Genomic DNA, 72,089 nt, shown 5'->3' on the forward strand with positions numbered 1-72,089 from the left:
GTCATGACTAAATCAATCGGTGCATTCCAGCAAGCTAGAACTATGCTCAGGATGGACCCTTGAGAGTACAGTTTTAGTTCCATCCTGCTAAAGCCTACTCGCAGTCTAAATCTTGATTTAGACTTGAGTCAAACTGGATACAATGACAGCCTAGTAGGCAGTTACTAGGTAATTTATCTGAGTCTCATTGAAATTTTCTTTCTGCTCTACCATTAGACTTCCTGGATATGCATATAGCAGTTGATGGATAATAGCATATTAGTTTTGTATTGGGTCTAATGTTGTTGGCTAAGGCAATGGCCCTCTCAAGATGTCATTTGGCTTAATTCTTTTGCAATTTTTTAGCTACATGTTTGTTAATGGAGATTTAATACTGTTAAATCATCAAATTCCATATCAACTGCAAGCAACTTACAGTTTCTTTCTTTATCACCTTACAGATGCAGTTTTTTGACTATAGTTTCTATTAATTTCTGAGTGGTTCTTGGCTAATTGAGCAGTTCTTTATGCTTGAATATACTCTAGGGGTGGCATATTCCAAGCTAAATGCCCAAACCTCCAAGGGAAAAATATAGCTCATTTGTTGCTCAAATTAACCAAATAGCATAGCAGCTGCACTTTGTCATCATTGTTTAAATTTATGGCAACTGTCTCCTTTTTCTATAAGGGAAGAATGTTTGGTAAAGTTGGAAATTGAGGAGATATCACAGTAAGACATTTTAGGACAAATATGCTTAATACTCTGCTGAATATTTTGGATGTCCTAGATCATATGCTTCTTTCCACTTTCATCATTTATTTTAATTTTTCTATTCAAGAAAGGGATGGACCCAACTGTATTGTAATTATCTAGGTCCATATACCTGCGAATGCACCATCCAAGACTCAAACCTGGAATCTCTCGTTGCTAAGTAGACTGGTATGACCATTAGGAAAAGCCCTAGTTCATTGTCTTCACTTTAATCTTATTTTTGCTTAATTACATCATACAATTATATCCTTGTATACATAGATGCACACTTGTCTATTTACATGGCTGCTGCTATCTTACCCTCTGCACTCCTATCTTTGCTTCCCATGAAACCAACATAGAGGTCAGAGTGCCTGGAGTCAGTCTTAGGAAGTGAAACCTTCCTTCCACCTTCTGCCATGCTCTTCGCAAACACCACAAAATGTCGCCAATCCTCTCTTTCAAACAACTTTGCTCATCCTCAAATATGTGAATGTGCTGAAACCAATACCTGAATCTGCTTTAGTTGTTGCCAACATGATATCTCTCCAATGCATTCTCCCTGCAGGCTTTGCTCCAGTCTGGGTTGCTTTCTTTACTTGTTGGACTGGCAATTCTGATGAAAAATTTGCATGACCTAGTTGTTGTTTTTCTTTCATCTTCATACATGTAAAGTTTTTTAATACCACATCCTCTTTGCTAGCATCTGAGTACCCATCCCTGTATCCTGTGTTATATAGTACCTGGTTGTCAGTTCTGCTGCATGAGAACGGGTCCAGTAATAATAATGGATTCCTGCAAACTTTCCAGGTAGGTTGGCAGCAGTGCCATGGAATATCCCCTGTAGCTGCTTGGATGCTGTCTCCATTCTCCATTAGCTTTCCTGAGCACCATTCAATGAAGAATTTCCCCTAATGGAGTTCCCTGTTCCTTCTCTTCTGAAGGAACCAGTGTCCTCTGGGAACTGGCTGGGGTGCCCAGCATCATGAGGTCCACCCTTGCTCCATCCTTCATGCCCATTTCAACAGCAGCAGCAGCTTGCAGAGAAGCTTTCATGTACTTTAAGAACATATATTCATGAAAGACTTGATTTATGTGAGCATAAATTTGTCTGAAATCTTACTGGTCTTCATCGTACAACTTGTTGCATTGCACATGATCAGAGGACATTTCTTTTAATCATATGTTTCTGGAGATCCACCTTATGATCTAAATACTGATGGTCATACCAAACAATTTTCAATCTACAGGGTTCACTAAAAAAAAAAAAAAGGAATTTTGCTGCATGCTACTGTGTGTGTTTTCCCTCCCCTTCTACTAGGAAAAAAATAAGCAGCAGAAGATTTGACGGTCTATATTAACTTGTCATAGCATGGGAATTCTCTGATCCCTGAAAACCTCCAAGTTCCATTGCTCTTGGTGTAAGATCGATATCGTTATTCCCCACAAAGGCCCATCCCCACTTGAATTTACGGAAGGTTAGCATCAGTTTTGATTGTATACTGTTTTGTCCAATTGTCATCATGAAAGATGAACAGAGAAATGATGAAGCTTAATAATTTGATGGAATAATTGGTGCAATATTACAAAATGTTGGAAGATTGCTTGAAGGCTTTAATGGGGTCATATCAAGATTGGTTCTTGAAATGGGAGATATGGATGTTCAGCATCAATAAAAGGGGTGCATGATGTTCTGCCGATGCTTCTGGGACTTAATGGAGTTAATGATCCAGGACCTAAATTAATTTGGTAAATTATGTTGGATTTTCGATATAGCCGACCTATTATTCTCAAGAATAGACCATGGATTGAATGATAAGAAGAATCAAATCTGGCAACTAAGATGTCACCATCCAGTTGCAAGACTTGTGGTTAAGAACTCTAGTAAGTTATTGGCTGTGAATTTTGATATTGAGGATTGGTGCTCGTCACAATCGCATCAAGTCACTGAATCTCTCACAAACTTTATCAAAAATAAAATAAAATCTCTCGCGAAAACTTATCAAGAAAATTTTCTTTTCACCTTCCTTCCCATTTTTTTTAAAAAATAAGCTGTCATCATTAGGTGCAAAAAAATTGTGTTTGTAGCTGTTATGGTAAACGAATAGTTTCTTTTCTTCAGAGAAAGAGAAGGGATATATATTTTTTTTCTTTCCCTTTTCTTTTGTTTCTTTTTCTTTTTTCTTCTGAAGGGAGTCATAGTAAAATTGCTTTCTTGGGAACATTAAAAGCCTCTAAAGTAGATGTAAGAAAGGACAGGATTTCTAATTGGTAAAATTAAAGGGAAAAAGATCTTCTATAATGTAACAGATGAGAATGATGGTTGGATGGTGAAGGCTGCCTAATGGAAGAGATGCTAAACAACAAGAAGGCACCATTGACTGGGCACTGTTTCCCGTTCTGCATGACGAATGCAGACAGTGAAATGGGATGAAAGGTTCAGATTGTCATCAGCCAAGAGGGGTTATGAAGCCAGAAAAGATACAAGAAGCCAGGGAATGAGAACATGATGTGTGCCTTCTCAAAGGAAGCTACTCAAAATTTTAAGAGAAACATCATTATCTGAATCACCAATTCATTATCCATGGATTGCTTAGAATGAAGGGTTACCATGATGGCTCAAATTAACCAATCGCTTCCTTGGAATAACTATTACAAGTTTTTGAATGCAAAAGTAAATAATTTTCTCTTTTGATGGGGCAGTTAGTTCCAATGGGGCAAGATTTTGTGGCGGTCAAATTGGAAACCATAATTCTCTGCCTTTCTTCAATTCTTTATGGCTTGCCATCTCCATCACCATCTGATTAACTCGCTACCTGGGCCCTAAACAGTGCTGGTGATGGGCCAGAGGGCCATCACCGAAATAGCCCAACAGCAAGTTCAGCATGGCTCCATCAAGAGTCCAATCTTTAAGTTGGATGAAAGGTATCAAATATCTAAGAGGCGTTTTGACGGCCAAGACAACCTCCTAACGCATCACAGGAATTAACTGGCGCATGGAGATATTAATAGATATCAGTATACTTTAGACAAACGTGGATGAATTGATTATTTTCACAGTAAAACACGTAGCTACTATATATATATATATATATTGGTATAAAGGCTGATCACATGGCTCTAGTGTGATACACCCTATAAGATCAGAAAGTAAAAGATCATGCAAGGTCCATGGACATGCCTCATCTTGTCACTAGGTCAAATCTCTAGTATGGTCAGTACCATAAGAGATGACCTAGTCTGCCACACTATTCGTCTTCTCAAAGACATATCAAAAAAATACTATGATACACTTTCGAAGAAAAGTCTAAATGTCATAGAAAAGTAAATTGATCTCTAACTGTCTTGTGTCATGTCGAATCCGGTCGAAAATAGTTGCCAAATCATCTTCTGTGCAAATTCTCTCCGTCTGCAACTCTTGTCTGGTATAGATAATGTCCATCTAAACGGCTCGTAGCTCTGCTCAGGACAGAAGGATCAAAAAGATACAATCCCTCTGCCGCTAGTAACCTGTCGTCCGAATTTTGGATGATAAAATCAGTATCATATCTATCATTTTTGATACTGTCATTAAAATTGATCTTGACAAATCTCAAAAATAGGAGCCTTCAGGAAATGAAAATACGATCCCGATGGTGATAGCTGCTGTATTTTTGAGGAGGGGAAGGTAACCACCTGTGCTGTTCTCTCAGGCAACGCCCTCGTGCACCGGTCTCAGCTCCCACCATCATTTATTTGCTTCATCATTTAGTCTACCAATAGCACAGTTGATGCAGCCCAAAGATTCAACACAATTTGATCTTCCACCATCTGAAATTAAGATGGCACGTCATTTGATTGTTTCCGTCCAATGATTCATGTGAGAGAGCATCGAGTGCGAAGACTTCAGAATTAAGTATACTCAAAAGACTTGGTCAGGTCAATAGTGGGAAACAAGTGGGTCCCGTGTTAAGTTAATAAGTTTCCTGCAGTTTTGGTCAGGGAGAAGACCAGAAATTCCACGGGGAGGACTATTATTGCCCTCCACTGCGTTCTTATTATTTTGGTGCTTTTATGTCTCCATCCATGGTTGGAGACCGTATTTCCACAGATCATGTGAACATGTGCCATTACTCGCTTTTACAGATGATTTAAAAAACTTTGGGGATCTCGGATTTTGGATTCTTGATAGATGTTTTGGGTTGTTTATATCTGTTGAAGGATGCTCATGTTATTTGGATTACAGTAGACAGTGCTGTAATAAATTTTGTTCATGATTTTAATTTTAACTTAGCTTCTTTTATTTATTAAAATAAAAAAAAAAAAAACAAAAAGAGGGTTTTATGATACATATATGTTCAACCTAGTCCAAATTTTTTCTAGATTTTTGAAAAATAAAAACGGGCAACAAAGTGATACCAAAAAAGGTAGATCTACCTTTCATCAACAGATTGAACACAGAGATCTATAAACACCTATATTTATGTTTTTTTTTTTTTTTCTTGACTATCAATAAATACCTATATATTTTTTTTTGAGTATATACCTATTTTCATTTAATGGAAGTGATGCGAGCTTTAAGGGAAAAGGATTTAATTCATCATCCCCACCCCCTTCTGCTGCTATGGTTGGTGGTACAACACATGTTATTGTTAATCCTTGCCGGAGCCATGGTGTGGCTTCTTGCAAAAATTATGCGGCCAAATCAGCCCGTGTCTCTGTTGCACCACCATCATCAAAGTTATAGGAGCTGGTGAGAGAGTGGTTTGTGGCAAATAACATCCTCATTGATGATGTTCCTCTCTGCAGCTAGCTCTCAAATAAACATGGGACACTTCACATAGAGCAAGCAAGTCTTAGGGATAAGAAGCTTGTGCAAGGACAGACCTCAATTCTCGTTAGCAGGTCGAATGATGATGGGGAAGAGATAGATATTCTAGAGGTACGATGAGGACAAGTTGATGTAAAATTGTCTTTCATGATAATGAGAGAGATTTTTAAGTTGAGAGGGAACTAGATATGCCCCAAATGGAAGAGAGGAGGCATGGGAAAGATATATAAGAGCACAGTCTGATGGATTTTCATATCAAAGGGATCATTACAACATACATCCTGCCATATTAGCTTACTTGGATGAGATCCACCATGAACCACTACTAATAAATTCAGTTGCTCCTGCACCTACGAAGGAGAAACAAAAAGAAAAAAGAGATTAAATTCATCCTAACCTGTGTTTCTATTGCGCATAAAAAGAAAAGAAAAAAAAAAAAAAAGGAAAAGTGATTACTATTACATGCGCTGTGCCGCTTCCAGATTAGACTGGTCCATGATGGATCTGGTCCACATAATAATTTCTCCATTAGCTGTCCCCCATTTTGTGCCCAATAATGGATGCAACCATCCTGTTCCAACTTCAAAAAAAAAGAACCGGCCTCTACATGGTGCAAAACACTCGTTAATTCGGATCCCAAAGCCGGAACAAACCACCTCCAGCTCCCAAATCCTCTCCACAAAATGTCGGAATCCAGATCTCTCTAGATCTGGAATTAATTAATCCCCGGTCACTTTTAGTGAAGTCGGGCATAATTAAACCACACGGTTGCCATCATATTTCTCTTATAAATTGTCATTTTTCCACAAAATCCACATCGAATTCGAAAGCTCGATCATTTCAGCGGCTGATACCAAAAAAAAGAAAGAAAAAGGAAAAACCCAGGCGCCCGCTACCAATGAACTCCAGAAACGAAAACAGCATGCTACAAGCCGCCTCATAATTTCCTTCTTCAGTCCCAAGATATTAAACGTGACAAACATCCAGAACTCCAAAAAAAAAGGAAAACAGCGTGCTAAAACCTCATAATTTCCTTCTGAAGTCCCAAGATATTAAACTTCACAAACACCCAGAACACAAACCTCTCCCCTCCAATACCCAAATTTACATCAAAAAAGGGAAAAAAAAAAACACATCACGCCATATCAATAGGATGAAAGACTTATGCTCTTCTGGGTTCTTTGCATATTTTTCTTTTCTTTTCTCAATCCTTGTATTCACGTTGTGTTGAAACTTGAAAGTGTTAACTAGCGACGACGGTTCCAGCGTGGACGTGGAACTTCTGGGCCTTGGGAGGGCTGGCGGCGTTGGACTTCTGGTTCTGCGCCTGCTTCTCTTTTCTGGAAGAAGCCTCGAAGGACACCTTCCACTTCTTCTCCATGGCCTCGTCCATCTCGATCTGCTCTTGCCTGCACTCCTCGCTGCAGAACGGCGTGTCCCCTCTGCATCCCCAAAACATCCCCGTTAATCAAACAAATTACCCAATAATATCCAGCACAATACGAGTCGTTCCAAGAAATCCCTAAGGGCATTTTTGTCATTCCGGAGACACCGGTCACCGTCCAATACCCAGCACGTCTCCCAAATCGCCGGAAAAAGGTAAGTTGACAAAAGTGCCCTCGCTCCTTTCCAGAAATGACTGGATGATTAGAGAGACTCGGTGTGGGAGTTGAGGGACAAACCTGTACATAAAGATGTCGCAGTTGCCGAAGAGGGGCTTCTTGCAGAGAAAGCAGGAGTCGAGGAAGTGGTGGGGCTCATCGTCGGAGAGACGGTCGCAGTATAACCTCGACCTTGGGGATCCCATCATGGCTCTGTAGCTCTCTCTTCTTCTATTATTGTTACCAAAATAGGAGGGATAGATAACGCAAGGAGCAGTACTCCCGGAAAACCCCGCTTCAAGATCAGATGAGGAAGAAGATGACGAAGAGAAAGAACCGCGGTCCATGAAAAGATCTTAGGGTTTTTGACGGACGTTTCTTATTTTCTCTTTCGAGTTTGGAGAGAAAAAGAAGGATGGTTCTGGGAAGAGAAGAAGATGGAGATGTTATAGAGGAGAGCGGAGAGGGCTCGGCGTTTTAATAATTGTGGTACGGTGGGTTAATTAAAGGGAGAAAGGGTGTGTGCTCGGTTGGTTCTACCAAGTGGCTTTCAAACCGCGGCCGATTCCTGGAATTCGTGCGAACCCATTGGCCGGGGCAAAACTTTGTCCTGGGTTCCTCCATTTGTCTGGCCAAATTATGAGACTACCACTGCTATTCTTTTTTCTTTGGTCGAAACTACCACTGCTTTAGTCGAACATGCTTCATGAGTCCCCTGCCCTTCAATCAACCATAGGCTAATCAAAATGTTAATAATATCATGATTACCGACAAATGGTCACTAGACGCACAAGTATATTTTTATAATTCAATAAATCTTGTTGCTGGCTGTAATATCTTGATGTGAAACTATGTCGACTAGAAAATTGCCTGGTGATGCATGATATTTGGAAGTATTAATACCCGACTGTTCTTACTTATAGGATAATATTTGGTTACTATGGGTTGCATTTTTTATTGAGTGCAAGTTATTGATATTTTTAAATATATTATTGATTTACTGACAATCAAATATATGATATATTATGTGATCTTGTTTTTTATTGAATGCAAACATATATTTATTCTGGAGTTCGAACGCATTGTAAGTAAATAATATGAATATCTAGCTTTGACCATCTAATTCTATAAAAAAAATTATATGACAATGTTGTTGAATTTTATTTTATAATTAAAAATATAAATTTCCTCATCATTTTCTTTGTCTACCAATATTTTTAGTTGCAATCCAATAAGAAGACACCGGTTATGAATATTATCTATTAATTTCAAATTTTGAAATGTCTTCATCTTTCTTTTTTATAGTTTATTTAATATTTGACTTGAATTTTGTCATGCCTAAGTGATTACATATATTCAATAGAGATGTGTAGCTCGGTGGTGTTAAGAGTTTTCTTAAAAAGATCAAATCTATTTTATTGAAAAATGCATATGATAAGTTATCGTTAAATTGATATAAAATTATCTATTGACCAAAAATTTTCTAGAAGTTCCTTATGTGTGACCTTTTTAATTCTATTTCTCTTGGTAGCTAAAACTTTTCACCAAATGCCAAATTGTTTTGCCGTGCAACATCATCTCTGAAACAATTTCAACTCAAATTTTCTTTGTGGGAGGTTTAAATTTTTTTTTTTTACTTATTTAAGCTATGATCCTCTCCATCTTAGCATCTTCCATAATTACAGCGAGGAAAGACAAAAGAGGATGGTTGTAGAACAAGTAGGTATTGATTGTCTGCCACGTATTTAATCTAGAAGCATCACCAGACTTCTCAAGAAATATACAATTAATATTCCTTGCGGAATATTAACCAATCACGGTTCAGTGCCTCACTCCAGTCCCCTAAAGGCAGGTCGGGTAAGAGGGACACTCCCGTAATTAACACAAAAGTCCAGCCCCTATTCCTAATCCCAAAACCGCCTTTAGATCTCGGATTCCACCTCTCACAACCCACCAGCACATGCCCGTCACCTCACTCCCTCACCCACCGGCTTTCACCGGTGGACACCCGACGGTACGGTCCCAATCTCCCGGTCGCCCATTACGTCACCCCTCCAGCTCTTTTTGCCGGGCTTTTGTCGTCTTGCGCCCCGGTTTCCCTCCCCCAACTTTATTTTCCCACATCCGTGGGCCCATCCGCCCATACCACCTGGGCCCCAGTGGGTCCCACTCATAATAGCGTGTGAGCTCGCTTTGTCCGCTCTTCCTCCGATCTTTCCGTTACGTGGATTTACCTTTTTCGGGCATCTCACCAGGTAGCCCGCCACACGTGTCGTCCGCTCCGTTCTTTGCTTTTATTCCAACGGTTATTAAATTGGAGTTGGATCGGACGGCTATTATCGGAGGAGGATACTTGGGCTACGTGATGGGCGATTGGGGAAAAGCGAAGGGGAGCTTTAACTTGATGGTGGTGTTTGAATGATTGAGGTGGGATTAAAGTGCAGCGGACACCGGAAAGGGCGTGGAACAGGGGAAGTGGGCGTCCCTCTCCATCGCTATCAGGATTAAAAAAGAGCGGTTTGTTCTGCTCCGTCCCTTTCGTACGAGCAACTTGGTGTTTTTTTTTTTTTTTTTTGATATGAATACGAGCAGATTGGTTGATGGCCACGGAAAGCAGGGAGCCAGTACCGCATAAATTTCACTATACGGAGTATCATGTACCTGTATAAATTACTCTTTGTAATTTATTAAAAAATGTGAAGCTATGCCTCTATCTGGAATAATTCTGCGGATCGACAAAAGCGACGGCGGTGATGAAGGACCGACGGTGGACCCGCTAGGCCAGAGCGCGAAACAAGGGTGCGAGGAGAAATATCTATACTCTGTAGTCCCGTACGGGCTTTAGGAGGGACCACCGAGAGAAAACGGCGGAGAGCCCATGGATTGGGGACCTGGACGGTCGTGATGGCATCATTTGTCGTCTTCATGAAACTAGGTGCTCTAATATTTCCCTTTCCCTTAGGGTAGGAGTCACCATCGGTGCCAACAGTAGGGGTGTTAGCACGACGGTAACACATTTGATTCGAGGTGGGAAGCGCCCTTCGTCGGGCCCACCAATACCGTGGTCCAGACTCACAGAAACGAGACGGGCCCATCTCACATCGACCGTCCGCTTGGAGAAGTGGCCGGCTAGCCTGGGATTTAATCAGACGGCCTACGATGGGCTATCACGGGAGATTCGTGAAGTAGACGTCGCTGCGGGGCCCATGGTGGGGCTTCTTCTCTTCTGTTCTTACTTTCCTATTGCAGCATTTTTATTGAAGGTGCGGGTAAGTCCTCTGGAAACGCCAAAAGAGGGTGACGCCCGTAGACTTGACCACTCGGAACAGATACTGTTCGAGGAAATGCCTCCGAGAATCGCTAGGAATGGTTGGGCAAGGAAATAGCAAATTGCTTCAAGACCAAGCTAGTAAGAAAGTTGCCCCAATATTTTAACTCTCTCCGCTACCCCCGTTGGTGAGAATTGCGGAAGTTTCCTTCAGAATTTGTATCTTTTCAGGTCTTCTTGCAAACTGCTCAATCAAGAACTGCACTCGTTTACTAACCAAAAATGTCATCTCCGGTTTTTTTAGCCTCAAAGGGAAGAGTGGGAAAGAATATTGAGGAAAATTAACTATGGAAACGAGCTTTAGGGTTTTCTAATATAAAATAGAAGTATTGTGTGTTTCCGTATCAAATCATCATGTTTGGTGGAAAATGAGAGAGATGGTGACATAAACAATGGATGTCATGCATATTTTATGGAGGAAGAAAATAAAATAAATACCAACAAAAGGTGATTCTTTTTTTTTTACTTGGTTGCATTTGAGGTTGTTGCGCCTTGCTAACCCACTTAATGGAATTGAGATACAAGAAAACACAGGCAAAGACATGGGCTTTCAGTTCTATCAAAAAAAAAAAAAAAAGACATAGGCTTTCATTAAATACTCATTAAGAAGCGTTATTTACTTCTATAAAATATATTGTCCATAGTTGTATATACATGGAGTAGCACTGGAAATATCAATGATGGAATTGTGCATTTATATACATGTGGTCATGATTTATATGTGCTCGAGGGGCTTTTTTTTTTTTTTGGTGTGTGTTTGGAGATTCTTATACATCAACTGGAATAAAAATAGTAGGACCTAAAGATATATAGAGATCTAATCAATATTTTAATGTAGTGCAAGGTGATGAAACACAATCTTACAGCGAGGGCCTTGACATTATAAATAACAACAACAGCGCAATTGTTAATTTAGTTGCATGAATTACGTACAATTCAATGGAGGAGGAATTAACAAATAAACATTAGCAATTTGAAATATATGCTCTTAGAATACATAAAAACTCATCTAAGCATTCATTGGGTAGTCAAAGCCAGGTTTGTCATTGATGGGGTTGCCCAAAAATTACGCTCAAGCTTTCTCATAGTTGATTTGTTTTTTTTTTTTTTTTTTTGGGTACGGTTCATGAAGAACAGAGAAAGAAAGAAACTGATACAAAGGAAAGGGAGAAAATTGTTCAGTCTGTATTACCAACAAAAGGGATTCACCTTTATTACAAGAAAGAATGGATCAAATTTTTTCTTTTCTAAGCTACGCTGAAGGTAGCTTAACTCTTCAGAGAGCCGAGAATGAATAGGCTAAGGGTTTTAGATTGTGTTTTTCGCACGGAAGAATGATTCCCCTTCTTTGGCGACGATCATCATTGGAGTGCACAATATCTACTTCAAGATCTGTGAAGACAAATAGAAAAAAAAGAATTAAGTTGCTTTGAAATCCGTGCAAAATATGTTCCAATAGTTAATATGGCGACAAAGTATCAACCATTATCCCAACCTATAGACTGAGCTTGGGCCAAGGCTTCAGTCATTTGGTTCGGGCCACCATCATGTGAAACCATGCATGGGATTAAACAAACACACATTGTGTTAAGCTAAGTAATCTCCGTGAACTAAATATAATAAACTGATTATAAAAAAGACATCACATGGTGCTGACCCACATCCAACCAGGTGCATGCTTTCTTTAATAAAGAGAACGGTGTAGAGAGATTTTGGGGTCCAACGTGAGCTAGCAGCTCTTCTCAATCTTCGCTAACAAAACATAAAACTTCACCCGAATTGCGTGGCCCATAATTGACCGAGACACGTGGGAAGGATCTCCATCAGACACAGCACACGTGTGTCCCCTCACCAGCCAACAACTCCTTGCAGCCCCAGCCCCTCTGTGTCTGCCTTCTCCCTCCGTTTTCCTAATGACCTACTATAAAATAAGTGGGATGATGGAAAGGTGTCGCGCTTCAAGGTGGTAACCTCCGCCATCTTACCCTTTCTCTTTATGTTTTCTTTAGTACCACATGTTGTCATGTACAAAAAAAAAAATAGTTTGTTGATGGCCTTGAGGATTCCCTTGGGCCACGTACGAGGACACATGGTTGGACACCATGGGTCTATGGCTTTTGCCCATGTTATTTAGACGTCTCCAAAGGAATCAGAATCTTATAATAATATAACAAGGCTTTGTGGAAGAAGGGGTTTATAGTTTTATAAAGTGAAGAGCACATGAACTTTGGTGTAGAGGTGACTCATCCTAGTTGTGCATTTTATTAGGTATAAGTCTACGTTCGGTGGTGCGCAGAAAATTTCTTGTTGTTGGATCTTATGCCCCGTGAAATCATTGTTCTCTGTCCATACGCTTGTGGATATATTAATTGAGGTGGGAACATAATATATAGTCTAGGAATCAAAACTAGTGCTGGATTTGTTGCCGGCGTACAAAATTTATGAGGTCATTGAAGTTTACGTCTTGTCCGTCTAATTAGTCTATCTTAAGGAATTGCCGGTTATGTTTGTTTACTTAATTCTTGCAGAAAAACATGTTAAGGAAATGTTCGGACAAATCATTTTAGCAGTTAAAAATGGATTGTTTTATTAACGCATTTGACTGCTGAAAATCTTGCAAGGAGTTGGTAAACTTTTGTTACAAGTATGCTCAAAGAAGATATATTACAACCTTTTTTTTTTTTTTTTTTGATGCCAACCATATTCTTATTTACAATATTTTTAACTGTCTCGTAGCTAAGGTTGGAACTAGGCTTGGGCCTGCTTGAGGCCCATTAATCTGGACCGATTTTAGATCTGCCATGGGTTTAACCTAAAAATGTCACGATCAGATTTGGATTTAAATACAAAATCTATTTTTCTTTCGAACTGACTTTGGGTTTATCATTGGTCCAGCTTACGCCCTTATCCAAGTCCAAGCTCGGAAACGAAGCTTGAACTCAGGCCTGGATCGAGCCCAGTTCAATTCCAAAATGGATGCATCCTCCTCAGATTCAATCTGATTGATTTGGCAAAATGGATTTGTCTAGCCTAGCCTAGTTCCAAAGTGTCTCAACTCTTGAAGCAAAATAGGTTCATCCTCTTGAGTTTGTTGGGCTCCGCTCCTATCCAAGAGCCTGATCCTTAATCAAAACTCATATAAGGTTTTCTATTCTCAACTTCTCCTCTCTTCGCCTCCACCACCACTCTAATACTTGAAGCTGGTCCCTCATCACCAGTTGCCAATTGTCGATCCAAATAAGATGAAGCTGAGCCCCCTATTGTCAATCAATTGTGGTTCTATTGAGGTTCCGTTTCATCTTCGTACTCGTTCATATTTTCTTTTACTCCATCATTGTGATGTCTAATGATCGACTATGGTTCCATCACCATGATTGGCCTAGCCTAATGCTCCTCTCGTTAAGCAGCATGCTAATGGGACCAAAGCCCACCTCGACTGCCAAGTGGCTACCACCAGCTCATTGAACAACATTGATAGCAGCATCATCTCGTTCTTGCTGCCACAAGACTTCTTGTCTACAACAGCTCCACTTTCATCTTAGCGAGACTTAGATTTGGATTTTCCAAAAAGTTAAGATCTAAGTCTGATCCAAAATTTCGAGAAAAATTTCAGATCAAACTCAGACAAATATGTGGCCCAGCTCAGTCCAATCTATTTTTAACCCTGCGCGTAAGGTGGATGGAGATTAGATGAGGCTGGCTATGTGATTTGTGGTTAACTCTCTCAAGGTTGGTTTCTTTTTTTTTTTTGGAAATTTTATGTTAATTCTTTTGCCCAGTGCTCGGCCCATAATTACCCCCGGTGTTTGCGCTAACGCAAACACGTGCCGCCATTGTCTCAACACACACGTGTTCCCTCTGCATGCAGCATGTCCCGGTTCCCCGAACCTATTCTCTCTCTCCCTCTCTATACTTTTTCTCATTATTTTCTTTAAAAGAATAAATTAGTTGTCTCTTTCGCCGACCACCGTGAGCTCGATTGCTAAAATAATCCAATACGAGTTCCATGTCTTTTCCTTGGGAGGTGAAGTATCGGAAGGTGTCGACTCGGAGCGCTTCAAGCCTCGGGCCAAGCATCAGTCCACTTCCCTCTTCTTGCTTTCACCATAATCCCATGATCTGATCTCATTGTTAATGGAAAAGAAATTTCTTGGTAGTCTCAAGGATTCCCTCGATACTCGTGTAACGGGACGCGTGTTTGGATACCGTCGAACCATGGCTTTGCTGCAGTTAGTTTAAGCGTCATCAAGGAATCCGAATCCCATTTTTGCGGTATAGATGGCTCCATTGAGTGCTTGAGTAAAATGAGAGGAACGTGACATTTGTTCTGGAAATCAAATAAATTGCATAGGGTTGAAAAATTGGTGCCTGGAAAGTTTTTTTTTTTTTTTTTGAAAAAATAATGCTATGAAATATATTAGCTTAGTTAAGAAAGGAATCAGCATAACTGGTTTCCTCGATCACCATTGTTTCAAGTTTGTTCTTTAAGTCAATTCCAACTTTATATCATGAAAAGCTGAGCTGTCAATAGAACCGAATCTCATATTATATTAATTGATTCCCCTGAAGAAGAATAAGGTTCTCTTGTGATGTAAGCGATGCTAATATATTTCATGAAATAATGGTGATGTAAAGAATATAATGATTTACTTAATCTAAATTAAAAAAGAAACTTTGTGATTGAAGGGTTTTAAAAAAAGGAAAAAAAGAACAGGGAGTGGTTCAGGTAAATCAGAATCTAGATCCACAAATTCATCTCAAACCAGCTTAACATTAGATTTCAATCAAGACAAGTTGAATTGCCAAAGGTCCACTTTATCTGATTTTGATTCGATATTAGCTTTACTGTAATGACTGTTTCCAGAGACCAAATTGATCAATCAACATCACCATGGTTCGTGGGAAATGATTGCTGATTTATAATTGAAAAGTAGGATCTTTACAACATGCTTGACAAAAGTTTTCCACAGAAAAAATTATACAACTGCACCTCAGCATAATCTTATTTTGACACCTTCTAAACTCATTTGGCCTAATAATCTTTTCCAATTTTGAGAGATTAGTATGGAGAAAATACTGAAAGGGTTCCCCATGGTCATCTTACCTATGGCAGTGAAAATGGGAAGCCATCAAATATCAGGGAAGACCACATCCATGAAGGGTGTGAGGGAACACTAAGGAAGAAGATGCGCGTAATATATATATAGTATCAAGAGACACATGGAATGCTTCAGGCTTGTATATGTATCAAGATATGATAACTTCCCGAGCTCAACGTCTCAGAAAATAACTTGACAGCACTTACGAGAGGTACAAATTTTGAAACCAAAATAAACTTTGGAGCTGGTGAATCAGTCCCATATATATCACTGAGATGAACCAACCTACTTTATGCAAGAGATAGAAAGCCTCATTTGCAAACTAAGACTTCATATGTTTCCATGAACAAAAATGAAGTAGAAAGGACGAATTATCCAACCGTTTGTTGAGACTTGAGTTTTCGCTCGGAGACTTCTCATGCGGTGGGCTGGGCTTCGGGAATTTTGGTGGTAGTGGACCAGGGGCTGGCCCGGAGGTCTCCCTCTATTCTCCTCTTTATTTCTTTCCCATTTCTCCCTCTTCCCCCATGACGAACCGCATGGTAATGAGGTGATGTTTTCAAATAAAAGACCTTACATTTAGTGATATTACCTCCTGAAATAGGCCCTTTTGTTTTAAGTAATAGCTTCCTCTCTCCTTTTTTTTTTTTTTTTTTTGCTTTTCTGGTGAAGAAATAATAATAGGCATTTTTAACTCACCTTACCTACTGTGATCAAAAACCAAATAAATAAATAAACTCACCTTACCTACACCTTGTTGCTTTCACTAATAAGTACAAGCCAAGAACACAAAGCAGATCGTGAATGAGAGCAGCCAGCTACAAACACGATTACCAAACTACTGCTCGTAATAAAAATGCAGGCCTTCATATGGAAGGAATGTTTTCATTCTTCCATATTCGAGAAACAAGAGTATATTGTTGAGTTTGACCCATAAGCAACATAACAAACTTCACTAACACATTGTTGAATTGAAACCATAACCATGGTAAACTTCACAAACACTACAGTGTTGCTCCTATTTAAACAAGCTCACCCCAAAACTGGCAAGGTCCGGAATGATATTTTTCATTCTTTCACAGGTACTCCTTGTACCTCAGAAGAATAATCATGCCTGAAAAATTAAAATGAATGTGAGACCACTTTAAGGTTCAAAAAAATTCTGACAGACGGGCAAATAGCAAGTCTGCATTTAGTACCACAGCAACAGCAAACTATGGATTTGCCAAGTGATTAGCAAGGAAGGAAAAAGTCGAATAGAAATGGACATGTTATTGTTCACTTTGTACACTCATAATCCACGATGCCTGAAGATAATTAGTAGTAGAGATGTAATAGAAGTGGTATATGGCAAATTAACTAGGTTCTATTTCATGAAAAGCAGCATTGGAATAATGTGTCTTAAGTATCTTGGTTATATGATGCTCCGACAATATTTACTAACAGACCCAATCTTTCTATGGACAAGCAAAGATGTCAATCAATGATTCCCAACATGAACAATGAAGGAGCCTTTTTTTCCAGCTACTTAGGATTCCCACCTACTCATAGTGGTGATGGGAAAAGACTGGTTCTTTTGCTTTGCCCTTGAAAATAAACACTATACATCATTAGACGCATGTAAAGTTGAAAACTAAAGCCAGATTATCAAATTGCAGCCTTCAAGTTATTGAATTCAATACAATAATCTTTAATTAAAACCGTAATTAAATTCTCAACTTAGGGACTCTTTCTAACTGCAATGACATCAGGATCCATAAGCTCAAATGCAAATGATTATAGGAACATTTTTTACAAGGTAATGTAGAGCTATAGTTGCCCACTGCTTATATAATAGACTTGGTTGGTAAAAAGGTCCTGTGAAAATAAAAATTTTGCTATACTTCATGTTTATAACAGGCATTAACCATTTATGAAACAAATTGTAGTGAAAGCAAACTCAAGCATACCTAATTTTACGAAAAAGTTGATAAAGGCCTGTCCCAGCCATTGCAACATTTACACTGAAAAGATTCCAGTTTTTCTGAAATATTACAAAGTCAAACCAAGAGAATAAGATCAGTAGCAAGTAATGGCACAAGGATCCTCTTGATACAAAAGTCAGCAGGTGTAATATGTAAAACACCTCACTTTGTTGCAGCAAATAACATTATCAGGTAAAAATTGTTAAATGCAGGAAGAGCATAGCTTCTTAGCTACATTCGTTGTGTTAGAACACATCTGCTGATTAATATATTTCTTTCAATATAAAACAGTTGCCTGAATACCAAAAGGGGTTAATAGGCTTCTCAGAATTTCCTGCATATACAAGTCCATGAGCTTAATTCTATGTTCATCAGATAAAGCAAACAAGTGATTACAGCCATAACCAATAAGCTTGTCCTAACTACATCTTAGGTTTTAGAAATCCTTCTTCATTAATCTTTCCTATTAAAGGTAAAAAGATTACATCTTTTTTCATTTTTGTTCTTATAGATAAGCCTTTAAGGCTGTCAAATCATACCTTTACATAATAAATATAAAATCTCCTTCGAGAAGTGATAATCTTAACCCTTAAGGTCCAAGTGGAGGGTTAGGAACACATGATCTGGAGAACATTTTGTCCATAATGAGGACCATTTGTGTCTTTTTTTAAAAATTATTTTTGAATAAATATTCAGTGCAGTAGATACTTTACATAACCAGCTATTGAAAACCCCAGGTTGGTGTACTGACTTGGTAAAGTTTGAGCATATTTATGCCACTTGAAACCACTAATCAGATAGCCACACCAACAATACATTCCCTTTATAATACCAAGGCATGATGGGGACTAGCAAACCACAAAGTGGCAGTTCTAATTAGCTTCCAAGAAATCCTTTTATAGTTAAAATGCTGTGTCTGTATAAAAATTAAACTATTTAGACACATCAGGTCAGTGAAGGGTTGAACACTAACAATTAAACTTCTAAGCAAACAATACTATAATACAAAAACTAACAACAACAGAAATTGGTTAGTTGCATGCATATGGTTAAGAAAATAAATAATTAATCATGAAGCTATACAGCTCTTAAAAGACATAGGAAGTTCAAAGAAAACGGCATCCCAGTCTACAAGGCTCCCATAATGGGGAGAGTCAGATGTATGCAGCCTTACCCATGCATGCAAAGAGGCTATTTCCGTGTTTCAAACCTGGAAACCCAGGTTGCGATAGGACAACCTTAAAAAACATGAGAAGTATAAGATATAGTTCTGAATGAATGACTATAGATCCTTTATGGAAGACTTACTGGCGTGATTACCATGCTGTAACGTGACCAGATGAGCCCAGTGCAAGTAACAGCTGGATAACAAAAACATGAAGACAAATGTTCAGAATCAAAATCAACTTGAGGAAAGCAAAAGAAAAGCAAGGCTATTCCAAATGGTTTAATGTGTCAAAATGGTTTTAATATCAGGGTCCGCATACCAATTTGCTGAGGGTAGGAAATTTTTTCAGGTGGCTTGGAGAAGTCAGCGACATTTGCAATGCTTATACCCCATTTAAAAGTTGGGGCCCAGAAATGAACTGTAGTTAAGAACCATATTACAGTTGTGAAAGATAAACATAAAAGGTATGCAGGTTAATCAGAGAAAGATCTAAGAAAACAGTTACAAAAACAAGAAGAAAAAATTCATACGAATCTTTCTACTTAACTTTCAATCATATCTACATATCAAGCTCCCGATCAGTGTTCCAGGTTATGTGTAATTTCACAAAAAGGATGAGAAAAGAGAATATTTGAAACCATTGTTTATTTGATGAGTTAAATTTGGTGTCTACAAAACTTACTCAAAAAGAGTGTGAAAGAACAATAATACTTGTATTTCTCACTAGAACGATGCAATTGCTTAACAGTTTATGTTGTTGACAACAACCACACACCAAGTCTAGTTCTTCAAAACTACAGCATAACTTGGTGGATGAAGAAATTTTCTACTAGCAGTAATTAGATCAAAGTTATCAGGATTTTTCTCCCCCAGAATATGTGATTCCAAAATTCTTTGTTTGCTCATTTTAAACAGAACTACTGAATATCACGAAAAACAGGTGTCTCTGCCACAGATTTGAAATCCAATGAACCAGAATCTGAAATATTTCTTCTTACTAAACTGAAATAAATATTATAACTTCAGAATATTCACCTCACTGTTGAAGACAAAATATTGTTTCCAGTTACATATGTTGCTCTTAGTTCAAAACATGCCAACAGTTACTTCCTAGAAGTACAATAAGAAAAGTCAGGCAGGAAACTAGATTTCCACATTTCCACACCACCACCATTTTAAAATAAATGCACATTCTTCTGAATATCTCACATAGAAGATGCAGGGAAATTATATGAATAATAAACATCCAGAATTTCTAAATTCATAATAACATATAAATGAAAAATAGATACACCTGAGTCCAAGAATCCACATGCTATATCATGGAAATCTTCCCTCATCTAGCAGTAATCCCACTGTGTATTCTCAGTCATGTCCATAGGCCTAAATCAATGCATGTTTGGCAATCAATTATTCATAAGTCTTTAAACTAACTAAAATATTTCTCGTGGTAACCCAGGGGAATAAGAAACAGAGTATCCTATAAGAAATTATCATCCACAAAGATATTGATATCAAGATGCAAATGAATTTGATTTGAAAAGCTAAAACCAAACACTATCATAGCAGGAGAATTTAGATTTTTTTTTTTTTTTTTTTTTAAAAAGAAGCATCATGAATAGGATTAGAATGAGATGAAGAAACTGCGACAGGGGAAAAGGGAGAGGGAAAAGGACAAACTGGTTTTAGGGCCTGCTGGGTGGTTCCATAGAGCTTGAATTTTTGATGCTGCCATCTCAACCACCTGCCTTTTCTGACACTTCTTTCTTGTACGTCAATTTCCTTCCAGCCTGAAAGGAAAGCCCAACAAAGAGATGTTGTTTAGCATAATCAACAATATAGAAAAACATAAATGCCAAAGAAAATCAGTACAAAAAGATCAGACCCTGGACCCGAAATAAAGGATGGGCATACTTGCTCCTATTAAATAATTCTATTTGATTATATGAAATACAGATGGCACTGGATTTCTAGCATAGACATATTGATTTGGCAAACACTCCACTCTCTAACTTCTCTTAATACCTCAAACATAGTGCTACAAGCAAATGAGAATAAAGTAGTTGGTTTGCTTGCACCTCACATGTCTCCCTTCCTCAGCTCAGGTAGTGCAAATAAAACCATGCCACTATTGACCATCAATTGGCTTTCTAATTTTTAAAACTTTCAATCAGACACATTTTGAAAAGTGATGATTTAATAGGAGATCACATGCATGTTCAGTTTGAAATGCAGAAATAAAATCACCTCAAAGTTAAAAGAAAGATATTGCTAAGAAAATAATAATTTGATGAGTAGAAAAATAATTTCACAGGCTGCCTCACACAGAAAAATTGCAATTCTTATTGCATAAAAGTTACTCACATTTACAAATATAAAAGGAGTTGCTACTCCAACCTAAATTTTGAGAAAAACTTAAGTCTAAATAGTAAGAGTGTCCACTTCAAGCTCTATTTTGGATTAGCGAGACATTTGAATCACCTTGCACTCGGTATTTGCTGCATAAGGGCATTGGAGAAAACCTAGATGTCTAATTAGCGCCTATCAGAGGATCAGAATATTCATACTGAAGGCCCTTCACAGGCTAATCATATATAAGGGGTGTATCCATGTTGCCAAGTTAGACAGGGGGAAAAATTCTCAGAGCATTGGAGTAAAAATGTCAAAATACTCCTCAACCCTCTTTTCATCCAGCAGGTCATCGAAAGTTCAAGTCAAGGATTTGAAATACATGTTGGATGATACCAAGCTACCAGTTCCAGCTTTATGCTTTAGGCAAGTATGCTGTGATGTACCATTTCATAAAATCCATAGAGCCCTATGAGGTTACCAGTACACATAGTCTGTATATCATGTAATATGACACTACACCATATCATAACAATGCACTATGGTATATGTCTGCATCTATCAATATTTTTAGAACTTAACATGACAATTTGAAAATCATCATACCATCCAGGTAGGTTTAAACAACTTGTTTTCTCCTAAATCATTTGAAGACTGTCTTCAAAGGAAATTTAAGCCAAATTAATACAGTCGGACACAGAAAAACTTTGAAACAGGGATCATTCAAAGATTCAAAGAGGTAAGACAAGCATGTGGTTAAACAAAGTTCAATTTTTTAAAAAATAAATGAAGCATGTGATGGCTTTGTTGCTCCCAATTGATGTGAAACTTCTAATTCTAAAGAACTAAGATCAACAATCAACTACTAACCATGAATCTTCTATCTGCTTTAAGAAAATGATAAGAACATTTAACTGTTACAGTAGATCTTTCATAATGCATTGGAGATCTTAACAATATCCTTCTAACATTTCAATGGTTTTGCTTCATCAGTTCTGGATAAAAAGTATAGTGAAATCTAAATAACATCAATTACTATTAGAAAAAAAGATAAAAAAGCCAAGAAAAAATAACTGAGACATTCTTTAAGGAGCATCATATTGTCCAGGGTCTCTTCCATCCTCTTAAAGAGCATGAAACGTCCAAAAAGTTCTGAAAGAATTCTACTAAAACTTAAAAGACTCCAGATATTCATGACTAGGTCATGTACATTTTTTTTTTTTTTTGAGGTTTAGGTCATGTACATAAAATCACGATGAGGCAATTTAATTTGCATCGTGGAGTTCTCAACTTTTCTTGGCTATTATAAGCTTGTCACCTAGCAGATTAAAGCAATCAGGTTAAAAAATGACCTCGTTTCCACCCTTCTATTACTTGTTACGAAAACTGCAATCCACTATGGCTGCTAAACAATCTTGGATTGTTCTCAGCTCCAAGATCTTGTCTCTTTCTTTGTGAGTGGACAGCTATTGCATCGGGAAACCACTAACATCGTTAGCTCCCTCAATTCCGCATACGAACATCAACATGGAGGTTGATTACCACTTCATCAATGTCTTTTATGTCTCAAAAACAATCAAAAGCTGTTATGCGTGCAGTCTAATCAGCACACTCTACGTTTCTCTTTTCTATTAAACAAATCGCTTTAACTACAGTTTTTCGAACTCTGGGTAAGTTACCAGATATTTAACTTCCATAAAGCGTACATCAAACTTAATTCACATCTTGAATCAAAAGAACCAGAAGGAAATTACCATACGACACAAGAAATTTCAGCAATCCACATGAATCTCTCCAAGATTTCTTGATGAACAAAAGGTATTATGATGGATCATTTTCGATTGGAAAGAAATGAAGGAAATCAGATAACAAGAGGGCCTGATTAGGTTTCAGGAGATCAGATTCGGCAACCAAAAAAAAACCCTAAATCGTCATTAACACGCACGGATTGATCGGAGAGAGAAAGAGATCTGACCTTTCGTCGGAGGGGGCGGCGTGGGACTCTCTCTGCCCCGGAGTTACTGCTCGGGTACTGTTGGGAGCCGATGAAAGGGAGGACATGATCCTCTCTTACCACGGCTTGGAGCAGGTCGTTAACGCTGCGGGTAGAGCAATGCTACGGCTCCCAAGACAAGGTACCAAATGCTCTTTAATACCATATGGCACGACGTGATTGGTGGAACATTTGTTTTCGTACGTTAACCACCCAATCGCCTCGTGAGTGAAGGCAACGGAGCTTTCTCCTGGTTTTTTTGATTGGGCCACAAACCATTTCGTGTGGTTAAATGGAAGCGGGTGAAATCGGTACAAGAAACTACGGTATAATATGGCTGCCGTTTTGTCGGATTTCGGGAGTTGTCCGTTACATTATTCAGAGAAAACAGAGGCTCACAGTAACGGGCGGTTCTCAGGCGTCGCGGATCGTGCATGGCAGCTGTTATTTTGACATCCTTACCGTTTATTCGGTCAGAATAATAATTTATTTTTAATAAGTATTCCTAGTAAAAAAAAGTGCTTTATGTTTTGAAATAATGATGTTATATTATATTATTTTTAAAAAATAGAAATAAGTCGTGAGTTGGAAGCTCTTTACTATAAACAGAGGAAAATCTAACATCGCTTGAGATTTGAATCTAGAATCATAATCTCACCAGAAACATAATAAAATATAAAGTTTCAAACCTAATTTACATCCTCTCCATTTTTAGAAAACTTCGATCAAAGGTTTAGATAAGGATTAATTCAACCAAATCTACAAACACATTAAAAATTGATACAGTAAAACCGTATTATAGATGACATCCTAGCTTTCTATACCATGGATGGCCGTAAGCTATTTTAATAGGTTACTCATTGAGGGAAAGCAAAATAAAAAATTGTGTAACCAACTAACTTGTAGTGGATCTGAGGCCTTATATTATATGGTCATCTTCTTTCTAAACTTGATTTTGAGATTTTTAATCCAAAACAAAATAAGATTATGCAACAATGCTTTTTTATAATTTTTTATTATAAAAAATAATGATGACATTGCACATTAATTTTTATATATTTTATTTTAAAAAATAATATTTTATTTTTTCTCTTCTTTTTTTTTTTCTGCCCGAAGCTTCACCGCACCCAACCCTCACCCTACCTCCTCGGCCGTCGACGCCACCTGCGGCTCCTCCACGCTCCCTTGAGACCCCGAGCCTCTTTCACTCCTCCTCGTGCGCCCTCCCATGGCCCGTGCCTCCCCCGTGCCACCAACCCCCCCCCCCCCATGGCCTACGCCTCCTCTCTCAGTTTCACACTCCCTCCTTTGGCATCCGTCGCTACTCTACGTCCCCTCACCCTACCCCCGATGGCCACAACTACTCTGCACCCACCCCCGACCCTGTGTGCCCTCTCCCCTCAAGGCTTCTCCATGCCATCGCAACCACATCCCCTCGCCCCCACCACCTGGCGTCCCCCGTGGCTTGCGGCTTCTCTGCGCCGCACCCCCCAACTCACACCCCTCCCAGTCGTGGCTTTTCCACGCCGTCGCCGCTTCCCCTCTCCCCAGCCTTCACGGCCCGCACCCCTTAACCTGCGCCCCTCCACGACCGTGGCTTCTCCGTACCGCCGACCCCCTTTCACGGCCTTCCACGACCGGCACCCCCCAACCCCCTGCCCCTCCACGGTTGTGGCTTCTCTGCACCACCACCCCCCCCGCCCCAATCCTCTACAATCTGTAGCTTTTCTGTTCCGCCATCGCTGCAGCTGCCTCCTCTCCTTCCTCCCCAACCCTCGACGTCCGTGGCTCCTCCGCGTTCATCTCCTTCGATGGCCCACGAAGGAAGAGTAGATTTTTTTTGAAAAAAAAAAATAATTTGATCATGGTAAGAAATAATCTTAATCATTAAAATATTTACTGCACCAGTCATGTATCTGGATATTCCATCGAGCTAAAATCTGAGTGGTCCATATTTAATCGAATGATCAGAAATAGTTAAAAAATCAAAAGATCAAAATATCCTTTAGAGCACCACAATAAAATCCAACAAAATAAAGCGGACTTGCTCCTCCTAAGTAAATAAAACTCTTAAGATTTAAGATTTTTTTAATTATATTCTCTAGCCTTCCAAGTCAACAACACCAATTTCTCGGAGTCCTAGCACAAGAAATTTAGATCTAGAGATTATTAATGTATTTTGCAACTGCTTCTAGAAATAATTAGAAGAATATATTTAATTATTAACATTGGAGAAATATGGAAGACTCAACATAAAATAGGTCTCCACTTCCTAATTAAGTTACTAACTTGCTTCCCAATATCCCAATGGCAACTTGTTAGCCCAAGAACCCAACGAATTCTTCATCTATCAGCTTATTTAAGGCCGGTAATTTTTGACATGACCCATTGATATGGATACGATACGATACGACACGTACTTAGATAGGTTCGAATTTGAAATAAATGGGTTCGGATCATAAATAGATTGACTCGTTTATAACACGATAAATTTGTATCTTAAGCGGGTTGACCTGCGTAACTTATTTTGACATGTTTAACTAAATAAGTTAAAATAGGTTAATGGATTACACAGGTTAAAACAGGCTAAAACAAATTAAATAGGTTAAAACAGATTAACAGATCTTTCTAAATGGATCGTTAGATGGGTCATTAGGTGGGTCGTGTATCCATTTGACCCGCCAATATGATTATTAATCGTGTTAGACGGGTTATATCATGTCAACCCATGTATATTCACGTGGTGTTCATGTTTCACATATCGATCCGTTTAATTAAATAGATCATGTACGGATTGAGTTAACTTGTGCTATATCTTCAGATCGATACGATCCGTTTATGACTCATGAACACGAATTATCAATCCTAAGCTTATCGATCTTTTCGATAGCAATCTGTTTTAAATGGGCTTTGCAATAAAATTTCTCAAAAAAATGCCTGTTAGCTCATTATATCCCAGGTCTTCTGCTCTTTTTTTTTTTTGGATAAAATGGATAAATTAAATCAAACAAATACGTGCGTGAGAATAACCAATAAAATATTTAACAATAGAGCAAGAAAGTTGTGTCCTGGAATCTCCCGGTGTCAATTCTATATGATTGACTTATATAAGGCACCATTCAGTAAGCTGCATTATTGATTTTTCTATATATATGAAAAATTTTAAATGGGAATAATGATACAAGAATCAATAACAATCCATAAAAAGAGGATGAAGTTTGATTTCACCAAATCTCATTTCTAGTTGCCCTTTTGAAGTGGCTTTCTCAATTTGGCCAACTTATTTTGCGCATTAATGGTCCTGATCGGTAGTTAGGCATGACAATCTATTGTTGCAAGAAGAGATCACTGGTTGTGTCACATGATAGTCGATATTTCACCCCCTCTCTCTCTCTCTCTCTCTCTCTCTCTCTCTCTCTGCATGAAGTTTATGGGCACGTACTGTTTACAATGCTGAAGATAGACATGGTCCTTTTCTGTGTGTTGTCAAAGTTCTATCCATAAGATGACATGGATGTAACCCAATATCTTACATCATGAGTCGTGTCACATTGTAGGATCCTATTATATACTGGTGGATTATTAGACAGTGCTTTTTCAAAATAATATTAAAAAAAATTATTTATATAAATAATATAAATTTAAATTTATTTATCGATTTAATGTAAAAATAATAAAATATCATTTTGAATAGCATTTTATGATCCACGTCATCCACCCCAATTTTTCACATAAATCATGTGAATTTTTTTTTTAAAAAAAAATATCATTTAATATGGTATTTTTAGAAACGCCATTCCAAATGACGTTTTTAAAAATATCATATTATTTGGTGCTTTTAAATTTTTTCAAAAAAAAATTTAAAAAATAAAAATAAAAATCTTAAATTTTTTAAAAAATAGAAATTATGATTTTGATAAAAATAAAAATTAATTTTTTATTTCAAATTATCTTTTTAAAAAATATATGAAAAAAATTATTGTAAAAAAAATAAAAAATATCATAAAAAAATAAAAAAAAAATAAAAATTATAATTCAAAATTTTAAGAAAATAAAAATTTTAATTTTAATTCAAATAAAAATCATCATTTCAAATTACAATCTCCTTTTCAAATTAATTTTTTTAAAAAAATATCATAAAAGAAGAAAAAAATATAAAAAAAATATCAATTTTTAATATATTTTAAAAAATAGAATTTTAAATTTTAATTAAAATAAAAAATAATTCTAAATTATTTTATTCATTTAAAATTAAATTTTTTAAAAAAATATCTTAAAAAATTTAAAAAATAAAGAATACCATAAAAAAATGAATAAAAAATGAGAAAAAAAATAAAAAATTATAATTTTGAATATAAAAAAATAAAAATTTTAATTTTAATTCAAATAAAAACCATCATTTCAAATTACTTTCCCCATTTCAAATTAATTTTTTTAAAAAAATATGTAAAAAAATAAAAAAATAAAAAAATAGCATAAAAAAGTAAAATATTTTAAAAAATAAAAAAATAAAAATTATAATTTTTAATTTAAAAAAATAAAATTTTTAATTTTATTTAAAATAAAAAATATTATTTCAAATTATTTTTTTTATTTCAAATTATTTTTTTAAAAAAATATTTCAAATAAAGAAGTAAAAAATGAGAAAAAAATGAGAAAATGTCCCTCACTTGAAATAACTTTAGCATAACTTTACGTTATAATTTTTATAGCCCTTTTAGCATAACTTTTTTCCTCCTAATATTCTGAAACACATTCGAGTATGTGTATCCATATCCACAAAGCATAATATCTATTCAATATTTAATAATATTAAATAGAATAAAAATGTCAAGCGTACAAAAAATAGTATAATAAATGTTACAAAAATACTAAGTACAAATCTAAAAAAGACTAAGTCCCACAAAGACGTCGTGGTGCCCGTGGTCGCTTGAACCTTCTCAGGAAGGTCCTCGCCGGCTGCTCCTGCTCCTACTGTGACGGCTCCTCTCTTATATCAGTGGAGGAGGTCTGCTGGTCATGCTGCTCAGGAATAACTGATGCTGTTGGATCATCTACGGACTGAACGACTCGCTTAACCCTCTCAATTGGATACACGGATGGGCCTGAAAAGAAAATATCATATTCATGTGGCCAATTGATACTCGATGATGTCATCTGGAGGATGTAGAAAGAAAAAGGTGCTGCCATCTGTGGATCAAAAGATGATGGTATCTGTGCAGCGTCTAATGATGACATCTGCAGAATATGCGGTGATGGCATACGTGGAACATATGATGACGGCGTATATCTCATATCTGATGCATTGGCTGCTCTATACCAAGGCGCACAGCAATATGGATTAACACCAATCACCACCAATATTTCAGAACTTGTTCTCTCTATCTCATACAGTATCCGAATCCGTTCATCCTCATCAATCGTAGATAAAGCATGATGAGCATCCAACACAAGACCCAAAATAGAATCAGTCTGCAAAATAAAAATAAAACAATCAATATACTGACTCGGAAACTGCATACCGAGACTGTCCAATGACTCGCACTGTAATACTAAAAAATCAAGCCATGTAGTCATCGGTATATGAACGGCCTCTCAAAATGGGATCACAATGAACAATGTGATCTCGACGTGCATCCCAAATATCGATATACGCTGCATGTCTGATACGCCAGTTAATACGAGCTCTACCTCGTCGATCAATACGATGAAGTCCCTGGCTGGTATCAAACTGTTCTGGGATGCCCTGAATCTGACCAAACTGCCGCAGGACATGATCAGAAAGATGCCACTCTACCACATCAAAACAAATAAGTGGCATCCTAGCAGTCCATATGTCATGTCCAACTGTACACACCTGCGGCAATATAGCCAAAATCTCATCGGTATATGGCTTCCACAAAAACTGATAGAGTTAAAATAAAAAAAATTAGTAAGCTAAAATTTTAATAGATTATGACAACTGTAAAATGATATTTGTAAAAAATTTAAAATTTATCCGTCTATATATATCAACTAATATATCCAACTGGCACCTATAAACCCGTGCCACTCTCGTCGATACGTGATGAACGTTGAATACAACGTTCCATTTGTTTCACAATCTACTTATGTTAAATAAATTTTATCGAATTTAAAACAGTAAGTTTTAAATAATAAAAATAATATTTTTATACTTATATCCCAATAGTCCGTCTAGTCTGAATGGAATATCAGGATCATGCTGCTCTGATGGCATCTCGAGCAACTGGCGTCGTAATGGACTGATAGTTGGCATACGCTCCCATACCCAAATCTGTAAATTTCAAAAAAATCATACATGATATACCCAATGTGAAATATGAATATTAAAAATAAAAATTTATAATTCATATACCTGTAATAATACAAGATAACCATCAATCTCACTATGATCAGCATAAGAACCCCGACACATAGCTCTGTATAGACAAGCTAATACTGCACTGCCCCAACTGAGTCTACGAGCGAAGTCTAAATCCTCTAATAATGGCAAAAACATCAACTTCATCTTATTCGATGAAGTATTGGGTAACAGGACACTACCTAATAATCGCAGCACCTGACCCCTAATATACTGCTGCACCATCTCCTCTGGTGCATCATCCGCAATATGAAAATGTTGATAACGATCATCCAAACACTCAATCCTGAGTCGTGAATGATCGAAAAAATGTGCGTTGGGCTCAAACTCTAGCAATCGCAAGCACAAAGCCTGCCACTCCGGAATGGTAAGCGTGAGATCAACTCCGATAACTGGATCGCCATCAACTGGTAGTCCAGTAAGGATGCTGACATCCTGTAAAGTGATGGTCGTCTCACCAAATGGAAGATGAAATGTGGGTGTCTCTGGACACCATCTCTCAAGCAAAGCAGTAATAAGATCAATGTCCATCTGTATACGATCGATCCGATATACTCCATAGAATCCAAGATATCGTAAATAATCCAGCACTCTATGTGGGATGTCCTCTGTCCTCCAGAAGTCAGCATCAGATCGTCATAGACGAAGTAATTTTTTTTAATTTCTTTAGTTATTTTTATGTGATTTTTTAATAAATAAAATTAATTAAAAATAGAGATGGTAATTTGAATGATAATTTTTTATTTGAATTAAAGTTATTTTTTTTTAATTTATAATTATAATTTTTATTTTTTACCATTTTTTCCCTTTTATTCACTTCTTTTATGGCATTTTTTTTGGAATTCAAATTAAAATTTTTATAATTTCAAATTATAATTATAATTTTCTCTCATTTTTATCTTTTTGGTATTTTTTTTGGTATTTTTTCCTTTATTTAGAATATTTTTTAAAAAATTAAATTTAAATTAATTTAGTTATTTGAAATAATGTTTTTTATTTGAATTATAATTAAAATTTTTATTTCTTAAAATTCAAAATTATAAATTTTGTTTTTGAATTAGAATTAGAATTTTTATTTTTTTCAATTCTATTCTTTTCCCTTTTTTCTTTTTTTTATGGTGTTTTTATTTTTTTACACCAATTTTTTCTTTTCTTCAGATATTTTTTTAAAAAAATAATTTGAAATGGAGAAAATAATTTAAAATAATATTTTTTTATTTGAATTAAAGTTAAATTCTTATTTTTTTTAATTTTTAATTTATAATTTTTTTCACATTTTTTCCTTTTTTTTCACTTTTTTATGGCATTTTTTTCTTTTATCAAAATTGAATTCAAATTAAAAATTTATTTTTTTTAATTTAAAATTATAATTATAAAATTTTTCTATTTTTTTCTAATTTTTTCTATTTTTATGAAATTTTTTTAGGATATTTTTTTTATTTGTTTGGAATATTTTTTAAATAATTTATTTTGAAATGGGGAAAGTAATTTGAAATGATATTTTTTATTTTAATTAAAATAAAAATTTTATTTTTTTTAAAATTTAAATTATAATTTTTATTTTTTTTGATTTTTTAAAATTTTTGACTTTTTTATGGCACTTTTTATTTTTTTATTTTTTTGAACATCTTTTTTTTTAAAATTAATTTGAAATGGGGAAGAATTTGAAATGATTTTTTTATTTGAATTAAAATTAAAATTTTTATTTTTTTAAATTCAAAATTATAATTTTTATTTTTTTCATATTTCTTTCTCATTTTTTATTTTTCTATGATATTTTTAATTTTTTAAATTTTTAAGATTTTTGTTTAGATATTTTTTAAAAAAAATTAATTTGAAAAGAAGAAAATAATTTAAATTTTTTTTTATTTGAATTAAAAATTTAAATTTTTATATTTTAAAATTCATTCAAAATTAAATTTTTTATTTATTTATAAATTTTTATTTATAAATTTAAAATTATAAATTTTATTTTTTTTTCCATTTTTTCTTTTTTTTGGAAAAAAATTAGAAAATGCCATTAAAAATAATGTTTTCTATTTTTTTTTTGAACGGCGTCTACGTGGAAAATGGGGGGTGATGTGGTCATGATAAAATGCCATTCAAAATGGCGTTTTATGATTTTTGCATCAAACTGGTAAATAAGTTAAAGTTTGAATTATTTATATAATTTTTTTTTTTGTATTACTTAGGAAAAGAACTCATTATTAGATCCCATGTTTTACTCCAAGCCACACGATCTAATATGCTGAAACTTACATCACAATCCGTGTCTGCTCCTTTCTTCCATTTACTAGCATTTCTTCTAGTGATAAGTTTATGTAATATTTTTACTTTAAAAAAAAATTCACTTGGCCTTCTGATCTTGGAAAGATGGCCCAAACCATGCTTTTGGCATGCAGAGTGGTCATAAAAACTTTTTCATTTTTCATAACCAACACGAATTCAATATATGAAAATAGAAGAGCTATGTATTGAAGAGTTCCTTCTCTGCTTGTTAATTCATTTTTGATGAAAATGGTTTGTACTATGAAAATGCATCCTTGGTGGATCAAAATTAGAGTTCTTTTGACATCTTAAGACATGCCATATAATGCATAGAGAAAGTCTTTATGCACCATGTGCGGTGTAATAAAATTAACATGGAGCGCATCATCCAACCACATTAGAGCACGTTGCTATCACTTTTCAATGCGTATTTAATAGCATATATAGTACCTATCATTTTATTTTTTCATTTAAAATTTTGAATGATAAAAATGTCCATCCTCTTCTGAAAAAGTTATGGCATTATATAATCATATTATGATAATCTATGATCAAATTATGACTTCCTGAATATAGGATGTCATAATTTATTTTTTCAGAAGTCATAACAAAAGAAGAGCATTTTCGTCATTAAAAATTTATGATTTTTTTAAATGACGAAAATGCCTCTCCTTTTCTTATGACATCCTATATGCAAAAAGTTATAATTTGACTGTATGATGTCATAATATCGTCATAGGATGTCATTATTTTTTTAGAAGAAGAGATGTATTTTCATCATTCAAAATTTCAAACGAACAAGTGGATTTGCAGGCATTAAATGCATGTTGGAAAGCAGTGGCTACATGACCCAATTAGGTGAGACGGTGCATTTTTTCTACACCGAATGTAGTGTATAAAGAATTACTCATGGTATATAATCTATCATGCATGTGGGTAATGAGTGGCCATCCTACAAAACTCATAATAGAATGGAGGTTATAAGCAGTAACTTGCAATTTATCGATTTAAGTATATATCTCTTTAAAGAAAGGAATTGTGCCAGAAGTGAGTAATCTTCAAGTTTTTTGAACCCATCGGAGAATATTAAACATCATTAGCTATTCAAAGAAGTAATTAACCACTATCTAATTTGTTTAATTATAGTAACATATCATGCATGTCTTATCATGTTATTGCATCATGAAGAAGCCAAGGTTATACTCTCAAGATTTGAAGGATCTTAATGGGACTATGCTTGTGGCCTTCAAATAGATAAGGATACAAACTGCTCCAAGTATATGAGACAAGTATATTTATCATATAGATATAACATCATTAATCTCTGCCCAAGGACCATATTCATAAGAGAAGCTTCCTCTATTTTATTTTATTTTATTTTTTATTTTTCAGGTTGCATGCTACCTCACATTTCCCACCACTTCAAAGTGAGCATATCTGCTATTCTTCTTCTATGTTTGCCCTCTATTCTTCCAAAAGACATGGTGTTAAGATTTAATTATATGCTGAATTGACTTCCATTTGCAACAAATAGCCGGTTCTCTACTTCAACTTCAAAACAAAACAAAGGCTTCAATTCACCTAATATTTGAGTGACAATTCACTAACTTTGCCACTGGTCACATCATCATGATATGAGGTTGAAATCAATTGACTCCAACATGGTGGAGTCAAGTCACTGTTGTATCATGTTGAATGACTCCCACATAGGAAGGACGTAGAGTAGTAAATTGACTAAAAATCTACTTGTAAAGAGGCTTGAATTAAGAGAAGGGTGGTGTTAATTAAGTTTCTCCAAATCAAATAAAAGATATATTTCCCATTTTTATTCTTCTTTATAGTATTGATTAAGAAAATTACCCTTTCACTTGTCAAAGCACAATAATTCATAAAGGAATCTATCTACATACACAATGTGCCCTCATCTTTGCCCCTTAGGCATGGCACATCGTTCTCTTCATTCATCTCAACTGATGACTGCTTGACTTTTTTGAGATTCTTCTTGTGAGGGGAAAATAGTATCAACCAATCCATGCATCATTGCAGGGAGCATTCACACCATCTTTTTAATAGCTCCACAAGCACTACGTTTTGCATCACAAACATACCACAATTTAACATTAACTCAACATTGGTAGCATATCTTGATAGGATTCAAGGTCTTACCATTCCTGGCACCAAGGTGGGGAGGGTATTGGTCAAAGTCCCGGAACAAGATCAAACTTCCTTGACCCTTGGAACTTGAGCATCTCTCTTTTTGGCTGATTTACCAGTCCTAGTATGTGTCCATGGGTCTGGATATCATTAATCTTGGCTGCAATACTTTCTCATAATTTTGCTCAAAATTATCGTAATAACACTAACTCACGATTTGTCATAACCAATATCTTCTAAACAATTAGAAAAATAAACCTTAGGTGCATTAAGAGATTGTATAAAGGCATAACAGCTAGGGATAAGGAGAATGATGTAGAACACTTAGCATGCATGTTTCATCAATTTGCATGTCCGACTTTACCTCTAATGCGCAATTGAAGGTCTATGCACGCATATCAGAAGAAAAAGAAAGAAAGAAGAGAGAGCCTGAATTTATCTAGATAACTGAGATAATATAATGGTTTTTTCAACCAATGTCTTGGGGTTTATCCAATTATGTCTCATAGAACATATGGTTACTTTGCTATCTAGGTGTCAAACATCTTGATCATTTTGGAAGTTGGAATATTCATCCTATAAATATTTGGGTATTTCCTAATGAATGGCCCCCCTTTTTTTTTTGTGGCAATGAAATCACAAGAACAAGGATAACTTCGATAGCAAAGTATAATTTTTTCAAAAAAAATGCACCGAAGAAAATATTAATCATGTTTTGTTGTTGTTGTTATTGTCTTTGTCATCTTCTTAAGCAAATTTTCAAAAACCAAGCTCTGTGCAAAACTAGAAATATTGACATAAAAACCTATGTGAGCAGCTACATCTTTGACTGTCTTCCACCGCACCCATTAAAAAAATCAATCAATCAATAAATTAAAGTCTACACACACTCCTGGGCTTGGATGAGTTATTGTGTCATTTCCCATATTTTAAAATGATTAGATATACTCACATCCTATGGGAAATAAACAAAGAATTCTATACATAGTTGTTGTGAAAATCTATATTTAGATGGGAGATTACATCTATCCATATCTCCTTTGATGTGCATGTATGTGCCCAATCCACTTTTTCTTTTTCTGCTCCAACCGGAAGATAATGTTCAAAAAAAAAAAAATTGATGCTCATATTATTATCATTGGTAAATGTTTCTTTAATTTAAAATGCATCATGAATAGGAGCACTATAGGTAAATTGAATGTAATGAGCTAGTACTTCCCTTTTTTTTTTCTAAATTTTCTGAAGCTTATCCTTTTGGAACCCACATCTTGAAGAAAGAGCAAGCAAAGCCTTGGACAACTTTGACAAGCTAACTTAGAAGATAGTGATCGAGAGGCACAGGATTCCATTAAGATAGGAACAAAAATGATAAGATATAGGCTAAATTTACTCGTATGTACCCACAAATAAATAGTAACCAATGCCATTTGGTAACTTATCAATCAGACTCCAACTCACAATGTCTTTTTTTACCTTGGTTGATGACTAATGGAGTCCCCACACCACACCATGCCATCTCTTTTGTAGGGACCATGTTTGAATCGCAGCCCCTGGCTTTTAGATTTGACTCACCAACAAGGTTTTATGGTTGCCATTGTTCACCACTATCTTATAGCTAGCAGATCTATCGACCCCAGAAATCATGAACAAATTTGGAAGTTTTCTTTTAGTTCTTCGAAAGTTTGATTTGCTCATCTACCAGAAAGTTTTAGGTGGATGCTTGGTTGCTTCACCAATAATATGTTTTCATGTGCACGGTATTTAGGCCATGGGCTACCATGGAATGTTGTTAGTTTTGGCCCACCTATATCTGTTTCCATGGACATCTCACATACTCAAAATGTTATCCAACAAAATGGAAACTTTTTCTAATGTGGTCGTTTTCTTATGCTAATTTCTTATTTTTGTGGCTAATTATTGTCGAAAAGGAGGATTTTAGATGAACGAAATGGATCCATAGAGGGAGCTCATGATAAATAAGAGACCTTTTAAGTCCATACCTTTAGTCTGTCCCTTTTCCATTGTAGATCTTCTCATGACTATATCAATCTTGAAAAAAAAAAAAAAAATCTTATATTAGTTTTATTCTGTGTGTAAGTATAAACTAAATTACTGATTAACGAAGAAAACTTACTGGAACTGAAGGAAAATCAAACCTATAGAAAGAAAATTTACTACTCATCTCGCACCAAGATGACCATCACCATTTCCTTTCGCACTACATATCTTGCTGCCACTACAACCACCATCATAATTAGCACCAGTAATCACAACCTCAAGCACTATTAACTTCATGACCCTCGCCATCGTTATCCCAACACCACGACCAAATCCAGCGTCGCTACCATTAACACCTCCACTACCATCCCTCAGCCATGAACCCCACCATCAATTCCACCATCCAACCACTGACATGAAGTCACCCACTTGCAAGTTATAATACAAATGCATACAGCCTTCATCATCTAGCTTCAGCCCTTTCCAAGTTCACAACGCATGTAGTCCCATCCCAATTCCAGATGCTCACCTTCGGCCCATCATAAAATTTGTCCGAGCCCAAGCCAGGTTAGACCGGCCCATTGTGCTTTTATTAGGTTCGTTGTCTCCTTCCTTCGAGGCAGAACACGTGTGAACGTGCACAATAAACAAGGACAACAACCCCATTAAACGTCCGGCGGATACGGTGCCCTGTGGGATAAATGACCGACATCCATCCCTCCCTGTCCATGCGTTGGATCGCCATCAGACGGTCCATACTCGCCCCACTTCTCCCGCCAACCGCACCACGTACCGGTGTATCCCCGCCCTGCGAAACCGGACCACGGGGCGCGAGTACGGCACCCGCTCTATCGTGTCGCCATCTCCGTTCCGCTTGCGAACAACCGAACGCACGGATCGCCGGCGCGGCTCGGCATCTTAACCGCACCGCACGTATGGTGTGGTCACCGCCCATTCCGGCCGCATGCCCGCTAAATGCTACTCGCATCACCACCTCAAGCGTAAAGTATGGAGGATATAGGTTAAACGCGGGTACGCTTACCTTCATCACATTTACATCCAATAAAAGAATTAATATATAAATTTAATCTTTCCAAAACAGAAAAAAAAAAAAAAGGAGATGGATTACTGCTCATCTCAATCTCAAAACAGTAAAGAGAATTCTTTTCTTCTTCACTTCGCTTTTTTCTCTCTACTAGTTCTAATTTTTTTATTTTTCTTTTTTCTTTCAGTCGTCCTGGACGGCTGGTGATGGAGGACCGGTGACGGGACTCGTGGTGTCTCAAGAGAGGAAGACTTGGACGCTTCCGGTGCGGGGACAGCGGCAGACGGGGCAGGCGTCGCTGGCGGCGGCGGCGTCGCAGGCGGAGCAGAGGCAGAGGTGGCGGCAGGGGAGGAGCACCACAGAGACCGGCCGGTACCGGCACGCGCGGCACGCCCGCTCTGGCTCGACCCTGTCCGGGTCGACGTGGGCCGACTCAGCGTCTTCCGCCGGCGACTCGCCACCGCACTCTGCCTTTCCCTGGGGCGGGGCCGCGGCGGCAGCGGCAGCGGCCTGCTGGAGCTGGGCGTGGAGGGTAGCGGCCGCGGCCTGCTCGGCCATGGCCTTGGCCTGCCACGCCATCGACTCGGTCCTCAGGCGGGCAAGGCGGTCCTCGAGCTCGGCTCTCCGCCGCGCTGCCCGCTCCAACTCCGCCTCCTTCTCTCGTAGCCTCCGCGCCGCCGACGACTCCGCGGCGCCCAGCAGCGCCCGGTAGTGCCTCTGCCGCCTCTCCGCCAACGCCCGCCGCAGTTGCTCTCCCTGCCACAATAAAAATTCGATTTTTAATTCTGTTTCTAATGTAGAAGAGAGAGGAAAAGCCCGGAGAGAAGTGTAACTACCTGGGCGTGGAGGAATTGCTCGATTTCGTCCTTCTGTCGGTTGATTTCGGCAGCGAGTTCTTCTGAGAGGAAGGAGGAGAAGGGTGAAGAAGAGGAGAGTAAGAGATTGTATTGGTTCTGGTTCTGCTCCTGGTGCTGCTGCTGTTGGTCTTCGAAGGCCAACCGGAGGCCGGTGGAGACGAGGGGTGGTGTCTGGCTCTGGAGCTGGGCGAGGCTTATGACGGTCGGGGGAGGAAGAGGCGTCGAACAAGGCTGGGATTGCACCGAGAAGAGGCTCATCGGGTGTTGCTGCTGCGACGGGGCCGCCATTGGAACCGCAGCGATCTCTCTTCCCCTCTTCCTGGGATTCCCATTCACTGCCCCACGAAACCAAGCAACCCAATCTTCTCTGAGACGCCGCCGAAGAAACAAACAATAGAAAAGAAAGAACAAAAAAACAAATATAAAACAGAGGCAAAGATGCCATCTTTATCTCACCTCCATCGGAGAAGAACACTGCGGATTGATCGAGGAACCCGGGATGGTCCTGGGGATAATCCATTTCCTTCCTCTCCTGCTCACCTCTGCATCAAACCAGAGAACCACTCAGAAAAATTCCCAAAAACTCAAGCTTTGCTGAAGAAATCCACAAAACGGGAAAGAATTGAAACCGCGAGCACACACCTGGTGCCGAGAAGTAGAACGTTGGAAGGATACTGCGCTTGAACCGCCATTGCGAATCCCACAGAAGAAAACGGGATATAGAGAGAGAAAGGGAGGGAGAGAGCGAGAGGTGGGGAAAGAAGCAAAGAGGCGGATTCCTTAGAGCAGAGCGGGTGGGGGAATAAAGCAGGGGGAGAAAGAAACGGTGGAGGAATCGAAGGCGAAGCCAAAGAGGCCAAAGGAGAGGAGACTACTTGTTACCCCTCGTTCTCGGCTCTTGTTTTCTCTCGCCCGCTCGACGTAGAAAAAAAACCGAAAGCGAAGGAGAGAGCGAGAGGGAGACAGAGAGAGAGTCGCTCGAAACGAACGAATCAGTCCAACCAGAGACGGCCTTCTTAATGCGCTCTCTCTTTGCACGCGCTTCTCACGCACACGGGACGAGACCACCAGAGAAAAAAAAAGACGGGTGGGCTTTTTGTGAAGGGGAAGGTGGGAGGTTACTACCCATAACCACATAATTTTCTTTTGGTTGGAATAATAAATCCACTTTCCTTAATTGGAGATTGTGATTTAGTTTGGATTTAGTTTTAAAAACTGGAATACTATAATTATATATGTATATATATATATATAATAATGAGTATGGGGCATGTGGGGGAGTAGGGAGATGAATGGGGTGCATGCTGGCTGGCTGACCATTCTTTAGTTTTCTTTTTTTTCTTTCATTATTTTGTTACTATTGTTTTTCTTCTCTCTTAGAGCTGCAGGTTGGTTCAAACCTCCCAGCAGCTCCTCTCTCTCTTCTTTTTTTTATCTTAGAAAATCAAAAAATCTTAGGAGTGAAGATTTAAAGCCCCAACCTAACCTTAATTGATTGTTATGTGTTTCATTTTGGGTTTTTGTATTTTAGATTGTTTACCTAGGGAAACATTTAATTGACTAACATGCCATTTATGAATTTCTAGCTCAGCAAGTAAAAGGTGTGGTGATTGAATTTGGTTTCTATAGGCATATTGTTCCTTCACATGTTTATACCTTATGATAGGTATCTAATTGATTTGTAAACAAATGTGACTAAGCAAGTTTAATTTAGAATCTTGTCCCACTTGTTATTTTTGGTAGAACTTGTCCCACTTTATAATGCTGCATATCCTCCTTCCTCAGTTTCCAGTTTAATTTACTTTTCTCATCAAGGAAAGGATGAAAGGTTGATATATGTCTTCCATCTGTAGTTTTTTGTAATATCTTTTTAACATTTTTGAATTGAGTAATGCTATGAGTTTCATTATGTCACACATGAACAATTCTATTATCATGTGATAATAACGGATTGGTACAGCTTATATGATATTGTCAAAGATTGATTATAAGGTTGCCAAACAGTTGTTATGAGCATGATTTTTTTTTTTTTTTTTTTTGGAGCATAAAAATAACCCCCCTCCTTTTTTTTGAATCTTCTGATCACATGTTTGCTATAAATTAAAGCAAGATTTGTGTAAACTACTAACACTTAGTGCAGAGGTTCAGTCGTTGCTGATCCATCGACAAAAATATTTTTAATCGTTAGAGTAGTAACAGTGCTATGAAATCTAACAAGTAAGGAAAAAAAAAAATTAACTGAAATCTATTTAACTATATAATTTATGACATAAATATGACAAAATTATTACCATATATGAGATAAAATTTTTATCATGAAATATTGTGCCATTTGACAATTAACCCTCGCACGTGGTATTAAATTAGAAAATGCAAAAGCAAATAGTCAGTTTAGTAGTTAAAAAAAATCCTTATATTTTCCAGACCAGTTTACAAGTGTCACGTTTTATTACATAAAATCTAAATTGGCCTCCTTATTAAAATCATTTAATTGACTCTTGGTCCTCCCATAAGGTGAGACTATTCTGCACTAAAACTGTTCTTAAGCAACCAAATCATCACTGCTATATTTATTCAAAAAAAAAAAAAAAATCACATTCATATTCCATACTTATGTACGATTATAAATTCACATTTTTCACACACGCACTGTGCATGCTAAATATCAATGAATATAACCGCCCCACAAATCAAATTGAGTAAATAAATAATTTAATATTTTTTATTTAACAATTTCATGCTTATCATCATGCTCATGTTAAACCAAATAAAAAAAAACAAAATCAAACCGTGCTTCTCGATGCTTTGAACGTCATAAGCCATTTTCTAGAAACCACGATGTGCCAATGCGTCTAGATAATGAGTTCTACCATATTATACAAACCTTACCCTAGTCAAATACACCGTCCTGGGCCCTTGACAATTAAGACCTATGGCACAATAGACGTGGCACTAAGGACCCAACAAAGGGACCATAGGGCCCTGAGATTCCCACCCCACAACATTAAAGTGTGGACAAAGGAAAGGCAAATGGATGGCTTTCTTTGATAATTTCACAAGAATGAGTAAATGGCATGTGATTCTTCCAAGAAGGGGACCCTCCAAGGACATAATAAACTTCCAAGGAGGTTGTTGTCATGCCCACGCACACACAAGCATCGAATCGATTCATGGAAGGACTGCCCACTCTGATTATTATCCCTCGATCTAAAAAAAATTTAGCATTCTTGTAAATTAGAGATGACAATGCTTAACTGTTTAATTTTTTATACTATTTTAATCAAATTAAATTATTTATTTAATTAAAAAATTAAATTATTATTTATATTTTTAATTTATTTAATAAATAAAATCAGATTAAATTGAAATTTTTTTTTTTTAATTTTATATCAGATGTGATCGATCTTACTCGATTGCCACCGTATTGAGCAACCTATAATGAAGCATAACAGGTGGGAAGAAGAGGGGTAGAAAAATAAGGGGAGATTGGTAGGTATGGGGAGAAAATAGGAGGGGTGGAACGAGCAGAGCGAGTCACGCATTTCATGGGGGCTTGGACCCACGAGGGTGGCGTCTACTATTAATATTCTAGACTCTAGAGAGTGTGACCCGGCACGGCCTCTTCTATTTATAATGCCACCTCTCTCTTGCTCCTTTACATGAACTGATGTAAGCTTTCCTCTACCGAGTCTTTATTTATTGTGTCTGCAACTGTTAAAAGTTATGCAATGGAGTTAATATTTTAACTTCTAGTCTTTGACAGTTCTCGTTTTAAATGTTCTTTTACTTCGGTAATACCCTTATTCTTGTCATGAAGTTACGAACTGATGCAAGATTGTGAATGGATCAAGTTTAGATTGGTTTAGATTCTCTAGCCTTTGTTTGAAATTTTATGCGTTACCCAAGGTTTAAGATAACCACCATTTGAACATTTGGTCCTTACAATGGTTTTAGAGACCTCCAATTGCAGTAGTATATGCATTTATAATTCAAAAATATAAACAAAATTATTTGGCTATAAAAATAATTTGATTATGCAAATAATAACCATTATTTGATACTCAAAAAAATATTATATATATATATTTTTGGGTGAATGACTTGAAAAAATAGTGCTATTTCGATGATTATCCATTAATTCTTATTATAAACGATCAATAGTAGCTATGATAATGATTTTTTTTTTTTTGGCATAAGATTGTATTTTTCATTGTAACGGTAAATAAGTAATTTTGAAAGGTTTCCGGTATCCAAGGATAGCGGTGTCGTTGAAACATCAATGCTGAGGCTCGAGGATACGCCGGTCCCAAAAACCAGTTTATTAGTGGGCCCCACTCGGGACATTGGAGGTAACTCATTATGAACGTGGAGACTACTGAAATCTCCCCAGCCTTGCCAAAGATCGATCTGGGTCCCGCTATTTTTTCCAACCAAAAAAAAAGTTTAAATCGTGGGCCCACAGGGCACGACTCACCGAGCCCAGATGGTTCCGCTGCAAGTTGCAGTCTGAGATCGTTCCATGGGTTAGTTGTGTATATCCTATTCAAATGAGCCAAGCCCCATCCAAAGACTTGAGGCCTAAAGCCAACCACAACCAGATTAAGATCAAGGATTAGAAGTTAAACTATTGGAATCCAATCCCACCACAATTAGGATATGCAAGAGAATCTTCCAATTGGCTTGCAAAAGATTGTGTATAAAAGCGGGTAAACTTTCAAATATATCCACAGGATATGGTCATGCCTTCACACTGATATTCTCGTACATATGATCTAAAAAGCATAATATCCCTGCTCCAATTAGTGCTAATGCTGGCTGATTGGAATTTGAAGCTAGGCTTTTAGACAATAGGACAACCATCGGAAGATGACTAGCATATTCAGATCTCGAAAGCATAACATGAAACCTTTCACTTCATAAAAGGAAAAAAAAAAAGCTTATAAAGCAAAAAAGAGGAAAAACTAAACCATTTGCTAATCCTGTAATTTCAAGGTTTAAGAATTCTATGATTTTTTTTTTTTAAAAATGATCATGGTATATTATATATGAACATAAAAGAGATAAATGTTGCCCCAATTTTTTCAAGTAAAAAATGTCATGCAAATTTAGCCCCCAAGACACTGATGTCTTTCATACAGTATAAGATATCATGCATATGGTATACCTAAGCATCTAAATTCCATTTATGGGGCTTTGTGGATGTTCAACAACCGCGTTCGCTAGAAATCCACAAAGATGTCAAGATGATTCCAAACAAAGGTTGGAAAAGGGGTCATGGATCTCTCAATCCCATTATGAAGTCACTTTAAGTCCTGTCTAAGGTCTAGACTAGACCAAAGATTAACCCATGCAGCATAACATCCATGCCTTATTAATGTAGTCAGCATCAAAATCACCTATTTCTGAACTGCCGTTGCTTCTAGGTGGCTTCGTGGCAGGCCAATTGATATGTGCTTGAATACAAAGTTCAAAGCATTACACTCTTGCTTTTTTGACCCGTTCGACTACATATTGTAGCAGCTTTATTCAATTTTCTTGTTAAAAAGAAAACAAAAAAACTTACGTAAGAGATAGATTCGACCAGTTAAGGACCTTCTAACCACCACGTACCCACATACGTATACGCGACTTTGATATATTTAACTTATTCTAAAGCATTATCATAAACTTTACTCCATCCTCTTGAAACAAATCAATCCATGTCACGTATCGTGCTGTATCCATCTTTTAGCAGGCTGATGGCATGCAGCAATCAACATGGATGTTGGCTACACGGCACATAAGCATTTTGTTCCTTCTTATCTTGATAGAAAATAGAAATAATAAAGTTGAACATGCTAGCATCCGTAAACCAACCACTTCTCTTGGTGGTGATGGCCAGGGTTGAACCGAGCCGAAGCTGACCAAATTAAGGCCAAGTTCTGTATGGCTTTGTCCACGTTAGGCTCTCCAACCATCATTTATAATATCAGGCATGACGTCTGTCGCATAGTTTCCCTCTTGTGCATGTCTCCTTGTGTGGTAGCTGCTATTGACGTACGCCAAATGGTGGTGGGAGTCGTCATCACCGATGCAGCATTCATATCTCTAACTCTTAGTCTTACCACCTCCTTGCCAAGTTTCCCATTCATTGCACCCAATAATTGTTCACGCCGGTACCCAACAAAGCTATCAATCTCACTGGCATGGGTCCGGATGGTACTTGTGGTTGAGGGAAAGATGGATGTGGTGGGTTTGGTATTCTTAGATATCTTAGTGAAGAACAAGTGGCAACCTAACCAAGGGTGGATGGTGAGGAGTTGGGTTGATATAGTAGTCTAATTGGGAAAGAAACAAAGAGAGCATCAAAAGGCTATGCCCATGGGAGCACTATGGATTTTTCTTATTTATCTTTCCTTTTTTTATCTTTTCCAGTGAGAACTTTACCAGGATATCTTTGAGAGATATCATGGCAAGGTTTCTGCAATTGGTCACCGTGTACTCTTGGATAATGATCTCGAAGAATTTTTGCGCAAAACATGCTGGATAGATCTTCATTTGAGGCAATTATATTAATTGCTTTTGAGAAAAGGATAACTATATATAAGGAGAGATGTTGCGGAGGTATGCTTTGAGGTGCAAATTAGTTTCCATGTCCAGCTGAGTGTATGGTACATATTTGGTTTTAAAGTTAATATTTATTTTTATTTTTATTTTTAATTTTTTCTAAACTTTTTAACTCCTCATGTAACAACATAAGTCTTAATTATTATGTAACATTACATGAAGATTAAATGGCTCGCTAGAGTAAAATAGTCCTATTGCACTCCAAAACAAGTTAGAAAATACCAATTGTTCCTTCCATGTCAAGACACATGCTGCGCATATACAATCAACTAGCTATCTTTGCATGCCTACCTATCGATTTTCATATTGACAACATTCTTTTGCACGTGTAAGGGTTGCAACTCCAAAGATCCTCATATGAGCACACATCATGCCTCTCCTAATCTCCATCGTCTGAGGTGGTGGTGCATTTGCAAGCCATGCAGTCGAAACTAGGAATAATGCAATATTGAGGCAACATGAAAGATACGGAAGGTATTGAATTTTTTTTTTTTAATTTTTGAAAATTTTATTTTTTGATTTTTGAAGATGTATTTATAGTAGAATGATAATTTTTTCAATTTATTCGAAAAAATTAAACTATATATGAATCTCAAAGCTTGTCATGCGTTGAACTTGCCCAATTCGGTGGAAGTAAAGTTATTATACACCAGAAACCTATTCTGTACCTTTTGTACGTTATGGATATCTCTCTTTTAAGAATGGATGCGTGGTCATCATCTCAACACCCCTGCCTCATCTACATGTATGTACATAGAGAGATGCAAAGACATGCTGCACGCATCTACAAGCACAAAGGAGGAATCTATTGACATTTAGGAGAACAAGAATATAACACTTAAAACACTTAAGAGGGAAATACAAGTTGGATTACTGATAGTAACATTGACATAACGCTATTGGTTTTTTAAATGGAGTTGAAAATATAGTTTGATGGCAGTAAACACTCTGAGGGAAATACAAGTTGGATTGCTGATAGTAACATTGACATGATACCATTGGTTTTTTAAATGGAGTTGAAATTATAGTTTGACCGTCATTTAATGATGATCATCTCCTTGGTTTGACTATTTAATGATCATGGTTCTTCAGCTAAAAATTTCTTTTATTTTGAAATGAACTAAAAATTATTTCTTGGTTTAGGTGGCTATTTCTTTTCTTGAAAATATCACAGGTATCTCAGAATATACTTGAAAAAAAGTCGCCATTCAAGTTTATTTTTCCATGAACTGCTGAAGATAAAATAGCCTTGCACGTCAGGAAAAGCTCAAATTCTTCGTTACCTTGTTCTCATTACATTATATGGTATGTGTAATAGGACTCTTAATTTTAAGTCGCCGAGTTGTACGTAAAACCAAGTGCATCGAATCTAATAGGAGACCTGACAATTAAAAAGGGAGGAAAAAAAAAAGAGAACATGGTCAGACTTTAATTGTATGAATGGCTGTCAAACTTGGGTTCTTGAACTAATTTCTGGCTTACCGAAAAAAGAAACTGTGATAATATTCAACAGATGTACCTTTTTCTGATCAAATTCCACAGATGTACCTTTGAAATTCCAACCATTCCAGGTGAACCTCATGTAACAGTGAAAGGTGGACTAGACTAATCAAATCAATTTATATTAATTTATTGCTTCATTGTTCTCTCAATGTGGGTGAGCCTTTTTGCTTGCTCCCTATTGGGAGAAAATTTTGGAGAGCTAAGATGCTGTATAGTTTCCAATGGAAGCTTAACAGCAAAAACCTTGAGCTGTATTTTCTCTGTAATCTGTATTCGAGAAAATGGTATTATTACCATCCAAATCTGCCACCACCTCTCACTCACTTTTCATACCATCTGAATCAGGATAAACTGAGTGGGGAAAGAATAATATGGAGAAGCTTTAGACCCCAAGCAATTGTCTATAGGTTATGGAATGGACAAGGAGTAATAAGTCTGTTGAGTTACGCAATAGGCTTTCTTTTCTTTCTTCTTTTTTTTTTTTTTTTGCTTTTGGGAGCAGTATGGATGGGGACATCACTGGGATTTGAATCCTAGACCACTTCTAAGTAGGGGGCACTATCAAATGCCCATGATGCTTCAATTTTTTTTGTGCAAATGGCCTAAGGTTAGATATATTATTGTCACTCCATTTTAATGGAAACATATGTTTTTTAGGTTTGATACTGCATCTTCTACCTGGCTTTGACAAATTTAATCATTCGAGAGAGAATGACAAAAATGACCATAGCTTATTAAAGATTGTTACTGTTGGTTCCTATTATTCTTAGAAAGGCAAGCAATGGAAAATTTTGAAAGTATGTTCTACATGACTACTATTATTGCCTACCAATAATCATTGCTTATTAATTCTTCTCATCATGTAACTTCTATACTAGACTTTAAGGAGTCCTACAATTATTGTGAACCTTACGACCACCATTCACCATTTCTTCCAAGAAACAACATCATCCAAAATCATAATGGTTGTTTAGATGGTTTAGCCAGCCTTATCTTGTCGACATATGCCACTAACTTCTTGTAGTGTTAACTATGACTCAAGTTTTCAAGTTTTCAGAGGTAATGCAAAGGAACTTGATCAAGATGGAGGTCTTAAGGTCTCAATAGATGGGCTGTATCTCTAATTTACTTTATATGTAAATTAAAAAAATCAGGATATTATTTATAAATCCTGAAGTTTTTAAGGTACCCTATCTACCTGTAAACTCCTACCTTTTGTGGAATATTTGTTTTCTATCCATCTCTTTCTTCATCTTTGGTCTTTCTTCCGCGCACCCACTGTTGCAGTTATCTCGTTGCTTGGGTCCAAGCGGTAGTATACAATGCACCAAACAAATATAGGAATCTTTCTAAAGTTTGTTTTCCATGGGAAGATGGGCTAGAGGTCACAATCCTGCTGTGGCTTGCCTTTATTTGATTTTCTTTTTCCTTTTTATTCTTCCAATGGTATTGCATTTGGATTCCCACTGAAGCAAGTACCCTAAAGAACGAGCCACTCCTTTGCTAAAAACAAGACCCTGGATCAAGTCAATGGCTCATGGCTCATTTCATGGGCAAAGGGGATCCTTTTCTTTTGTTGGCACAGCTCATCTCAACGGCTCCAAGAGGCAAAATATAAACAACGTTGCCATCCTTTTGGTCTAAGATTTATGTTCGTGGAAAAGAGGTCCTTAATTGCTTAGGCAAATGACATGAAAGAAGCCTAACAACAGGATGCTAGTACTCCCTTATTCTATAATTTGGAGAGGGTGCTCCATTCTACTCACACGTAATTGTTGACAGGAAAAATAATAAGAAAAAGCTTATTTTACATATACTTCCAAAAACATTGGGAAGGCCATCCACCACTCAGTGGTCATGTTCCTTGCTTGCAAGGAGGAAAAAAAGGAGGGGGGAGGCCATTTCCTTTTTCTTAAAACAAGGTAACCATTTGAATCAAAGCAGTTCACATGCGCCAGTACCTCATGCAACCACTCATTGACTGTGGAAAGATGAAGAAAGGGAAGGGTGGCTTTAAATATTTCATTCCACCACCTTCTGAACCCTGTTCCCTTATTATTATATTTTTTTTATTGAAGCTGTGTACCCTTAAAAAGTGAATCTGAAGACTGTTCACAAATTTTTCCTCAGGCCTTCAGTTTCACGTGAGACTCCAATGTAAAACTAGAAGGAAAACCACATTTTTTCACTTTTCCCCATTGTTTACCATGAGTCAGAGATCTTTACAAAAGATTATTGACATTTCAATAGCAAACAATAAAGGGACCCCCCCCCCCCCCTCCCAATTCATAAGCCTCATGTGACGTCTTAAAAAAAATTCTCCTTTTCAATAGTGTCATGGAAATTGATGAAAGGAGGGGGTAAAACAAGAAGTCCAACTCCCATCACCTCTCACTTCACCCCTGGAGATGATGCAAATGCTTCAAAAGAAAGATGAGACCAAGGAGATCTGAGCAAACTTATTGTTCAACAAAGGATGACATACTCCCCGGGAAGGAGAGGGAAAGATGATCATTTTTAAGTAGGCCGGTTTTATCGGTGGAGTGGTGTCACAAATGGGTCAAGTCACAACCTGTCATCCCTTTCAAGTTCCAACCAGCATCATTAAGAGGCTTTCAAAGTCTTATCCATTCCCCAGTAGTACAAACACCAAAGCAAAGGGGTGTCAGCGTTCCGTTCCTTTGCCTCCACGCTGCCTCTCAGCTGCGGTTGGCCTCTCCCCTCTTAATGCCATCGTATGCTCTCCTCACCCACCTTGCACACTTCCCTATCCTCTCACTGACATCTTCTCCCAGTCTTCCTCTCCTCTCACTCTTCACCTACTCCATTGCCACCATTAGTACCTGTCTAATAGTGCGAGAAGAGAGCATCTATGCTTTGCTTTGCCGCCTCTTGGGTGGAGCAATGAGTTGGCATCACAATTCACACCAAGCTTTGTTTTTTTGCCCGCTTTGTGAGAGTTTTGTTAGCAAGTTTAACCTCTCTCTGTCACATGGCTTCTATTTTTTTTTATTAATGACTCTTTAAGTGGAGAAGGGCGACATGTGAGGAGTCTCTCTCTCTCTCTCTCTCCATCTCTTTCTTTGGCTCTCTCTCCAATCCCATGCGCCTATCTCCTCACAGCCTTTGAGGGATGACCCATCCCAACTTTAAAAAGAGTGAAGTATTTGTGCTGCCTGCATACTGAAACAAGGTGGGAATAGGATGCGCTGTCCCTCTTGTGGGACACAACTTGATGTCTGGCAATCCACCTGGTGAGGGGACCAGCTCTCTTGTCTGATGCTGGTGGGCTCAGCACCTGGTGGCAAGGATTCAGGTTGCAGGCAATGACTCCGGGTGTGGGGAGGCACAGAAAGGTCACTTCAATTGTCTGTTGAGTAACTTATTGTGATTGTCCCCTGTCCTTGGCAGGATGGTTTGTATCTTGGTAGGGTAAAGCCATCAAGGCAAGATCTGGTTAGAAGGGAACTCTATCAATGGTGTTTGTAAACCATCTATCATGCAATTAAGATTCCAAAATGATGACCCTGTTCTTTTTACTCTTTGAGACTCCATAAGCAAGCAGAAGGTTGTTGGAGATTTACATGTATGTCTACAAGGATACTGGATTGCAGAGTATAAATCCCTGCGGGGGATGTCAATTATTTGGAGCACAAACTCATCCAAAAGAAAGAGCTTCGTGATTCAATTGACTTTGCTTGTTTAATCTGCAACCAAAACAACTTGACATGAAGTCTTTATCCGAAAACAGGGGGACGAAATCCTGTAAATTCCATTATGAATCCTCCCCACATCTGCAGCCTTTTGTAGTTGGATATTAAGGCATCCATTCTTGTACGAGTGTGTTGGCAATATCACAACTAGAGTTAACTTAGTAGCTTCGAGTTTGAAGGTTTTGAGATTATGGAGGGCATCAAACCATTGGCATAGGCTAAAGAAACCAAGTTTGAACAAGCAATTTAGGCTCTAAAAAAAAAAAAAAAAATCAAGCCAAGTAATAAAATAAAATTTAAAAAAAAAAAAAAAAACAATGGCATATCTAACCTCGGGTTGGTATACATTTCTTGTAGGAGTATGTTGGCAATTTCACAACTAGAGTTAATTTAATCAAGCCAAGTCAAAAAAAACAAAAAAAAAGGAAAAGAAGAGACAATGGCATACTTAACCTCGGGTAGGTAAGGCTCAATGTTCTTAGAGTGGTACAATCAATAGCATTTTGAATTTTTAAAACTTCTACTTTATAATTAAGATTTTAATTGGTATATAGTGTAACATTCATGTCTATCAAATAATTAATTTTAATTAACCAAGTTCGAAATCAAGCTTGAGTCATTTTGGGCTCGTGTTTGGCTCGGTTTGAAAATTAAGCTCGAATCTAGCTTAAAATAGTAGTAGAAAAAACCAAGCTTGAACCAATATTTTGAGCTTCGAATTAGTTTTAAGCTAAGCTTGATCAGGTACGGACCCAATAAATTTCGGCTACTTTACACCCCTACCAACAATCATCATTGCCTAAGGTCAGGTGAAAATGAAATATCAACTATTTGGTTTTAAATACCAACGGTCCCTTGGATTAGAGGATATTACATTGACATATGGATTTGTCCCATTGCAATCAAATCTTTAATTAGCAAAAAAGGCTGCTTCCTAGTGGTTGCACTGGTCCTCCACGTGGAGAATCTACTTTTGAAAGTTGGGAGGTAATTTTTCGATTTTTTCCATAGATTGATTGCAGATGTTTGCATCATCATTGTCCTCGAAAAAAAAAAGAAAAAAGTTTCTTTCTTTCTTTCTTTCTTTCTTTCTTTCTTTCTTTTTTTTGTGGGGATGGTGAGGAGGGGTAGTTGGAGTTGGATTTGTAAGGTGTCTCATCAAAACAACGTTTGACTGTTGAATTCATATTTTCATGCTTATTATAACAAAATTGCACTATATTGTAGTGCTTATCCTCTGCACTCCCTGTTCTTACTAAAATATGTAAATTTGTAGTTGATCATACCTTTTTTCTTTTGTATTTGAGAAAAACATTATATACAGTTTGTAATTCATCATACAGCTTTGTAATTAATCTATCCTTTTTTTTTTCCCTCTTCCTCGGAGCAGAGAAAAAACATCATATACCACTTTTATCATTCCCTAATTACTACCATAAAGTCTGCATTAATCTGTCTTTGCTGTACATGAGACCATCATGGAGATCTGTCTACATTTTCCCTCACAACATTCTATCCATTTGGGTTATTAATTTGACACATAACATTGTTAAGTGTTTCAATATGCATTGCAAGCAATGCAAAAATCTCAGGTCAAGCACTCAATTGGCATTTTCAAAACCCATTCACTGTCATATTAATCACAACCATCGTCACCATTATCAAAAAACCATGCCGTCTCCAACTCTTCTACGAGTTATTAATCACAATACAATTAATATCGGCTAATGAGTCATTAGACCTCCCTTAGTTTCCCTTGGTCATTTGCCATCAAGGAAAATATTGAGAGGGAAATTAAAATGGTTTTAATGGACCCAAGACTTGAGTTCAGGAAAGCCAACTCTTTCCACATCCTTGTGCCTCCACTTGTGATAGGTCAAGTCAGTCTCACATGGTCTTCTCTCCCTGGTCCTTGTTTTCTTTTTGTCATCTTTTTTTTTTTTTTTTCCCCTTCAATCATGCCTGCCCTCAGGTTTGCTTTCTACTGCCTTGCAACCTCTCTCCATTATTGACATGGGGGGGGTGAGGAATACCAAGAAGTCATGCCTGCCTTATTAATTGTCCCTATAAACTGCCGACCACCCTCTCTAAGGGCATGTTCTTCCAAAGGATGAGCAGGTCTTTGTGGCACCAAGTCTTTCTGTACTCCTGCTGCCCACCTGGTCGATGCCAAAACCACTCCATTTCTCCTCCCCCTCCACTTCATTTGAATATTAGCCAAGGACAGGCCTACCGTAACGTAGTCATGTTCCACCCACCGTTTGCGACTCGTAAGGTTCTCTGCACAGGTTGCTTAGAGAGACAGCAGGCCAAGTTATTAGAATGATCAGCTTCTGCCTTCTGGTTGACCAAAATCATTATATAAAGACAATATGGTGGTCAGAGGGCAACAAATTATGGCCAACAGATAGGTGTTGATCAGTTGGTCAAAGATAAATTAATTGTTCAAAGCATGGCTGGTCTAATGGTGAGACATCTCACCCACAAGGCATGTGGGCAGAGTTTGTCCACATACATGCATGCATGCATTTATGTGTATGTATGTATGTATACAGATGGATAAATAGTGGTTCCAGGGCCCAACGATCGTGTCAAAATGGTTAGCTTTAACCTGGAGCTGAGGTTAATTAGTCTTTATCATGCTGACAGACCTTCAATTCTTCGGCAAATCCTTGAAGAAAACATGAGCTACTTTAATCTTTGCTCTGAAGAAAATAATGAATATTGAAATGGACAACTCCTTTTTATGTGAGACAACTCACTTGTTTAGGTTCAATGTATGTTGGTCAATGTTGTGGCACAAAAGTATTCTAAAACAGTTGCAATTTTATTCATTTCTTGAAGCATTGCTCTCACAGCCTTCTTGGTCAATTAGCCGGTTTCTTTGCTCTTTTTCTTTTGAGATACGCAGTAGAAATGCCACCTTCTGGGTTGGAAACCCATATCCCTCCCCAGTGCATGGGCAAGGAGGGGGGTGCCATTACTTTTGGCTTAAAAAAGTTAGAGAATTTTAGGATCATACCATGTATAACTGGCTTCTTATTATTTGTTGTATATTGGTAGAAGTGCTGGTTGTGTCGAACTTTTCTTGTTCTATCTCACTGGATTGAATTATGATGGTTTTTCGCTTTTGTTCATCATTTTCATGGGAAATGTAGATGTCTAAGATGATAAGGACAAAGGATATTATGCCTAAAAGGCTGCTTAATGGGAATTAGACAAGATATGATACAGAATAAGGCTTGCTTATGCCAGGATGGTTAAAATACAAGTAGACCATCATAGACAAAATAAAGCACAAATAGACAAATTTGTTTACCTAACTGGACCACAATCCATATTAGCAATTGATTTGATAATCCAATGAGTGAGACCTAAGATAATTAGAATTATTATGCCAGCAAAGACTATTGGTTTATGTTTCCATCTGACCTGTGGAAACTTTAGGAGAGAGATATGAAAGCAATAGCATGCACACAAGGAACCCATTTTTTCTCTAGCCACCTATTAATTTTAGGAAAATTTTGGAGGCTTTTTTTCTAAAGAGCATGAATTTAAAGTGGAATTAAATCCCTCCTGACCACCGGCCATTTTAGGTTTCATTGGGAGGTGTTCACCTGCCTAAAGGTGTCTTATTAAGGAATCTGTCACCAATTTTTAGGGACTTGCAAACTCTCAGACTCCAATTTTTTGAGCTCCATGGCTAATTAAAATAGATCTTCCTCCAGAGCCTTGTCGATGTATAGTTGTTCCAAAAGCAAAAAGGCTTGGATGATGATGATATTGTTGATGAAGATTCTAAATGGAGCTACATCAGAACAATGCTTTATGTTGCTGGATTACATTTTGGTGCTGCTATTAGTGTGCTTTCTTCCAGAAAAAAAAGCAAGTGGATACTCTAGAGTGGTGTGCAAGCATTAATATGCGTTCTGGTTGGCTTTTGTATTCAGCCATTCGCTCTCACTAAGAGAGCAAATTGGTTGGAACCAAGTCCTCAATTCTGGCACTGAACCATTAAATTATTGCAGTGTGAAGAAGTCCTGGATTCCTCATGATTGCTTCTTTGCATTGTCCAACTGTTCCACCCTCAAAGCAATTTGAGGACACCAAGAGGCTCTTTTATCGATGTGCTGAAGGAAAAATAATCTTTCATAAAACCATGACTCCAATTGGGTTACTTTATGATGGAGTAAGGGACATGATGATCAATAAGGAGTGCATTTTAGCTATTGCTGTATTTATTGGAAGTTTAAAGATCCTCTAGATATCAGATGGATAGGAATCATAGCAATTTTAATCTTAAGGAAGAAGCATAGACTGAGTAAATATGCCACACAGGGGCTTAGCAATCTTTAGATGCCTTTCCAGATTATGATGGTGAGATGTGAGGAAGACATTATTGTCACACTATGATTGAGTCTGTGGACATCCACTTTAAAAGAAGAGACCACAAAGAAAGGATTTGGGAATTGGAGGTGGGAGAATAAAGCAGAGAGCCCAAGCACATGAAGAAGCCCACCAGCTAGCCAAAACTTTGGAGTAGTCAGAAAGTTGGAATTCTTTTCCATAATAATTTTGCTCTTCTAACTACTATTCAGGATTCCTTGTTGAGTGCACCACCAAACACCAACTACTCAGAGCTAGCACCACTTTGATGGTAAGGTAGCATTGATGTGCATGAAACCACCAAGAAAATTGAAAGGGAAAGGGAAAGGGAAAAGAGGAGCATCGATCATTGCGAGGGAGACCCATTGAGAGGTTCAAAGAGAAAGAGAAAGAGAAAGAGAGAGAGAGAGAATTACTTGATAGGCATGGCAGGTTTATTTCAGAAGTTGGGGGATGTAGGAGGCATTGGAAGCAAAGTGAAGAGGTAGGCTCAATGAAGTTGCTCACCTTGACTTCAAAGAGCCCCCCCAAATATGGCTTTTTAACCACCCAAGTTGCCTCCCTTTGAATCTTTCAAACTTGGGGACTCTAAAACTAAGTTTCTTTTCCTTGACCACTCAAATTACAGGATATTGACATGTTAAGATTCATCCCACCTAACATGCAATTATTGATGGTAACCTAATTGTTTCCTTCTTATTAATGTGATTATTGTGTCTAAAGGATAAGCTCCAGCCAACTCTGACATCAACGCGGCTGTCTTCATCCATTTATCCAATCAACAGAGGCAAAGGTTGGCCGGCAATTTTTTTCAGAAAATGGCTAACATCTCTCTTGTTGCCACGACAATGGTGGGACATTAGAATGACGCATCTCTTGAGCATGGCCAAAATGCTACATAACGTGGAGATAGTTGGTTTGCACTACGGTAGCAACAGTGTGATGCACATCCTGCAATAGTAGCAGTGGTTTGGCTGACTCCGTGCAAAGATCACAAGCCCCAAGGGGCTATTCATGGCCTCAGGATGGGTAATTAAGCCATTGTTCTTACGACTAGAAATGTTCATTATCTAACCTGAATCTAGCATGGATGGTGTAATCCTCAAGATGTGCCCCGTATGACTCAGCAGGTACAACTTGAATGAAAGCTTGGGCCAGCAATACGAGGAGAAACTCAGAAAACTGTGGGACTTACTGTTGTTTCTTAAACACCTCAGCCCCAATTCCATTGAGATTGAGTGGGAACCTAGAAGTAGAGATTGACTCTTGAATAGCTGGAAGGTCTGCTTAATGCTTCACGGAAACAAGAACTCACAAATTGGAGTAAGTGACCAATTGGAAATATGGAACCGATTTTTTTTAAAGGTACTAAAAAAAGTTAGCTTGGTATTCATTTAAACATTGGGCTTACACCAGCCCAGATCAACTGCAAGCCCAATGAAATCCCAACCCACCAATCTGATAGTTCTTTGGAAATCTTTCTTATCCATTTCTTCTTGAGAGTTTGATCCTCTTAAATTCATGGTTGAACTAGAGAGACCTGATTCTAAACTCTAAAGCATGGTCTATTCATATACCCATCATAGATTTAAAACCAAACCTCTATAATTCAAACTTGAAGTGAGAAGAATCTTAACTCCCTGCTTGAAAACCTTGTGTAAGCTTCACAGCTTCCATCTTATATGTACTGTTGGGATATACCGATTGATCCCCGTACACCGACTCACCCTCGGACCGGTACGACCGACGCCCAACTCTATCGATCGGACCGATAGACGACTCCGACGGACGACCCCGACAACGACTGCCGACAATGGCTGCCGACAATATCCGACCGAAGATATACCAGCCGAACAGACCCATACTGTTTCCGACTGGCCGAGCGATCGAATCCATATCACCAACTCACTGTCGGAGGTGGCAGCCGACGACTGACTTTCACAAGACACCAGATCAGCCGACGGTATCTCCGAATCACCATCCGACGATCTGGCAGTCGAATACCGACATACAGTCGACCAGCCTATCCAAATGCCGTACAACCGTTATGGGCAGTTGTCCTGTCAAGGACATGCGGCATGGCCGCCCTGGGACATTATCCTGTCAAGGACATGGATTAATCCCAGCGATTTGATAGCCCCCGACGATTTGACAATTTTTCAATTATTTGCACCATTAATGGCAGGACCATACCGCATTCTACTATAAAATGGGGTAAGGCAACAGTCTTGATAAGCTTTCTCAGGCATGGGTAAGCTCTCTGAAGCGCCTTTAAGCTTTTGAGCTCTCTCTCTCTCTCCCCCCCGCTGAGCTTCTAATTTTTCACTGTTGCCTAGTCTCCTCTCTGACTTGACCGTCGGAGAGTCCCTACCGAAGGCATCTCCGGTCAGTGAAGATTTTCCTTGCAGGTGCGCGACCACGATGATCGGCCGACGAGGGGATTGGCCGCAACAGATTTGGCGCACCAGGAAGGGGGGTCGACAGAGGTAAGACAGCGAGCTCCATAGAGCTTGAAAAACTTCTCAAGATGACGAAAATCAGGGCTCAGCGATCGAGAACTACCGGGTTGGCGAGGCACTCTTCCCGCCGGGAAGAGGCCCCTCCTTTATCCTCTGTGGCGGAACCCAACTCTCCGCACCCGGTGGTGACCACGGAGATACAAATCACGGCGATCATGCGGCAAATGACCGTTCTGACGAATGCGGTCAAAAACTTCCAACAGCAACCGACTCAGTTGCCGCGACCACCAGCGGAACAACCGACGGCGCCCTCTATGCCGTCCAGAAGCAGCCGCCGATGCCCGCGTCAACTTCCATCTCCTCCTCAAGAGCAGCCGTCTCAGCACTCCCACCGAGAAAGAGCGAGGCGGCCATGGCGCGACACCCACCGGTCTCGGCATCCTTCTCCTTTCCAGCTGAAGCGGGCGAGGAAGGAGAAGAGGCCGCGGACACCATCCGCCTCACTTTCAAATTCGTCGAGAGGTTCGACCCCTGAGATTTCTCAACACCGATGGTTAGACGACTACGAATGCAAGTTCAAAGAAATCGACCGTCGGCTTGTTCAGCTCCAGACGGATGGTCAGAAGTCTTCGAACGATGTTGACTTTCGGACCACCCAACCTCTCTCCCGATTTATCCTCGACGAACCGATCCCTAGTCGGATCAAGATGCCTCATGTGGAGCCTTACGACGGCTCCACCGACCCAGTTGACTATCTAGAGAGCTACAAGGCTCTCATGACAATTCAAGGGGCAACCGATGCCCTCCTCTGCATCGACTTCTCCGCCACGCTCCGTAAAGCTGCCAGGGCCTGATACTCTGGCCTCTGCTCAGGGAGTATCCACTCCTTCGGATAGCTCGAGCATTCTTTCATGGCCCACTTCAGCACCAGCCGAAAACCGCCGCGAACCTCGGATAGTCTTTTCTCCCTCAAACAGGAAGAAAACGAGACGCTCCGACACTTTGTGGCCCGATTCAACGCGACCACACTTGAGGTTCGGAACCTCAACGAAGATATGGCTATCTCGACCATGAAGAGGGGGCTAAGGGGGTCTCGATTCACATATTCCTTGGACAAGACCCTCCCTCGGGCATATGCCGAATTACTGGAGTGCGCGTATAAATACATGCGCGTGGACGAAGGAGCTTCCGACCGGCGCCTGACCGAGGGCACGGGCCAGAAGGAAAAGCGGAAGAAAAATCGGGCTCCTGCTGAACCCAGCAGGCCCCCCCATCGATAGACGGGTCTCGCCCTGACGACGAAGTCCGAGACTGACGCATCGCAGGTATGACTCCTACACCCCTCTCTCCGCTCCTCATGCGCAAATCCTGATGGAGATCGAAGAAGCGGAATATCTACGACGGCCTCGGCCTCTGAAAGTAAAGGGCCTCGACCAATGCAGCTCGATCGTCGATCGTCGAATCCATGGCTCGATCGTCGATCGTCGAATCTACGACGGCCTCGGTCTCTGAAGGCAAAGGGCCTCGACCAACACGGCTCGATCGTCGATCGTCGAATCTATGCCGAACCGACGACCTCCGCCTCTAAAGGCAAAGGGCTTCGACCAACACGGCTGGCTAACTTGTCGACTTAGCTTCGACTAAGAAGGGCAAAATGCAAGACGACCGCGGTCGCACTCGTGACATACCGACTTGATCACGATCGGTCGAAGGATATTCGACTTGCCACCGTTTATCATACGTCCCGACGTGCACGTCCGATCAAGGGCCGGACAATGGATATTCGACTTGTCATCGTTATCCTATCCGAATACGTCGGACGCTACTCGACTATCAGACTCTACGGGATGATCGTGTCGACATGCCATGTTTGGGGATTGACCGACATCCGACCCGACGTGCACGCTCGACTTACAGTCAGGACGACTCTCGACCATCGGATTCTATGCAACTTGCACGACAGTCAGGACGCCGGCCTGCGATCGGGGCTTGCTCTGCCCTTAGTATGGCGCATGCCACTGACTACCTTGATCGACTACGCTGGATCCTATCGAACGTCCTAACGAGGTATGGTCGCCAGAGTTGGGGCATGACGTGATGGAAAACCACTCCTTTCGCCCGAGGCCATCGCCCACGTGTTCATGCGGGCCAACACGACATCGGACTCAGGAGTGGGGGGGGCAACTGTTAGGATATACCGACTGACCCCCATACACCGATTCACCCTCGGACCGGTCCGACCGATGTCCGACTCTACCGACCGGACCGACGGACGACTCCGACGGATGACCCCGACAACGACTGCTGACAATGGTTGCCGACAATATCCGACCGAAGGTATGTCGGCCGAACAGACCCATACTGTTTTCGATCGACTGAGCGACCAAACCCATATCACCGACTCACTGTCGGGGGTGGCAGTCGACAACCGACTTCCACAAGGCACCAGATCAACCGACGGTGTCTCCGAGTCACCACCCGACGATCCGGCAGCCGAATACCGACATACAGTCGGCCAGCCCGTCCAAATGTCGTACAATCTCTATGGGCAGTTATCCTGTCAAGGACATGCGGCATGGCCGTCCTGGGGCATTGTCCTACCAAGGACATGGATTAATCCCAATAATTTGACAGCTCCCGATGATTTGACAACTCCCCAGTTGTTTGCACCATTAATTGCGGGACCATACCGCATTCTACTATAAAACGGGGTAAGGCAACAGTCTTCGTAAGCTTTCTCAGGCATGGGTAGGCTCTCTGAAGCGCCTTTAAGTTCTTAAGCTCTCTCTCTCTCTCCCGTTGAGCTCCTGATTTTTCACTGTTGCCTAGTCTCCTCTCTGATTTGACCGTCGGAGGGTCTCCGCCAGAGGCATCTCCGGTCAGTGAGAATTTTTCTTGCAGGTGCATGATCCCGATGATCGAATGATGGGAAGATTGGCCGCAACATGTGCTAGGAACTGAATGAGACTAACTCTGATGAGAAAGAAGACACACATTTCATAAAATTATTAATGCTGTATGTTCTTGTTACTTCTGTTGATTTTGCAATTGTTTATTTTTGTCTGTCTTCTCTATGATATGCATAAGCACAGGATTCCCAGTAAAACATGCTCCCAAAAACCAAACATATAATAAAGTAATAGTTGACATGGCATTACCTATACGACATTATAACTAGAAGAATTTACAGGAGAATAATGTTCAAAACAAATAGAGATAATTGGAAAACTTTATCATTGCATACAAAGAAAATTCTTGGAGTTTGCATGCGAAACTGGCGGACTCCATGAACAATGAAGCCTCTAGGTGAGAAATGCATTCACTCCCCACTTATCTTCTCTTCTCTCTCTCTCTCTCTCCCCCCTATTTCTTAAAGAGCACATGAAGAAGACTGGTACCATTTAATCCATGATTACCTGGTTTGTGCTTCACTGGCTCGTAACGAGAGCATTACCCGTTTATGTACATCACCAGATTTATCTTTTCATATATCATTCACAAACATATAAACAAATAAGTTTACCCTTTTTTTTTTAATTATTAATTATTCATGATTTTTCTGAATCCATTACCTGAATTCCAAATCTATAGCCCAGCAAAAAATTGTTGCCAAACATAAAGCTTTTGACCATGTTGTCCGTCTGCTCCTCGCTTCAATGCAGGGTATGTGACAGCAACTTCAGATGACTTCTCAGTCTAAAAATTATGACTAGATCCCATTGTTCTTAGCACCATTGCTTTTGAAAACCCTGCGGATTATTTATAGCGATGCCTCGATGCTGTGGATCATGTTTCCCCTCAAAAACATGAGACATCTGCACCGCCGGGCAAGAATAACTTCATCTTCCTAACCTGCTGGAATGCCAAGCCAAACATATACAGGATAGCCTGAATAGTGCCAAGACAATGCTGCATAGAGAGGAACGACTGAACTGTCAGATAATTCAAACAAGACATCATCCAAAACTGATTAAATTTCCGATGATTCCTTTCCAGACCAAACAAACTTTGAGAAAGTTTAAGTTTATGAGTTGGATATCTGGATGTCATTGTAAAAAGCAATCACAGAATTCCTGCTAATTCAGCAGTCTCAAGTTCATGGAAGTATCAACCACGCAATACATTGCATGACAATTACACAACTCCGCTAGAACGGCGTCTGCCATTACAAAATTCAAGGAAGACAATAAGGTACTAATAATATTGAAGTATAACTTCCACGGAAATGAAGAGATTTATTAAATCACACATTCCCCTACTTTCTCTTGATCTCTCTCTCTCTCCCCTTTTGAACAAGAGAATTCCTCCTGATAGGTACATCATCCATCAGTCAACCAGTGAGTGCAGCATTGAGTGCACTATGAACATCGACCCCAATCTGCGCTTCAGCCTTTTCCAAGTCTGTTGTAGCTGAGCTAAGCTTCTGTGTAAAGTCAGCAAGCCCTTTCTGGACCAGGCTTGGATCAATATGGTCAACAGGAACAGCCTCAACAGCTACTATATCAGTGATGGAGTTTGCATGGATGAATGCAAATCCACTGCTGACAAAATACTTGGTCGCTTCATTCCCATCATGCACAGAAAGAATCCCTGGTTTGAGCTCTGCGATGGTGGCAACATGTCCAGGCAAAACACCCATTTGCCCTGTTGTTGCTGGTACAATGACCATGTCAACCTGAAAATACACACAAAGTTGAAAAGAATGAACAAATGGTCAAATAGGTGTCCTTTGATTGCTATTCCAACTCTAGATATGACAGTTAATAGCTGCTCTTAAAAATAAAACTACATACGTTTTGTTGGTAAATGGGGTCATTCATTCATCTATCATCCGAACATACATGCACACATATATCCATTAGATAACATAATACATATGATCGTCATCCATACATACACACACACACACACACACATCCATAACATAACATAACATAATATATACATATATAAGAAAAATTAATGCAACAATTACTAAGGCTACTTTATTTATATTAGTTGCCACTGGAATGACACAAGACAAAGTCTAACACACAATCTGCTCTCCAAAGCCTTCCTATGGCCATTCATAATACCACCAGGATCCCTAGGTATAAGACTGAATATTTCCCATAATTCACTTCAGTGGCATCCCATTGTTGCCTTCCTCAATTATATGAATTTCAAATAATAGATGTTTTCCTTCCACTCAAGCAATTACAATTCTTGAGCCACTTGCAATGTCATGATCACATCCACGCTTCATTGAGGGATCCACAAATTCCTTCATCATTTACCTTACATATATATGGCATCTTTTTTCAAAGTCCACAATATGCAAATCACCTAGAAGTACAAAGGCGAAAAAAACAACTAAGAATCTAGTGACAGTCATATGATATTCCACATTAAAAACCACCTTAAAGACCGAAAGACAATGTAAATGTTCAAGTAGCTGCTTTCTGCAACACTGATGAAAAGATTATGATGTCAACAATTAAACATAATAAAGATAGAATATTCTAACATTGTCCATCCTCCAATCCATATTTGGGTTTAGCATATCTAGGTACCTTTAACTCGATTTCACAATCTCATTTGGCCCCTCCGTCACCCTTCCAATTTCAGGTTATAAGACATTGTAAAAGCATTGATACCTTGAAACCCAGATTTCAGCAACCAAAAACAAGCCTCTAATTTTTATTGTCCACCATACCACATTTGCATTTCCACGAGGGGAGACCATGGTGTGTAGGCACACCAGTTCACTCCTGGAAAATTAACAAAGTGCATCCCATACTTCCAAGCAGCCATGTAATGCAGGCAAAGAGCCAATAAACATCTTTATGATTGTGCTTCAAATGGTAGTGCCTCAAGAGAAATCCTGATCACTGCAACTAATGAACAAAAACTATGAATCTTCTTTAATGCACATCCACCATTAATCAAAAATTGGCCCAAAGACAATAATGTACTTTTTTTTAAAAAAAAACTGTTCTATAATCTCCACAAAGTATCAAATGTGCAAAATTCACTTATCCTCTAATTGCCAACCCCATATAGTTAGGAAAATGCTGATGCTTACAATTTATGTTCTAACCGTTAAACATGACAACCAATTAACATGACTAAAGCAAAGTTTCCCATAAAAAATAAAGCAAAGTTCCACTTAATTATCCACCTCTTCATCCAAAGGGTCATTTCTGAATTTAATCTTCCAAAACACCTTTCCATCAATAATATTACAAGAATCCACCATAGTGATTTCTTCGAGTTTTGCTAACTCTGACACTACAGGACAGGTCTCTTTTAAGGTCACCACACCAATCCAAAAGCCAATACAAAAAAAAAAAGATAAATTTGTTGCCTTCGCCCAACATAGATCCAGAAATATTTTTTTCTCCTAACGAAAGGCACTGCAATGATCTCAAGATCAGAGTAAATATGGTGGAACTTTTAATCTTCATCATCTGGGGAGCAACTCTACCAATTTCCCACCATACAACGAGAGTGAAAACAGCATGCTTCCTCCCCAAATCTCGTAGTCTGTTAGAAGAAAGGATGCCAAAGACAAAATGAAATTACCTCCTACCTAGATGCTACCAGAATCCTTGTTGCCAAACATGCGGGCATTTGCCAATGCCATAATTCCATTGATAAACTAGTAAAAAACAGTAAGATTTTGCGTTTGAAGACCTATAAGAATGTCACTGAAGTTCCCAATTCATATGTAGCAGTTCTTAGATGACAAGGTACATATAGAACAGATATCTGTGAGGAAAAAAATTAGCAGTATTTAAGAAGATAGGGCGTATAAATCTTCATCTATTGGTGCAACATTACACAATGCATCACAGTCACTAGATTAACTAAACCATCTAGAGCTGAGTATGCAGCATAAAGGTGGTTAAACAGGTCCTCCTAGGTGCCCACAGCAGAGCATCAATATAATTGTTTAAGACTAGACCCTAAAGTAAGCAAAATTATGCATAAAGGGCTAAGTGGGTTTGATTGATAAAATTCAATAATCAGATTTGCTTCTGCTAAGCATATGGTGGATTCAATTGCAAAATTGAGAGTGCTGAGAAACTCAAAATTAACATCACCTTGTTTGTTATCTCAAATGTCATATTGGGAAAACCACACCCATTGATTTGATATTATTGATAACATCCAATAGTAAGATAGTAAAAACAAAATTAACAAATCTCACCAAAATACACTAAAATTCTGCTGATTATGTCAATATTATATCAATATCTCAAAACTATACTATTTCATACTAAAAGAAGGGGGAATAAATGTCTTGGATGTACTTCATTGACAAATGCCAAACGCCAAGACCTACTGGAATGTGCACAATCCTCTTGTTCATCAATTTTTTTTCGTTTCATTTCTGAGCATCAGTGTGGGAAAGTCGTATATAGCGTTGCTACTTCAGGAGATGTTCTTACAGCCACCCCACCAAAAAAAAAAAAGTGAAATAGTGAAGCACTATTTTAAATTTATAACCATCAATTGAAAATCTACAAAGTGATCAAACTTTCGAATTATACATAAGGTTGGTGCATATAGGCTATAGCCAATATAGTCTTTATCACACAAACAAACTTGCTGCTACAAGTTTGCAAAGTATGCATGTCTCAGACATGATTTCTAAAGGAATTTATCCAGATCTTAGGATGAAATCTAATCCAACTGCAAATGAATCTGATGGGACGTAGTAACTATAACCATGACCAACAAACCTTATTCCAGCTATTCAGGTCAGTTCCTATGAATTTTTATTGCACGTCATATTAGATCAAGTCTTGAACTAGTTCCACGAACGGTTCTCGATCAAAGCAGGCGCCTTTAAGACCGATCCAAAACTCACAATAAATCCTCGAATCGTGACATTTTCCACAGCTACAAGTTGGATTTCAATCAAAATCCAATCAACGTTAAGGTTAGATGAAACAAGTTCTCAGTTCTAATCCAAATCTATTCTTAGACATGGACACTGAGGAGTATGCAGTTTAAGTCACCCAAAACTTTTACCCGATCATAAATATCCGTATAACCAACTATTTCTTCAAACATAACGACGATCTACGACATAATAATCATCCAAAATCTAATGCATTTGAGACAAATTAAAAAAAAAAAAAAGGCATTATTGAATCATCGAAACAGAAATAAAAACCCTAACTTTACACATCAAAGAGAATATGTATTAATCAAGCGGTAGAGATCGGGTAAACGACCTCTTTGTTGGAGATCTCCGATTGGTAAGGGAGGACGAAGTTGACGGTGAGCTTGGAGGGAATGGAGGACGGGGTGGGTGGGCGAGGCTTCATGAAGGAGAGCGGCGTCTTCGGGGGATCCAGGTTGGGGGCCACCTTCTTCCACGCCTCCACGAACGCTGAGTCTTCCACCGGCACCGCCGGGGCGTTGGTCGAGAAGGCCCGGCCGACCGGCCGGCCACCGCCCAAAGCTCGGAACAGGAGACGCGAGGCTTGGCGATACATGGTGGTGGTTCGCTCGTCGAGTTCTCTCTGCGTCGGCTTCGGCTCGGTGGGTTCGAAACGGAATGGGGGGCCAAATGATGCGACTGGAGGGCACATAGCGAGCGCAAGATAGCACATGGGACAACTCACTGATAGGGCCTAATGGGCCTATGGGCTGTGGCTGGTGCTCTTGGATCACCAGAGAAATTCTTTGTGCACCGCGGGGATATACAAAATCTGATATGGAGCACACCATCTTGTCGGATTGCTCCATATAGTTTTATCATTTTTTAATACATATTTAATATCTATAGATCAATTTTTTATTTAAAAATTTTGTATGATAAAAATATCTTTGTTCTTTTGAAAAAATTATGAATCTTATGGCATAATATAGTCCAAGATTGTGATGGCCCAGCCCGAGTAAGAATCCCAGCCCAGAATCAGCCAAAGCCCAAACGGAAAAAAAAAAAAAAGAAAACAGAGGAGAAGACTCCCTTCGGGAGTCTTCTTCCTCCTCTCGCCGGCTCCCAATCGGAGTCGGAAAAGAGCTCCCTTCGGCTCTATTTAAGGAGGAGATCCCTCCTCTCTCCCTTCCACCAAAGATCTGGGATCCATTCGGCGGCAATCGTTGGAAAATCCTCATAGAGATCCATCCCTGTGCCCGTCAAATTGCTCGCCGGAAAAGCCTCGCCGGCGTCGGAGGTAAGCCTCCTCCCCTTCCTCTCTTCTCCCCTTTCCTTCCCATGCCTGTGTGCACGCTCGCCGGCGATCGGTGTCACCGAATTTCGTTGCGGAAGAAACTTTTATTTTTACCATTTTTCTTTGATTTCCGACGCCGGTGGTCACCGCCGACCACCGGTTTGGCCCTCCTCTTGTCGTTGGATCGCCCCCCCTCCTGCCGATGGCCGCCCTACGCCGGTTGCACCGCCGGCCGACCAGCCAACCGGAGATTGTGAGATCCCCTGTTTCGGCCCAAAGGAACCCACAGGAAGAAGGAAGGAAAAGAAAAAGAAAAAGAAAAGAAGAAGAAGGAAAAGAAAAGAAAAAGAAAAGAAAAAGAAGGAAAAGAAAAAAAAAAGAAAAAAAAAAGAAAAAAGAAAAAAAAAAGAAAAAAATAATATAATAATAATAAATAGGATTTTCTTCTCTCTCTTCCGTGAAGAAAAAGAAAAAAAAAAGAAGAAGAAAGAAAGAAAAAAAGAAAAAATAAAATTAATTAATTAATAAATAATTATATAAATAAGAAAATATGAGAAAGAGAGTTTCTCTCTCTTCCTTCTCTTTCTTCAACCTGAACTAGTATTTTCTCTCTCTAGAATTGAACTTTCTCTCTCTACTTTCTCTCTCTAAAATCCTCCCTCTAGATTATTTCTCTCTCCTAAGATTTCTAAAATTTTGAGAAGAATGATGATGAATTTAAATTATCCTCGTGATGGATTTTTGATCTGTGATCGTCGGACGGTACACCGATATCCACTTTGATCCGATCAGATATTTTTAGATTTTATTTTTCATAATTTTATTGAATTGTCCACATAGTAATTTTAGCATAATTTGATCCGATCGATCGAATTTGTTGAATCATATCGTCTAAGGAGTCCAAGATGAATTTTCTCTCTCTAAAATATTCTCTCTCTTGATTGATCTCTCTCTAAAAAGGTTAGTGAATGAAAAAATTTCTTTTAATAGTCCTGATCTGATTCTAATGAAGAACCCTGATCCATGATTGTCAGACAGCGTACTGGCACCCACCTTGATCAGACCATGAATCTTTAGATTTGATCATCCATGATTTCGATCTAGCCATGACTTAATTTGATCATGTTGATTTCACCAATCGAGATATTGGACCAATCATAATGTTGGATTGTGTCACCTGATCAATTCGAATTGTACCTCATGAATTCTCTCTCCTCTAATTATCTCTCTCTACTTGATTTTATGAAATCGATGAAGAAACCTCGGTCCTATCACTTCTTATCCGATTTGATCTGATAGTCAAATTTTGGATCGTTTAGGTCCTAATTAGATTTTGATTAGATGAAATTAGATGATCAGACCTAATCTAAACCGTTGAAATATGGTATTCGTATTCTTTCTAATTATTGAAATTGATTCTGTATAGGATTGTGGATGTTTGATCATGGAAAATCGCGATATGATCTACGAATAAAATTTTTGGAAGAAAATTTATAGAATTATGTGGATTTATTGGAATGCGTTTGAGGTAAGTAATGTTTTACTTTTTTTAGATTTATTGATAAATTATAATATATTTTTCTGACATGATTTGTGAAACGATGCATGAATTGGATGAATAGTATTTTGTTATGAAAATATCTTATTTGAAATGTTATGATGAAGCATGATTGAACATATTGATTTCATGATGCATTATATTGATTGATTTCGATACTACATGATTATATATTTTATTATCGAAATTAGAATATGAAACATGATTTATGAAGAATTATGATATAAGAAACAATATGAATTAACAACCTGACTATGTAAAGGACCCTGCCAATGGAGGCATATATGTTGGCAATTGATTTATCCTGAGGGTTTACGTCGTCAGAGAGACCAGCGACAAACCGCCAGACAGACCAGCGGTTTCGAAGGACTTTGCTGCCAGATGATTCGCAGCTCACCGCAAGAAGATACGCGGCGTTATGACCTTGCCACAGAGAAAATATGGTCATAGCTCATGGTTGACGAAAAGAATTTAAGAACAAAAGAAATTGAAATCTGGAAAGAAACTTGAATTTTTGAAAAAGAAATGAATTTGGCATGAATTATGTTGCATAATTGAAATTGATTTCGAATTGATGAACTTTATATGCTTATTTTCTATAAATGATTATTTACTTAAATGCCTGATGAAATCTGTTGAAAAGTGATCATTGCTTACTGGGCTGTCTAGCTCATTACCTCTTATTTTACTGTTTTTACAGATGTTGAGGAATTAAGATGATATAAGATATGAATGGAAAAGTGATCAGAAGCAGAATCTCTATACTTTTATTTTCGGTTGAAAGTCTTATTGAATTTGATGTAAGGTCTATGAATCATTGCTGAATTTATTGAGATATTAAAGAAGAAATTTAGATCGTTATGTTTTGGATTTGAATTATTGACTAATTATTCCGCTGTTGTTTTAGGATAGCATGATAAGATGCCTTGCATGCTTATGGGAAGAGTTTTCTATGAGTATGCGGCGGTTGCCATGACCCTCGATTCACAATCTCGGGTCGGGGGCGTGACAATTAAAGTGGTATCAGAGCATAAGTGGATAAATTATGAAACATAGAATCAGATATAGAATGGGTATAAGTGGATAGACACTAGGGACATTATAGTGTAGATCTTTGATGATTGTAGTGGGAGAAATATTTAAAAATTTTGATTAAACATTGAGATTTTGTATAAAAGGATCGCAAGAGATTATGACATATGGAGTTTGAAATATGATGGATAATCTATAGATCATGATATGATTAGTTAGATTTTGATTGAAAGTAATCACAAAAGGATTGACATAAAATTTTATTGTGCATTATGGTTATTAATTTGATCATTGGTTATTCAAATGAATCGTAAGTTCAAATTCGATGTGAGAATAATATTATGATATTACTTCTAGTTGAGAAGTTGACTATTATTGGTAAGATAAAGATTTGATAATAAAATGTTGTTCCAGAATGGGCTAAGAAAGTTTTTTTTTATGATGCTTGATTGGAATATTTATCAAAATTGAATTTGGTATGTGGATTATATATAAAGTGGCATATTAGGATGAATGCATATTTGGAGATATTGCAAAGAAGCCTATTTCTTATTGATGAAATTGATTTTGAGATTGTAGGATATTCATCGTACTGGAATCTTTAATCATTATCCTTAGATCTAAATAATGGATCTTATTATATCTCTTGGAGACTATATGATGTATATGAAATTTCAATTTAAAGATTTCGTATCTAAGTTGATCAAGAGATTTTCTGATATTATTGTTGAGGTTGTTAATAAAAAAATTGATATCTTTAGATTAAGATAAAAGATCTGATTTATATTTATTTCAGATTATCAGAACCATGTGAATTTATAATTTAGAAATTTTGGATTTAGAAATTGATATGGAGTTCCTTTATTTTTGTCAACGAGGTCCCTAATTGAATCTACTATTAAATAAAGATTTGACTTTTGAGGCTTGTATGATTGATGTGAAAAGATACCTGATAGATATTAAGGATCTTGATGATAAAAATTTTAAAAAAATAATAATAGTTTGAAATTTTTATATATTCGGATTATGTCCAAATTTGATGGAGCATCGAAAGATTTTTTTTCATTGATTTGACTTATAAGAATTTTGATTTGAAAATTATCGAATTGAATTGATATAAGAATTAAGATTTGATTCATATTAATTATAGTAAATCTATATAGTTTTAAATATGATATTGGACTCAAGGATTAATCAAGATTATTGTACACCAGTAAAAGTATGAATGAGAATCGAAAGTTAATCTTTGACTTCAATTAAAATTTAAAATTTTAGATCTTTTCTATTGATAAGATAAAGAAATAATTTGATCAAACTTTTTTTTTTTGTGAACCTAAGAAATTTTGATTGTTAGATCAGAGTGTGCAGCGGAAGCATGGTAATCCGGATTACTTTGAGTAAGTCAGGAATGTTGATTCTTTGAGTCAAAGAATTATGATAGATGATATAGTTTGATACAAAAAATTTATTGATATTAGAAAGAATAATATTTTAAAAATTTTGAATTATTTTAGATATCCTAATGTAATTTTTAAAAGTAGTGCTTCCACCTACTATGCTAAAAATATATATATATATTTAGCATCCTAATTCTAGGATAAGTGGACCTTTGATTTTTGATTTTAGATTTAGAATATTTAAAAATAAATTTTTTCTATCCTAGAATTAAATTTTATAATTCTCTATTTATTAGGAAGAATTTGAAATTGTTTATCGAATAATGATTTCGATCTTAGATTATTATACTCAAATATTTATCTCCAGGGTATAATAAAATTTGAAGTTTGGACTCTTTTGATTATTATTATTTTTCTGACTAAATGAAAAAAAATTGAGGTTATCTATTGATATTGACGATTATTCTACAAAATATGGATTGAAGTTATTTATAATTTAATTTGATAATGAATCGATTAATTAAGAGTTGTTAATGTTTAGATAAAGAAAATTGATATACTTACTTAGAATAGAGACATTGATTTTGATTATAAGAAAAATATAGTTTTGATTTAGATCAACTTTTGAGTTATCGATTTTTATTATGGAATGACTTAATGATAAAATTTACTTCAAGAATTAGAATATTTAAGAGTTTGAGGGTTTGAGTAAGAAAATTTCGATGACTAAAAATAGTGATATTGATTTAATCAACAATGGTGATATTGATCTTTATGAAATGACTTAATGATGAAGTTATATCGAGAATTAAAATATCAAAAGTTCAAGAATGAGATTGAAATGATAAATCTTCAACCTTTGAAAGTACGAATAAGAAAAAATATTTTTGAATTTTGATTGATTGGGATGTCATCATATGATTCACATAAGTATATTTTTCCTATCTTATGATGGGTTGAAATTAAGAGTGGATAATATTAAAAAAAAAATGAATGATGATGGTGAATGAAGTTCTTATGCAAGAATAGAGACATTGACCTTCTTCTATTCACAGGAGATAGATTTGATTTTAATTTGAGTCATGAGATATTGAACATTAATTTTTATAGGAATTGAGATCATAATTTCGAAATCTTGAAATATTGAAAATCTTTGAGATGTTGGTCCTGATAAATAAGAAAATGAATGGTTCCATTTCAGATCGATATTTGATGTACCAACTTTTTCCTTATGAAATGATTTAAGAATGAATTCATACCAAGAATTAGAATATTGAAATATTTGTGGATGAGATTCAAGTAAGAAACTATGAAGACTCAAGCAAGAAAAATTTCGAGGACGAAATTTTTTTTAGAGGAGAAGAATGTGATGGCCCGGCCCGAGTAAGAATCCCAGCCTAGAATCAGCCAAAGCCCAAACGAAAAAAAAAATAGAGGAAAAGACTCCCAAAGGGAGTCTTCTTCCTCCTCTCGCCGGCTCCCAATCGGAGTCGAAAAAGAGCTCCCTCCGGCTCTATTTAAGGAGGAGATCCCTCCTCTCTCCCTTCCACCAAAGACCTGAGATCCAGTCGGCGGCAATCGCCAGAAAATCCTCACGGAGACCCGTCCCTGTGCCCATCAAATTGCTCATCGAAAAATCCTCGCCGACGTCGGAGGTAAGCCTCCTCCCCTTCCTCTCTTCTCCCCTTTCCTTCCCATGCCTGTGTGCACGCTCGCCGGCGATCGGTGTCGCCGGATTTTGTTGCGGAAGAAACTTTTATTTTTGCCATTTTTCTTTGATTTCCGACGCCGATGGTCACCGCCGACCACCGGTTTGGCCCTCTTCTTGTCGTTGGGTCGCCTCCCCTCCTGCCGATGGTCGTCCCATGCCGATTGCACCGCCGGCCGGCCAGCCAACAGGGTATTGTGAGATCCCCTGTTTCGGCCCAAAGGAACCCATGGGAAGAAGGAAGGAAAAGAAAAAGAAAAGAAGAAGAAGGAAAAGAAAAGAAAAAGAAAAGAAAAAGAAGGAAAAAAAAAGAAAAAAATAATATAATAATAATAAATAGGATTTTCTTCTCTCTCTTCCGTGAAGAAAAAGAAAAAAAAAGAAGAAAGAAAGAAAAGAAGAAAGAAAAAATAAAATTAATTAATTAATAAATAATGATATAAATAATAAAATATAAGAAAGAGAGTTTCTCTCTCTTTTCTCTCTTTCTTCAGTCTGAACTAGTATTTTCTCTCTCTAAAATTGAACTTTTTTTCTCTACTTTCTCTCTCTAGAATCCTCCCTCTAGATTATTTCTCTCTCCTAAGATTTCTAAAATTTTGAGAAGAATAATGATGAATTTAAATGATCCTCGTGATGGATTTTTGATCTGTGATCGTCGGACGGTATACCGACATCCATTTTGATCAGATCAGATATTTTTAGATTTTATTTTTCATAATTTTATTGAATTGTCTCCATGGTAATTTTAGCATGATTTGATCCGATCGATCGAATTTGTTGAATCATATTGTCTGAGAAGTCCAAGATG

The 72,089-nt window shown here is 37.9% G+C and overlaps 4 protein-coding genes and 1 pseudogene across 7 annotated transcripts; all 5 read right to left on the bottom strand.

Annotated features, from left to right (window-relative positions):
• Nucleotides 1–1,028: 1,028 nt before the first annotated feature.
• LOC114914619 (beta-amylase 3, chloroplastic-like) lies at nucleotides 1,029–1,786 on the bottom strand (annotated as a pseudogene).
• A 4,767-nt stretch (nucleotides 1,787–6,553) lies between these two features.
• On the bottom strand, nucleotides 6,554–7,624 carry LOC105053907 (FCS-Like Zinc finger 1). The gene is made up of 2 exons (XM_010935247.4): nucleotides 7,223–7,624; nucleotides 6,554–6,982 (listed from the first exon to the last, which is right to left on the bottom strand). The coding sequence occupies exons 1-2, from the start codon at nucleotides 7,486–7,488 to the stop codon at nucleotides 6,784–6,786; spliced, it is 465 nt and encodes a 154-aa protein (XP_010933549.1). The 5' UTR covers nucleotides 7,489–7,624; the 3' UTR covers nucleotides 6,554–6,783.
• Nucleotides 7,625–16,398: 8,774 nt separating this feature from the next.
• Nucleotides 16,399–23,182, bottom strand: LOC105053906 (mitochondrial pyruvate carrier 4). Of its 3 annotated transcripts, XM_073245728.1 has the most exons (8): nucleotides 23,025–23,168; nucleotides 20,381–20,490; nucleotides 19,995–20,083; nucleotides 19,020–19,118; nucleotides 18,841–18,893; nucleotides 18,707–18,770; nucleotides 17,518–17,591; nucleotides 16,399–16,682 (listed from the first exon to the last, which is right to left on the bottom strand). In XM_073245728.1, the coding sequence occupies exons 3-7, from the start codon at nucleotides 20,038–20,040 to the stop codon at nucleotides 17,524–17,526; spliced, it is 330 nt and encodes a 109-aa protein (XP_073101829.1). In that variant the 5' UTR covers nucleotides 20,041–20,083; nucleotides 20,381–20,490; nucleotides 23,025–23,168; the 3' UTR covers nucleotides 16,399–16,682; nucleotides 17,518–17,523. The 3 variants fall into 3 exon arrangements, with proteins under 3 accessions (XP_073101829.1, XP_073101828.1, XP_010933547.1); XM_073245727.1 differs by lacking the exon at nucleotides 19,995–20,083 and having other exon boundaries at nucleotides 23,025–23,182; XM_010935245.4 differs by lacking the exons at nucleotides 18,707–18,770; nucleotides 19,995–20,083 and having other exon boundaries at nucleotides 23,025–23,181.
• A 13,714-nt stretch (nucleotides 23,183–36,896) lies between these two features.
• Nucleotides 36,897–38,689, bottom strand: LOC105053905 (E3 ubiquitin-protein ligase BOI). 2 transcript variants are annotated; one of them, XM_010935243.4, is made up of 4 exons: nucleotides 38,389–38,689; nucleotides 38,203–38,288; nucleotides 37,726–38,081; nucleotides 36,897–37,645 (listed from the first exon to the last, which is right to left on the bottom strand). In XM_010935243.4, the coding sequence occupies exons 1-4, from the start codon at nucleotides 38,436–38,438 to the stop codon at nucleotides 37,127–37,129; spliced, it is 1,011 nt and encodes a 336-aa protein (XP_010933545.1). In that variant the 5' UTR covers nucleotides 38,439–38,689; the 3' UTR covers nucleotides 36,897–37,126. The 2 variants fall into 2 exon arrangements, with proteins under 2 accessions (XP_010933545.1, XP_010933546.1); XM_010935244.4 differs by having other exon boundaries at nucleotides 37,726–38,113; nucleotides 38,389–38,650.
• Nucleotides 38,690–60,420: 21,731 nt separating this feature from the next.
• On the bottom strand, nucleotides 60,421–64,983 carry LOC105053904 (ATP synthase subunit delta', mitochondrial). The gene is made up of 2 exons (XM_010935242.4): nucleotides 64,639–64,983; nucleotides 60,421–61,088 (listed from the first exon to the last, which is right to left on the bottom strand). The coding sequence occupies exons 1-2, from the start codon at nucleotides 64,900–64,902 to the stop codon at nucleotides 60,744–60,746; spliced, it is 609 nt and encodes a 202-aa protein (XP_010933544.1). The 5' UTR covers nucleotides 64,903–64,983; the 3' UTR covers nucleotides 60,421–60,743.
• Between the last annotated feature and the right edge of the window lie 7,106 nt (nucleotides 64,984–72,089).

The sequence above is a fragment of the Elaeis guineensis genome, chromosome 11, assembly GCF_000442705.2.
Source record: "Elaeis guineensis isolate ETL-2024a chromosome 11, EG11, whole genome shotgun sequence".
Classification (NCBI taxonomy): domain Eukaryota; kingdom Viridiplantae; phylum Streptophyta; class Magnoliopsida; order Arecales; family Arecaceae; genus Elaeis; species Elaeis guineensis.

Bases quoted from the DNA above. Each gene is read 5' to 3' on its own strand.
- LOC105053907 (XM_010935247.4), bottom strand. From the start codon at position 7,488: ATGGACCGCGGTTCTTTCTCTTCGTCATCTTCTTCCTCATCTGATCTT. The intron at 6,983-7,222 runs GTTTGTCCCTCA...TTGGGGATGCAG, and splicing joins TGCGACATCTTTATGTACAG to AGGGGACACGCCGTTCTGCA.
- LOC105053906 (XM_073245727.1), bottom strand. From the start codon at position 20,435: ATGGCAGCATCAAAAATTCAAGCTCTATGGAACCACCCAGCAGGCCCT. The intron at 19,119-20,380 runs GTTTGTCCTTTT...TCTTAACTACAG, and splicing joins CCCAGCAGGCCCTAAAACCA to TTCATTTCTGGGCCCCAACT. The intron at 18,771-18,840 runs GTAAGTCTTCCA...ATGTTTTTTAAG, and splicing joins ACAGCATGGTAATCACGCCA to GTTGTCCTATCGCAACCTGG.
- LOC105053905 (XM_010935243.4), bottom strand. From the start codon at position 38,438: ATGGCGGTTCAAGCGCAGTATCCTTCCAACGTTCTACTTCTCGGCACC. The intron at 38,289-38,388 runs GTGTGTGCTCGC...GGTTTGATGCAG, and splicing joins GTTCTACTTCTCGGCACCAG to AGGTGAGCAGGAGAGGAAGG. The intron at 37,646-37,725 runs GTAGTTACACTT...TTATTGTGGCAG, and splicing joins AGCAATTCCTCCACGCCCAG to GGAGAGCAACTGCGGCGGGC.
- LOC105053904 (XM_010935242.4), bottom strand. From the start codon at position 64,902: ATGTATCGCCAAGCCTCGCGTCTCCTGTTCCGAGCTTTGGGCGGTGGC. The intron at 61,089-64,638 runs GTCGTTTACCCG...GTGTATTTTCAG, and splicing joins CGGAGATCTCCAACAAAGAG to GTTGACATGGTCATTGTACC.